The sequence below is a fragment of the Hemiscyllium ocellatum genome, chromosome 33, assembly GCF_020745735.1.
Source record: "Hemiscyllium ocellatum isolate sHemOce1 chromosome 33, sHemOce1.pat.X.cur, whole genome shotgun sequence".
Taxonomy (NCBI): domain Eukaryota; kingdom Metazoa; phylum Chordata; class Chondrichthyes; order Orectolobiformes; family Hemiscylliidae; genus Hemiscyllium; species Hemiscyllium ocellatum.
Genome location: NC_083433.1, coordinates 3980792 through 4052880, shown reverse-complemented (window position 1 = coordinate 4052880; position 72089 = coordinate 3980792). Strand labels below are relative to the sequence as shown.

Sequence of the window (72089 nt, the reverse complement as noted above, 5' to 3'; positions counted from 1 at the left end):
CTCCAACATACACACACTCACACTCACACACACTCAGACATACACATACATAGACTCACACAAACAGAAACACATTCACACACTCACAGTTACACACACAATTACACACATGCACATACTCACACACACAGTCACACACACACCCAAATACACATACACATTCATACACTCATACACACACACACAGACACACGCACACAAACTCACACTCACACATACACTCACACACACACATACTCACACCCTCACACACACACACACTCACACATGCACTCACACGCATACAAACTCACACACACTCACACATACACTCACACAGACTCACACACACACAAACATACTCACACAAACTCACACCCTCACACCCACCCACACACTCACACACACACTCCAACACACACACACTCACACTCACTCAGACACACACATACACAGACTCACACAAACCGAAACACATTCACACACTCACAGATACACACACACAATCACACACATGCACACACACATACACATTCACACACACCTACACACAGTCACACATGCACATACACACATACAGACACGCACACACACACAAACACACACTCTCACACATAAATACACACACATTCTCACACACAGAGACACACATACACTGACACTGACACTCACATGCACACACTCACACGCACACACGCGCACTCACACATACACATACACACAGTCACATGTACACAGACTCTCACACACACACTGACACAGACACACAAACTCACACACACATTCACACAGACATACACACACTCACACACAATCACATACACACACTCACACACAATCACATACACACAGACACAGACACAGAAAACACACCCACAAACACCTAACCCACACACACACACACTCTCACACACTCACACACATGTACTCACACACACAAGCACACACACTCAGACAGACAGACACACTAACACATACATTCAGACAGACAAATACACACACTCACCCACATACACTCTAACACACACTCACACACACAAATACACAGACTCACACACAGACACAGTCTCACACACTCACAGATACACACAATCACACACACACTCACACACACATACACACTCTTGCACACACTCACACACATGCAAACTCATACATACACATACACACACTCACTCACACTGACACATGCACACACTCACACACATTCACACATACACTCACACAGATACCCACACACTCACACACACACATACATGCACACTCTCATACACACTCATACATACACTCACACAGATTCACACACACAAACGTACTTACACAAATTCACACATGCGCATACACACACACTCATACACACAAACATGTAAATACACACACACTCACAAATTCTCACAGCTGAAAATGTGTTGCTGGAAAAGCGCAGCAGGTCAGGCAGCATCCAAGGAGCAGGAGAGTCGACGTTTCTTCAGGCTAATGCCCAAAATGTCGAATCTCCTGTTCCTTGGATGCTGCCTGACCTGCTGCGCTTTTCCAGCAACACATTTTCAGCTCTGATACTCCAGCATCTGCAGACCTCACTTTCTCCTCAAAAATTCACACACACAACCTCACACACACTCTCTCTCACACACAAACACACATTCACACACACTCACACACATATTCTCACACAAACATACACACTCACATACTCTCTGACTCACATATACTTAGACACACCCACCTACACACTCACTCACACACACTGACACACCCACACACTCTCACACGCACTCATACACACACACTCATACAAACACACACTCACACAAACACACACACACACACTCACACACTCATAGATGAACACATACACATGCACACATACACACAGACATGCACACGCACACACACATACAATCACACACACACACTCACACACACTCTCACACAGACAGACACACACACGCACACTCACGCACACATACACACACTCAAATACACACACACAGACATACACACAAACACACACACACAGGCACACATACACTCACACACACATACACTCACATGCACACACACACAGACACACTCACAGGCATACACACTCACACAATACACGCACACTCTCACATACACACACATACACTCACACACAAACATACTCACACAGACTCATACACGCACTCAACCACACTCAGCCACACTCACACACACACACTCATACATACACATCTCAGATACACACGCAAAATCACATGCAAAATCACACACACACTCACACACACATACTCTCTCCCACACACAGACACACACTCGCACACTCACACACACACTCACACAGTGACACACTTACACTTACACTGACACACACAGACACACTCACACACACGCACGCACATACACATACACGCGCACACACTCACAGGCACAAACCGCACACACACAGTCACACTGATCTACACACACAAACATACACACACACACTCACCCATGCTCAGACACACTTACACACACTTACACACATACACACACACACACACTCACACATACACATCTCAGATACACACACAATCACACACACTCACACACACTCATAGATACACACACACTCACTCACACAGAGACACTCACACTCTCACACACACATTCACACACTCACACATACACACACACATGTGTTCACACAGACACACACAAACATACACAGACTAACAGTCACGCACACACACTCACACGGATACACACACACTCACAGACACACACTCTCATACACACACAAGCACAAACACACACACATACTCACACAACTCACACACACACACATACACAATCTCTCTCATAAACACACAACCTCACACACACACAGAAACACACACACTCACACGTACACACAAACACATTCACACACTCGCACACATGCACACACATACACACACTCACACACACAGATACACACACAAACATACACACACGGTCATTCAAGCACACACACACACATACTCACACAAACGCACAGCCACATACACACTCTCTCTCTCACACACACTCAAATACACACACAAACTCACACACTCTCACATAAACACACAAACATACACACATGGTCATTCAAGCACACACACACAAACACACACACATACTCACACAAACACACACCCACATACATACTCTCTCTCTCACACACACAAATACACACACAAACTCTCACACACAAACACACTCACACACACAAACACACACACACACAAACTCATACGCATACACTCACACACACACGTGCACAGATTCACACACTCACACACGCACACACACTCACACCAATACCCACTCATACAGACACACACTCGCACATTCACACACACACACTCACACACATACACTCACACACATATTCAGATACACACACACATACACAAGCACACTCAGACACACACACACTCTCACACACATACACATACACTCTCACACACACTCACACATCCACTCACACTGACTCACATGCACAGACACCCGCACAGATTCACACACACAAACATACTTACACAAACTCACACAAGCGCACACACACACTCACACACACATACACATACACTCTCACACACACTCACACATCCACTCACACTGACTCACACATGCACAAACATACTCACACAGACTCACACACACACACTCAGACAGACACTCACAACATACACACCACACACAGACTCACACAGACACACACTCACACATACATACACACATACACTCACTCACATACACACACTCACAGATGCACACACACTCACAGTCACACTGATCTACACACACAAACATACACACACACACTCACCCATGCTCAGACACACTTACACACACTTACACACATACACACACACACACACTCACACATACACATCTCAGATACACACACAATCACACACACTCACACACACTCATAGATACACACACTCACTCACACAGAGACACACTCACACACACATTCACACACTCACACATACACACACACATGCGTTCACACAGACACACACAAACATATACAGACTAACAGTCACGCACACACACTCACACGGATACACACACACTCACAGACACACACTCTCAAACACACACTCGCACACTCACACACACACACACAAACATACTCACACAGACTAACGCAGTCACGCACACACTCACACGGATACACACACACTCACAGACACACACACACACAGAAGCACATACACACACACACTCTCTCACACACACACAAGCACAAACACACACACATACTCACACAACTCACACACACACACATACACACTCTCTCTCATAAACACACAACCTCACACACACACAGAAACACACACACTCACACGTACACACAAACACATACACACACTCGCACACATGCACACACATACACACACTCACACACACAGATACACACACAAACATACACACACGGTCATTCAAGCACACACACACAAACACACACACATACTCACACAAACGCACAACCACATACACACTCTCTCTCTCACACACACTCAAATACACACACAAACTCACACACTCTCACATAAACACACACTCACACAAACACACACACACATACACACTCTCTCTCACACACACAAATACACACACAAACTCTCACACACAAACACACACACACACAAACACACACACACACAAACTCATACACATACACTCACACACACGTGCACAGATTCACACACTCACACTCACACCAATACCCACTCATACAGACACACACTCGCACATTCACACACACACACTCACACACATACACTCACACACATATTCAGATACACACACACATACACAAGCACACTCAGACACACACACACTCTCACACACATACACATACACTCTCACACACACTCACACATCCACTCACACTGACTCACACATGCACAAACATACTCACACAGACTCACACACACACACTCAGACAGACACTCACAACATACACACCACACACAGACTCACACAGACACACACTCACACATACATACACACATACACTCACTCACATACACACACTCACAGATGCACACACACTCACAGTCACACTGATCTACACACACAAACATACACACACACACTCACCCATGCTCAGACACACTTACACACACTTACACACATACACACACACACACACACACTCACACATACACATCTCAGATACACACACAATCACACACACTCACACACACTCATAGATACACACACTCACTCACACAGAGACACACTCACACTCTCACACACACATTCACACACTCACACATACACACACACATGCGTTCACACAGACACACACAAACATATACAGACTAACAGTCACGCACACACACTCACACGGATACACACACACTCACAGACACACACTCTCATACACACACTCGCACACTCACACACACACATGCACTCAAAAAGACTCACACACACACACAAACATACTCACACAGACTAACGCAGTCACGCACACACTCACACGGATACACACACACTCACAGACACACACACACACACAGAAGCACATACACACAAACACACAACCCACACACATACTCACAAACACACACACACTCTCTCACACACACACAAGCACAAACACACACACATACTCACACAACTCACACACACACATACACACTCTCTCTCATAAACACACAACCTCACACACACACAGAAACACACACACACTCACACGTACACACAAACACATACACACACTCGCACACATGCACACACATACACACACTCACACACACAGATACACACACAAACATACACACACGGTCATTCAAGCACACACACACAAACACACACACATACTCACACAAACGCACAGCCACATACACACTCTCTCTCTCACACACACTCAAATACACACACAAACTCACACACTCTCACATAAACACACACTCACACAAACACACACCCACATACACACTCTCTCTCACACACACACAAATACACACACAAACTCTCACACACAAACACACTCACACACACAAACACACACACAAACTCTCACACACAAACACACTCACACACACAAACACACACACACACACAAACTCATACACATACACTCACACACACACGTGCACAGATTCACACACTCACACACGCGCACACACTCACACCAATACCCACTCATACAGACACACACTCGCACATTCACACACACACACTCACACACATACACTCACACACATATTCAGATACACACACACATACACAAGCACACTCAGACACACACACACTCTCACACACACCACACACAGACTCACACAGACACACACGCACACATACATACACACATACACTCACTCACATACACACACTCACAGATGCACACACACTCACACGCACAATCATGCACATGTACACACGCTCACACATTCACTCACACGCTCACACACAGAGAGACACACACAAACTCACACACACAATCACATGCACCCACACACACACTCACACACACATTCTCACACACTCACACAGACATGCACACAAACTCACACACATGTGCACTCACATAGACTCACACGCACACAAACATACTCACACACACTAACACAGTCGCGCACCCACACTCACACGGATACACACGCACAGATTCACACAGACTCACACACATACTCACACACACAGATGCACACACTCACACACACAAACACACAGACAGACACACACAAACACATAACCCACACACACATACACACATGCTCTCTCACACACACACACACACTCACACACACTCAAACACTCACACACAATCACACACAAGCACACACTCACGCACACACACACAGACTCACACACACACTCATACACATACCCACACTCTCACACACACATACACAGGCTCACACATACTCATACACATACACACACTCACTCACACAGACACATGCACAGACACCCACACAGATTCACACACACAAACATACTTACACAAACTCACACAAGCGCACACGCACACTCACACACACATACACATACACTCTCACACACACTCACACATCCACTCACACTGACTCACACATGCACAAACATACTCACATAGACTCACACACACACTCACCCACACTCAGACAGACACTCACAACATACACACACACTCACAAATACGCACCTCAGATACACACATTCTCTCACACACAGACACACACTCACACTCACACACATACACACACACTCACACAGAGACACACATACACTCACAATGACACAGACACACTCACCACACACACACACTCACATGCACAAACTCACACACAGACACACTTACACAGACGCACACACTCGCACATACACTCACACTGACCTACACACACAAACATACTCACACTGATTCACACACACACACTCACCCACACTCAGACACACTTACACACACTCACACACATACGCACACACTCACTCACACACATTCAGACATACACACCTCAGATATATACACATAATCACACACACACACTCACTGATACACACACACTCACGCACACACAGACACACACTTGCACACTCACACACACATACGCACACACACAGACACACATGCACTCATACAGACACACACAAACATACTCATACAGACTAACAGTCACGCACACACACTCACACGGATACACACACACACTCACAGACACACACTCTCATACACACAGACACACACTCGCACACACACATACACACACTCACTTACACACACACTCACACACACAGACTAACACACACAGACACACATGCACTCACAAAGACTCACACAGACAAACATACTCATGCAGACTGACACAGTCACGCACACACTCACAGGGATACACACACACAGAGGCACACATACACAGACACACATATATACATACACACACACACAATCCACACACTGACAAACACATACACACTCTCTCACACACACACAAGCACAAACTCACACTCACACACTTACACAAATTCACACACATACACACACACACTCTCACACACACGCATACAAACAGTCTCACTCACAAACACACCTCACACACACACCAACACTCACACAAACACATAAACACGCACACACTCACACAAACACACACCCACATACACACACTCTCTCACACACAGACAAATACATACACAAACATGCACATGCACAAACTCACACACACAAACACACACGCACACTCATGCACACACAAACACACACGCATTCACACACACACACACTCATACACATATACTCTCTCACACACACACACATACACACTCGCACACAAACTCCTGCACATACACTCATACACACAAATGCACAGATTCACACACACACACACACACTCACTCACACACCAATACCCACTCATACACACAGACACACACTCGCACACACATACACACACTCACACACACATACTCACACACAAACACACACACACCAACATTCACACAAACACATAAACACACACCCACATACACACACTCTCTCACGCACACACAAATACACACGTATTCACACACACACACTCATACACACACAAACTCACACACAAACACACACACGTATTCACACACACACACATACACTCTCACACACACACATATATACACACTCACATACAAACTCATGCACATACACTCACACACACAAATGCACAGATTCACACACACACATACACACACACTCACACCATTACCCACTCATACACACAGGCACACACTCGCACACACTCACACATACATACTCACACACACTCACACACACACATACACACACACACAAACTCACACACACAATCACACATACACACACTAACACACACATTCTCACACACACGGAGACACGCACATAAACTCACACACACACATACACTCACACAGACTCACACGCACACAAACATACTCACACGGACTAACACAGTCACGCACCCACATTCACACAGTCTCACACACACAAACACACAACCCAAACACTCCAACACACAGATTCACACAAACAGAAACACATTCACACACACACATACACACACAGGCAGACAAACAAGTACATACACACGCACTCACACAGACATGCACACAAACTCACACACTCACTTACATAGACTCACATGCACACAAACATACTCATACAGACTAACACAGTCGCACACCCACTCACACACAAACTCTCTCTCTCACATACACTCACACAGACTCACACACAAACATACTCACACCCACACATTTTTTAGATTAGATTAGATTACTTACAGTGTGGAAACAGGCCCTTCGGCCCAACAAGTCCACACCGACCCGCCGAAGCGCAACCCACCCATACTCCTACATTTACCCCTTACCTAACACTACGGGCAATTTAGCATGGCCAATTCACCTGACCCGCACATCTTTGGACTGTGGGAGGAAACCGGAGCACCCGGAGGAAACCCACGCAGACACGGGGAGAACGTGCAAACTCCACACAGACAGTCGCCTGAGGCGGGAATTGAACCCACGTCTCTGGCGCTGTGAGGCAGCAGTGCTAACCACTGTGCCATACAGACTAACACAGTCACACATCCACACTCACACGGATACACACACACATACACACTCACACACAGACTCACACACACACTCTCACACACACAGACATAACAAAGACACACACACAAACATGCAACACACACACATACACACACACTCTCTCTCACATACACACACATGCACACACAAACACACACACGCACACTCACACACACGGACACACTCACCCATACACTCACCCACAACACAAACACTCAAACACTCACACATTCACACACACATACATGCACACAGTCATGCATACACTCACACATACACACACACTCAGACTGACACACACACACAGGCAAGTACACACACTCACACACACACACATACTCCTACACACACTCACTCAGACACACACATACACAGACTCACACAAACAGAAACACATTCACACAGTCACAAATACACACACACAATCACACACACATACATTCACACACACACTTACAAACACACACACGCACACACTCTCTCTCTCTCTCAAACACACACACTCACAAACACACACACTCACTCTCACACACACTCACAGACTCACACACACATAAACACTCACACACACTCACACACATACACTCACAGACACACACACAATCACGCACACACTCACAAGCACATATACTGACAGACACACACTCCCAGAAACTCACACTCACACAGACATACACACAATCACACACTCTCTCTTTCATACGCACACACAAAAACACGCACACACACAGATACACACATAGACACACACACACAGACACACACAAACACCTAACTCCCACACAGACACACATTCACAAACGTACACACACACTCATATGCATACTTTCTCTCACACACACACTACCAGACAGACATATGCACACACACTCTCTCTCACACACAAACACACACCTACACACACACATACACTCTCTCTCACACACACAAACTCACTCATACACACACACAAACACACTCACGCGCACACAAAAACACACACACTCACACACTTACACACAAACACACTGACACACACATACACAGACTCAAATGCACACACATTCATACACACATCACATATACACACTCACAGATACACACACACTCACACACACACTCTCATACACACACTCACATTCATGTGCACACACAAGCGGACCAACACACACATTCACAAACACACACAACCACACTCACACAGACTCATACACACATTCTCACACGCACATAAACACACACACACACACTCACACACTCACACACATACACTCACTGATACACACACCCAATCACACACATACACTCACTAACACACACTCACATTCACAAACACAGACACACTCAGACACACATACACACTCTCTCACACACAGACACACTCACACAAACACCTAACCCCCATATATACTCAAAAACACACACAAAATCACACACTCTCCCTCACACACTCACACACACATTCAGACAGACAGACAAGCACAGACAGGCAGACAGACAAATACACACACACTCACACACACACACTCTCACACACTCGCATACTTCAACACACACTCACACACACCCTTACACACACTCAGACACACATGTACACAGACTCACACACAGATGCACGCTCACACACACAGATACACACACAATCACACAAACACTCACACACACACTCACACACACATCCATACACTCACACACAAACACGCACACAAACACCCAACCCCCCACACACCCACATCCACACCCTCTCTCTCACACACACAAACACAAACACACACACACAAAAACACACACACACAAATACAAACCACACACACTCACACACATGCATACACTCTGTCACTCACACACACATACAAACACATATACATACACACACTCTCCCTGACACACACACACAAACTCACACACACACAAACGCACACTCACTCACACACATAAACACACACACTTACACACGCGCACACACGCACACACACACACACACGCTCGGACGGACAGACAGATCTGCACACACAAGCAGACAAATACAAACAATTTCACACACACTCACATACGCTCTCACTCTCACACACACACTCCAACATACACACACTCACATTATTACACGCACTCACACACATACACAGACTTACACACAGATACACACACACAGACACACACACACACTCACGCCAACAGACACACACGGACACACACACTCACATACATACACACATCATACCCAACCCCCACACACACTCTCAAACGCACACATACACACACTTTCTCTCACACACACCCACAAATTCACACAGACACAAACACTCTCTCTCACACACACACAAAATCACACACACAGTCAGACAGATAGACACACACACAGACAGACAAATACACACACGCACACTCCAACACCCACACCCACTCACAAACACTCTCACACACATACACAAACTCACACACACACACACACACTCAGACGCACACGTACACACACACTCAAACACACACAATCACACACACACACACACTCACACGCTCAGACACACACATACACAGACTCACACACACTCACTCAGACAGACAGATAGACACACACAGGCAGACAGACAAATACATACACATACTCAGACACACACACATACACACACACACTCAGACACACACATACACAGACTCACACACACATTCACACACACAAACGATCACACACACACACAGATAGACACACACACAGGCAGACAAATACACACACACTTAGACACACTCACACTCAGACACACACATACACAGACTCACACACACACATTCACACACACTCAGACAGACAAATACACACACACTCAGACACACGCAGACTCCAACACACACACTAACACACACACACTCAGGCACACACGTACATACACACTCAAACACACATATTCACACACAGAGATACATACACACAATCACACACACACACACTCACACACTCAGACACACACATGCACAGACTGACACACACACACTCAGGCAGACAGATAGACATACACACAGGCAGACGGACAAATACACACACTTAGACACACACACACATACACACACACACTCATACACGCACACTCGGACACAGACATACACAGACTCACACACACATTCACACACACACACACACACACACACACACGATCACACACACACACAGATAGACACATACACAGGCAGACAAATACACACACACTCACACACACTCACACATGCACACTCAGACACACACATACACAGACTCACACACACACATTCAAAAACATACATTCACACACACTCAGACAGACAAATATACACACACTCAGACACACGCACACTCCAACATACACACACTGACACACACACACTCAGACACACACATACACACACACACGCACACTCAGACACACACTCACACTCACACACACACACACACACACACTCCAACACACGCACACACACATGCACATTCACACATATACACGCACTCACACATGCACACTCACACATATACATACACACAAATAAACTCAGACACACACTCACACAGACTCACACAAGAACACTCACACAGGCACACACACACACACAGACACACACACACAAACACCCAATCCCCCCACACACATACACACTCTCTCTCACACATGCACTCACACACACACACATACACACACTCAGACACACATACATTCTGACACACACACGCACACACACACACACACACACACACACACACTCCAACACACACACACACACTCACACACACTCGGACACACACATACACAGACTCACATACAGGCACACACTCACAGATACATACACACAATTACACACACACACACACGTACATTCACACACGTACACACACTCACACATGCACACTCACACATATACATACACAGTCACATAAATAAACTCAGACACACTCACACAGACTCAAACAAGTACACTCACACAGGCACACACACACACACGCACACACACACAGACACACACACAAACACCCAATCTCCCCACACACACATACACTCTCTCTCTCACACACACACTCCCACATACACACATACACGCACTCTCTCACTCACACACACACGTACACACACTCTCTCTGACACACACAAAAACACACGCACTCACACACACAAACACACACACTCGACACATACACACACACTCAGACACACACACAGTCTAACACACACTCACACACATACACACACTCATACACACACTCACTCACACACACACACTCCCCCACGCGCAAACATATACACACGCTCACACAAACATGCAAACACACACTCACATTCACACACACACACACACACACTCACTCACACAGTCTCACACACACTCACATTCACGCGCACACACACAAACAGACCGACACACACTCAAACGCGCACAATCACACACACACATACACACACACTCACACATACACAGACTCACACACAGACACATACTCACACACTCACAGATACAGACACACAAGCACACAAACACACACACATGCGCACTCACACACTCATACACACACACGCACTCACACATACACATACACACAGTCACACATACAAACTCAGACAAACACTCACACATGAACACACACACACTCACACACACAGGCACACACAGACACACACACACAAAGACCCAACCCCACCACACACATACACACACTCTCTCTCTCACACACACTCCCACACACACATACACACACTCTCTCACTCACACACACATACAGACACTTTCTCTGACACACACACAAACACACACTCAGACACACACTCACACACATTCTGACACACACACACATACACACACACACACATGCACATACACACTCAGACACACACATACACAGACTCACACACGCACATTCACACACACATACAATCACACACTCACTCAGACAGACAGACACACACACACAGGCAGATAGACAAATACACACATGCACACTCCAACACATACACACTCAGGCACACACGTACACACACACCCAAACACACACATTCACACACACAGATACATACACACACTCACACACTCAGACACACACATACACAGACTCACACACACACTCAGACAGATAGACACACGCAGGCAGACAGACAAATACACACACACTTAGACACACACACACATACCCACACTCACACACGCACACTCAGACACACACATACACACATCCACATACACACAATCACACACACACTCAGACAGACAAATACACACACACTCAGACACACACACACTCCAACACACACACACTGACACACACACACACACTCAGACACACACATACACACACTCACACACGCACACTCAGACACACACATGCACACTCATACAAACACACTCCAACACACACACTCACACACACATGCACACTCACACACTCACACATGCACATACACACACAGAGACACATACACATACAAACACCCAAGCCCCCCCACACAATACACACTCTCTCTCACACACACACTCCCACACACACACATACACACTCTCTCACTCACACACACACATACACTCACTCTCTCTGACACACACACAAACACAAAAACACACGCACTCACACACATGCATACCCACACACATGCACCTACACACACAAACACTCAGACACACAAACACACAGTCTGACACACACTCACACACATACACACACTCATACACACACTCACTCACACACACACTGCCTCACACACAAACATATACACACTTGCACAAACATGCAAACACATACTCACATTCACACACACACCCCCACACACACAATCACACACACACTCTCACACACACACTCACTCACACACGCTCACACATACATTCACGCACACACAAACAGATCAACACACACTCAAACACACACACAATCACACACACATACACAGACCCACACACACACATAAACACACTAACACACTTACACACACACTCACTCACACACACACATACACTCACAGATTCATACACACAATCACACACACAATCACACACACACTCACTCACACACACGTACACACTCTCACACACACACTGGGACAGACAGACAGATATGCACACAGGCAGACAAATGCACACACAAACACACTGTCACACTCACCCACACTCACCCACACCGCACACTCACATATACATGTACACACATACTCATGCACACACAAACACACACACTCACAAACACACACACACAACCACACACACTCTCTCACACACACACAAGCACACGCACACGTACACACACTCTCTCCCACACACACTCATGCACACACGCAAACACACCCGCAAACACACAATTTGTGGTATACCACTACAAATGCCAGAGGAAACATCACAGAAGCGCTTCACAGGAGGCTCCCAAGCACTGATGATGTCACCTAGACAGGGGACGAAACGTCTGCAACACAAATTCCCAGCTCGGGGAACAGAACCACAACACACACTCACACGCGCACAAACACGTGCACACACAACTTACACATAGTCACACACAAAACATACTCACACACACCCACATACTCACAAACACACACCCCAGCACAAACTCACACACACCCAGACACATGCACACACCCCAACACACACACGCGCACTCACACATACATACACGCTCTCACACACACACAAACACACGCACACATACACACACTCTCTCCCTCACACACACAAACACACACACACTCACACACGTACACACACACTGTCTCAAACACACTCACATACACTCTGACACACACATACATACACAGACTCACATGCACTCAGATGCACACACACTCACACGCACACTCACACCCCCACACACACTCACACACACACATATATACACACACACACACACTCACATTCACGCACACACACAAACACACCAACATACACACTCTCTCACACACACACTCTCACACACACGCACACACAGACAAACATATAAACACACACATGAACACACACACACCCACACACTCACAAACACACATACATACACTCTCTCACACAAACACACACACACAAAAAATCACACACGTACACACAAACACACACTCACACGCACACAAATACGTGCACACACAACTTACACATAGTCACACACACACTCACCCACACTCAGACACACGTACACAGACTCTCACACAAACTTACTCACACACCAACACACACCAACACATACTCACACACACATGCACATACAACACACACACATAGGCATTCACATACACAGTCACACACGCACACACATCCTCACACACACACTCACACAGCCAGACACATGCACTTACACACACGCATGCATACACAAACTCACACACGCACACACTCACACACATAAACATACTCTCACACACACACTCACACACCCTAACAAACACACTGTCTCACATACACATATACTCACACAGACACACACAAACTCACAAACACACACTCACACATACACAAACACACACACACTCACACAGACACATACACACAAACTCACACACATTCACTCACACACAAGTACACACACATCCACACACAAACACACACTCACGCACACATCATATATACACTCACACAGACTCACACACAAACATACTCACACAATCTCACGCACTCACACACACACTCACACACACACTCACACAGACTCAGACACACACAGACACTCGCACACACAAACACACACAGACACACACACAAACACACACACTTACCCACACCCAACCCACACACACACTCACAAACACACACATACACATACTCTCTCTCACACACACACATTCACACACACTCACTCACATACTCACACATACACAAATGCACACACACTCAGACAGAGACACACACACACAGGCAGACAGACAAATACACACACTCACACACACGCATGCACGCAAACACACTCACACACACATTCGCAAACACACACACTCTCGCACACACAAACACACTCTCACGTATACACACACATTCACTCACAAACTCACACGTACACACAAACACATACATACACACTTGTACACATACTCTCAGTCACACACACACACACACACGCATACCCACACACATGCTCCCACACACACGCATCCACACACAGACACACACACACGCATCCACACAGTCACTCAAACCTACAGACACACATATAGACACAAACACACACACACAGACTTACACAAAGACACACTCATGCAGACACACAGAGAAATACACACATACACACAGACACACACACACACACACACACACACACACAAACACTCAGTTACTCACACAGATTCACAATGACACACACATACACTCATACAGGCATACCCACAAACATACAGACTGACAGACTCACGTACACACTCACAATGACACACACACACTCACACAGCCCAACACACACATACGCACTCACACACGCATACACACACCCCAACACACACACTCACACACACAATCACACATACACAAATACACACACACTCAGACAGATAGACACGCACACAGGCAGACAGACGAATACACACACTCACACACACACTCACACACATGCATGCACGCAAACACACACACACTCACAAACACACACACACTCTCGCACACACAAACACACTCTCACGCATACACACACATTCACTCACAAACTCACACATACACACAAACACACACACACACACCACACACTTGCACACACACTCTCACTCACACACACACACGCGCATACCCACACACATGCACCCACACACACGCATCCACACACGGACACACACACACAGTTACTCCCAGAGACTCACAATGACATATACACACACACATACACTCACACAGACAGACCCCCAAACATACAGACTGACAGACTCACATGCACACACTCACAATGACACACACACACACACACAGCCCAACACACACAAATACGTACTCACACACTCACTCACACAAGCATACACACATCCCGACACACACACTCACACACACACTCACACACACATATATACTCACACACACACACCCCAACACACACACGATCACACACACCTACCCCAACAAACACAAGCACACAAACACCCTAGCACACACACACACACACACTCTCACACACACACGTGTATCACACAGACAGACACACAAAAACTCACACACACACTCACACGTACACTCACACACATATACACACTCACACATGCACATTCACAAACACACACACACACAAACTCACACAGACACACACACCCTCACACTCACATACACACACACTCACATACAAACGCACATCCACACATTCACACACACTCACACAGACACAAAAACACACACAAACATACTCACACAAACTCACATACTCACAGACACTCATGCACACACTCATACACACAGGCACTCACACAGACACATACACACACACACACACACTTATACAGACACACACTCAGAAACACACACACACATACACATACTCTCTCGCTCACACACACTCACACAAACACTCACGCACACACACACTCACATATACACAAACACGCACACACTCAGACAGACACGCACACGGGCAGACAGACAAATACATACACACTCACACACACACTCACACACACGCTTGCACACAAGCACACCCACACACAATCTCACACGCGCACACACTCTCACCCATACACACACATCATTCACAAACTCACACATACACAAACACACACACACACTTGCACACTCACTCTCACACACACGCACACCCGCACACATACACCCACACACAAGCACCCACACACACATCCACACACAGACACACACGCAGACACTCACACAGACACAAAAACACACACAAACATACTCACACAAACTCACATACTCACAGACACTCATGCACACACTCATACACACAGGCACTCACACAGACACATACACACACACACACACACTTATACAGACACACACTCAGAAACACACACACACATACACATACTCTCTCGCTCACACACACTCACACAAACACTCACGCACACACACACTCACATATACACAAACACGCACACACTCAGACAGACACGCACACGGGCAGACAGACAAATACATACACACTCACACACACACTCACACACACGCTTGCACACAAGCACACCCACACACAATCTCACACGCGCACACACTCTCACCCATACACACACATCACTCACAAACTCACACATACACAAACACACACACACACTTGCACACTCACTCTCACACACACGCACACCCACACACATACACCCACACACAAGCACCCACACACACATCCACACACAGACACACACGCAGACACTCACACAGACCCACACACAGTCACTCACACACACAGACACACATACAGACTCAAACACACGCACAGACATCCACACAGACACACACAGAAACATACACAGGCACAAACACACAGACACACACTCACTCACACACAGACTCACACACACAGTTACTCACACAGACTCACACACACACATATACTCACACAGACACACTCACAGAGTGACAGACTCACACACACACTCACAATGACACACACACTCACAGACACACACACAGACATACACTCACACACACGCAGACACACACACCCACCCACACACTCACATACACACTCACACACACTGTCTCTCTCACACACACAGACACACACACTCACACAGACTGTCTCTTTCACACACACACAGACACACACACTCACACAGACTGTCTCTCTCACACACACTCTCTCACGCACACAGACACACGGTCTCAAACACACACAGACACACACTGTCTCTCTCACACACACACAGACACACACTGTCTCTCTCACACACACACAGACACACACACAGACACACACTGTCTCTCTCACACACACACAGACACTGACTGTCACTCACACGCAGACTCAAAATCTTTGGTGAAAACCAGGTCTATTTAACAGGTGGATGTCTGAATCCAATCAGCTTGCCGGTTCAAGGAACAAAGGGATCTTGGTGTTTACATGCACAGATCCCTCCAAGTTGCCCCTCATGTTGATCAGGTTTTTAAGAAGGCATATGGTGTCTTGGCTTTCATTACCAGGGGGATTGAGCTTAAGAGCCGCGAAATTATGCTGCAGCTTGATAGAGCCCTGGTTAGACCACATTTAGAATATTGTGTTCCGTTCTGGTCACCTCATTATAGGAATCATAGAAGCATAGATTCCCTACAGTGTGGAAACAGGCCCTTCGGCCCAACAAGGCCAGACCAGCACCCCTCCCCACCCCCACCCCCAAAGAATAACCCACCCAGACCCATTCCCCTACCTTATTACTCTACATTCACTCCTGACTAAATGCACACAACCTCTACATCCCTGAAACACTATGGGCAATTTAGCACAGCCAATTTACCCTGAGTGGCACACCTTTGGACTGTGGGAGGAAACCGGAGCACGCAGACCCGGGGAGAATGTGCAAATTCCACACTGTCACCCGAGGCTGGAATTGAACCTGGGTCCCTGGAGCTGTGAGGCAGCAGTGCTAACCACTGTGCCAAAGTGGATGGGTGGTGTGAAGGTACATGTCAATGATGACCTCAATGGATGGTAGAACAGTTTTAGAGGGCTGAATGGCCTCCTGGAGTCATAGAACCCCTTACAGTGCAGATAGAGGCTATTTAGCCTGCACTAACGCTCCAAAGAACAACCTACCCAGACACAGCCCCCTACCCCACCCCTGTAACCCTGTGTTTCCATGGCTAACCCACCCAGCCTGCACACCCATGGAACTCTCTGGGCAATTTAGCCTGGTCAATCCACCCTAGCTTGCACATCTTTGGACAGCGGGAGGGAACCAGAGCAAACCCATCCAGACACGGGGAGGATGTGGAAGCTTTAGAGAGGGTGCAGAGGAGATTTCCCAGGATGCTGCCTGGACTGGAGGGCATGGCTTGTGAAGAAAGGTTGAGGGAGCTAGGACTTTTCTCATTGGAGTGAAGAAGGATGAGAGGTGACTTGATTGAGGTGTACAAGATGATGAGAGGCGCAGATAGAATGGATGGTCAGAGACTTTTTCCCAGGGTGGAAATGTCTATCACGAGGGGGTATAATTCTAAGGTGATTGAAGGAAGGTTTAGGGGAGATGTCAGAGGTAGGTTCTTTACACAGAGAGTGGTGGGTGTGTGGAATGCACTGCCAGCAGTGGGAGTAGAGTCAGAGACATTAGGGACATTAAAGTGATTCTTGAACAGACACGTGTAAGACAGTACAATGAGGGGTGTGTAGGTTCGTCTGATCTTAGAGTTGGATAAATGATCGGCACAACATTGCGGGCCGAAGGGCCTGTACTGTGCTGTGCTGTTCCATGTTCGAACTTGAGCTGTGGGCGATGTGGACAGTTGCATGTGTGTAACAGGCGATGTTTGGAGTGAGAGTTCTTTTTAGGCTACACAGATATGCTTAAAAGAAAAACTCCCTCCCTCCCCAACTTTATTCTTCTAACACCTTGTGGAACAAGGAATTCCCTCTCTCCAGCCTTGAACACATCGCTGCCTGTGCCAGCTAGCTGCTGTTCTGAAGCAGGAACCAAAACAAGTAGGAACACAAAGGCGGGATTCATTCTCCTCGACACTGGGAATGCTGTCAAGGTCATGCAGCTGCTGAACCCCACTCAGACCCTCTGCAATTCCGAAAGGTCAGAGGTCAGCATGTTTAAAAGGTTATTTCCTTACAAAATGAAGAAAGGGGCATAGAAAGCAGTGCAAGGGGGCAGTGAGCACAGTCAGCCCAGTCTCACTGGCCATGAATAGTAATACACTTTCTGAATAGAGTTTCCCTGTGTTCTGCCTCCTACATGTACTAAGCAAGTGATGGAATTACACGAGTGACAGTCCCATTATCACATCACCCTGAGCCAAATCTAGAGGAGACGGGATTCAGAAACGCCTGACTCACTGAGTCCACTCAAATTAATGTCCCACAGATTATTCTGTACACTGAGTACCTCTTACCCATTGTACAATTCACAAAGGAGTGTTGCACACGAACACCCGGTTTGTTATACCATACAGCAACACTTTGTGTTATCAAATATTATAGAGTTAAACACAGTAGTATATGCTGTATTATATAACATGCAATGCTGTTCTCTAATATATGCAATGTTATGCTCAGCAAAGCACAGTGCACAGTTTGATTAGACTAGATTAGATTCCCTACAGTGTGGAAACAGGCCCTTCGGCCCAACCAGTCCACACCGACCCTCCAAAGAGTAACCCATTTCCCTCTGACTAATGCACCTAACACTATGGGCAATTTAGCATGGCCAATTCACCTGACCTGCACATCTTTGGACTGTGGGAGGAAACTGGAGCACCCGGAGGAAACCCACGCAGACACGGAGAGAACATGCAAACTCCACACAGACAGTCGCCCGAGGCTGGAATCAAACATGGGACCCTGGTGCTGTGGGACAGCAGTGCTAACCACTGAGCCACCGTGCTGCCCCAATTCTACACAAAATATATATTATACCCAGTTACCCAGTGTTATGGACCAGACCAGACCCCCTCAATATATTTTCAGTAGGGAGTCTTGATCCTAACTTTTTATATTTTAAAGGTGTATGTGAAATGCTGTGTTTCAGATGCAATGCAACTGGTCAAACTACTCAGTGTTAAGGAAAACACAAATTATTTAGACATTATAGTTAAATTACAAAAAAGGAAGTAGGAATTTAGAATAACTTAACTATTCAAAAACTTAACTAAACAATAGTACAGTACCAAATGCTAAGTAACCGTTCCAATCTAGTAACATCCCAGAAACACAGCCCTTGGTAAAACGGCAAATTCAGGCACAGATTCTCACATGCAGTTCTCCAATCCAGGAGGAAACAACGTCAAGAGAAATTTCAGCGAAAGTATCAGAAAGGAGACATTCACAGAACCACTGAACTCTTTTGAGACCCCAAAGGTTCCTGTTCAAAGCTAAATCTAAAAACTAAAAACAACTAGAAAGCCTGGTCTCGGGGAGAACAGGTCCCACCCAGACTGCTCCCATTGTTCCAACCTTCAAGAAAACCCCAAGGCTCACAAATTGTTTACCTTCTTAGAGACAGCTCGCACCTCGACCTTACAACCTCGCTGCACAAAAACAGGAGAAAATAACCTCTTAACATGAACGCATTGTCAAAGCGTTTTTTCGTAATAGACAGTGTTCTACCCGGACACACACACAGAGAATTATTATATACAGTGTCACCCAGAAACATACAGCATGTTATTACTTAAAATACACAACATTATACCCAGTAACGAAAAATATTATTATATAATATACAAATCATTACACCCAGAAATGCAAAATGTGTTATTGCAAGATATACATTGTATTATACCCAGGAAGACAGGGCATGTTGTTCTATGTTGACATAGTGTAATACCAAGTAATATACTGTGTGTTATTATGTAAAATACTTTGTTATAGCCAATTACAGATAGCTTGTAATTACATAATAGATACAGCATTATACCCAGAAATACATGGTATGTCATTATATATTATACTTGTGTTACACTCAGTAACACATTGTGTGTTATCTGCCAATATACACAGCATTATACCAAGAATCTCAGGGTGTGGGCTGTTATATAATGTACAAAGATTATGTATTATATAAGATACACAATAATATTAATAATAACATTGTAGAATAGACTCATTATGACACCCAGTTACACATGTGTGTTATATTGTATTATATAACAGTGTATACATGGGATAATAACATACCATGCATCACTGGGTCGAATGGTGTGTATATTACATAATGAAATGTGTGTAGATGCTGTAACTCACAGTGAATTGTTATGTAGTACGCTCAGTGTTTTACCCAGTAATGCAGGCTGTGTTACCTAATATCTGGTAAGGCATTGTGTGTTGTTATATAATATACTTTGCATCAGAACCAATAATGTGTACTATCTTATTTAAAAATATAAGCAGCAGTAAACCTGGACAGTTTATTATATACAGTATTATGTCCAGTTAAACTAGGTATACTTTTATGTAATCTACACAGCACGAAAGCCAGTCATGTATGTGTTATTGAACAGTATACACAGAGTTATAGCCAGTAGCTCACTGCCTGTTAGTATGTAATACTTGACATTATACCCCTTTATGTGTCTTGTATAATAGACACGGCATTATATCCAGTAACATGCTGTACATTATTTTATAATGCCGACAGTGTTAGACTCAGTAAGGCACTGAGTGTTATTAGTGAGTATACAGAGTTATACCCAGTAACATGCTGTACATTATTACACAACATAGAGTGTCATTCCCAGTAACACTAAACATGTTATTGTATTATACTGACAGTGTTATATGCTGTAACCCTGAGATAATGTTTTATATAATAGACACTGAATTATATCCAATAACTCATGGTGAAGCATAATGTGGTCAGTGTTTTACTCAGTAAGGGATGGTTTATTATTATCAAAGATACAGAGCACTGTACCCAGTCACACAGGATGTGTTATGTCATACCCAATAAGACATGGTGTGTTGGCATTTAATAGTTACATTACATTCCCAATAGCACGCAGTATGTTATTACTTAACATACATTGGATTGTATGCTGTAACTCACAGTGAATTGTTATATAACATACATAATATGCCTTACCAGATAATAAAGTAACACACCCTGCATTACTGGGGAAAATGCTGTGTGTGTTACACTGAGTTATTATGTAATATACACAGGAAGGTACTGTCAGTTATTTTACAATGTAGGGTTTATTCAGTAACAGGCAGTATGTAATTACATACTATACATAGCATTATACCTGAATATAACACATAAGGAGTTATTTGAGACTATATAGATGGTTATACCCAGTAACACTATTATTACATAATATACACAGCATTGTACACAGTAATGTATGGTATGTTATTATATAATATGCATGGTGTTATAAACAGTAACATTTGGTATCTATTGTATAACATACACAGCATTAGACCCAGTAATGCATGAAATGGTAAACATATACAATTGTATACACAGTAACAGAGAGTGAGATATTATATTATACCCAGTAGTGCTGTTTTGTCATGTACATGTTAGTCCTGATTATGCATCATGCACAATTATATAATATGCACAATGTTATACTCAATAACAAATGGGCATAGCAATATGTAGTTAACACAATGCAACACGCATTAATGCAACCATCATATCTAGTAACACAAGGCAAATTATTATATAAAATATACATGTGTTATACTCTGTAACACACACTGTATTTTTATATACCAGACGCGATTAGGGAGCTTAACCTGTAGGAACCCCTGCCTGGGGGGCTGTGACTATGACATGAGAGAAGCTGGAATCAGATGCAACAGTTCGACAATTGTATAAAGGTAACTACAAAGATTTGAGGGAGGAGCTGGCCAGAACTGAATGGAAGGGAAGACCAGCAGGGAATATAGGGGATCAACAAGGGCAGGGGCTTCTGGGGGTAATTCGGGAGGCACAGCAGAAATTCATCCCGAGGAGGAAGAGACATTCCGAGGGGAGGATGGGGCAACTGTGGCTGACAAAGGGACGTCAGTGACAGAATAAAAGCAAAAGGAAAAGCATACAATGTGGTGAAGATTAGTGGGAAGTCAGAGGATTGGGAAACCTTTAAAAACCAGCAGAGGATGACTATAACAGGAATAAGGCAGGAGAAGATGAATTATGAGAATAAGCTAGATCGTAATATAAAAGGAAATTTGCAAGGGTTGTTTTGGATATATAAAAGGTAAGAGGTAAGATGGACATTGAACCGTTGGAAAATGAGATTGTAGAAATGGTAACCGAGAACAAAGAAATGGTGGAGGAACTGAAACGGGTAATTTCCATCAGTCTTCATGGTGGAAGACACCAGCAACACACCAGAACTTCAAGAAAGTCGGAGGCAGAAGTGAGTGTAGTAGCCGTCACTAAGGAGAAGGTACTGGGGAAGCTGAAAAGATAGTAAGTGGATAAATTACCTGGACCAGATGGACTGCAGCCCAGAAATCTGAAGGGTATAGCTGAGGAGATTGCAGAGGCATTGATGATGATCCTTCAGGGATCACTGCAGTCAAGGAGGGTCCCAGAGGATTGGAAAATGGCTAACATAACATCCTTGTTTAAGAAGAGAGTGAGGTAGAAATCAGAAAACTATAGCCTGACCTTGGTTGTTGATAAGATTTTCAAGTCCATTGTTAAAGATTAGATTGCAGAGTACTTGGATGTGCAAGGCAAACTCCAAGTGAATCCGTGTGGCTTTATCAATGGGAGGTCATGCCTGACAAATCTGTTTGAAGAGGTAACAAGTAAATTAGACTAAGGAGAGCCAGTGGACATGGTCTATTTGGATTTCCAGAAAACCTTTGATACCGTTGCTACTTGGGAGGCTGCCCCATGACGTTAGGGGCAAAGTATTGGTGTGGATAGAGGATTGGCTGACGGGCAGAAAGCAGAGAGTGGGGATAAAGGGGTCTTTTTCAGGATGGCAGCTGGCAATTAGTGGATTTCCCACAGGAGTCCGTGTTGGTACCACAACAATTCACGTTATACATTAACAATCTGGACGAAGAACCTGAGGACACTCTTGCTAAGTTTGCAGATGACAGAAAGATAAGTGGAGAGGCTGATAGTGTTGAGGAAGTGGGGAGGTTAGAGAAGGGATTAGACGGGTTAAGAGAGAGGGCAAAGAAGCAGCAGATGGAATATATTGTGGAAAAGTATGAGGTTCTGCATTTTGATAAGAAGAATAAAGGTGTAGGCTATTTTCTAAATGGGGAAAGATTCCAGAAACATGAAGCACAAAGGGACTTGGGAGTCTAAGTTCAGGATTCGCTTTGTGTTAACATGTAGATTCAGCTGGCTGTGGGAAGGAAAATGCAATGTCAGCATTCCTTTCAAGGTGGCTAGAACACAAGAGCAGTGATGGACTGCTGAAGCTTCATAAGGCTCTGGTCGGACCATGTTTGGAATATTGTGAAGAATTCGGGCCCCGGATCTAAGGAAGAATGTGCTGGTGCTAGAGATTTACAAGAATAATCCGGGGATGAAGGGCTTGTCATATGAGGAGCAGTTGAGGACTCTGGATCTGTACTCAGTGGAGTTTAGAAGGGTGGGGGGTGAGGGGGGGGGGGGGGGGGGGGGGGGTGGGGGGGGGGGGGGGGGGATCTGGTTGAAACTGACAGAATACTGAGAAGCCTAAGTACAGCGGGCATGGAGAAGATGTTTCCACTAATAGGAAAGACTGGGACCTGGGGGCACAGGCTCAGATGAAAGGAGGACCCTTTAGAACTGAGATGAGGAGAAATATCTTCAGCCAGAGGGTGGGGAGTCTGTGGGACTCATTGCTGCAGAGGGCTGTGGAGGGCAAGCCATTGAGTGTATCTAAGACTGAGGTAGATAGGTTTTTGATTGGTAAGGGGATCAGGGTTATATAAAGGGGGCAGGAGAACAGAGGTGAGAAACATATCAGCCACGACCTACTGGCAGTGCAGACCTGCTGGCCCAAATGGCTTAATTCTTCTCCAACATCTCCTGGTCTTATGGCCTAATACACATCGATATATTCAGTAACGCACAGTGTTACTTTGTACAACATACACAGTATGCTACCCAGCGATACACAGTGTCTTACACACTCAACAAAAAGCCCACAAGGACTGCAAATGCTGGAAACCTAAAACAAAAACAAATTGCTGGAGAAACCCTGCAAGTCTGGCAGCATCCGTGGAGGGAAATCGGCGTTAATGTTTTGGGTCAAGTGAACCTTTCTCAGAATGGGTACTGTTCAGAAAGGGTTCTGAGGAAGGGTCACTTGACCCGAAACACTAACGCCAATTTGTCTCCACAGATGCTGCCAGACCTGCTGGGTTTCAACTGCAATTTCTGTTTTTGTTTGTGAAAAACGGTGTGTTATTGTATGATGTACACATGGCTTTACCCAATAACACACAGCATGTCATCGTATAACATACACTGCCTAATAGCTAGTAACGCACAGTAAGTTATTATACAATATAAACAGGGTTTATGCAGTAATGCAGGGTGTGTATTAAACAATATAGACAGTGTTTTACCCAGTAACACATGGCATCTCATTACATAATATACACAGCATTATACCCAATGATGCAGTTTATAATTACATACTGCACACAGTTATACCCAGTTACACGTGTTGCAATATTAGACAATATTAAGAGTGTCCTGCCCAGTAACACAGGGTATATTATTATCTAACATACAGTGTTATACCCAGTTACACATGGTATGTAACTAAATAATATATGCAATGTTGTACGCAGTAGCAGACACTATGTTATTATATAATATTAACAGCGTTATACCCAGCAACACAGAGTGCATAATGTACAGTGGCTCATTAGATAATACACTCAGGGTTTTAGCCAGTCGCACATAGTATGTCATTATCTAATAGACACAGCATCATTCCCAATATCGTACGGTATGTTATTACTTAATATACACAGTATTATATGCTGTAACTCACAGTGAATTGTTAGATAATGTACCCAGTAACACACAGCATTATATCCAGTAATCCTGTATTGTACCAGTAAAGCCCTGTGTGTTATACACTATAACACAAGGTGTGCTATTATGTAATGAACATAGCATTGTACTCATTAACACACAGTGGTAATGATACACACAGAGTATCCTAATATGTGTTATGCCCAGCAACATGCCTATTACTTGCTCCCTGATGGCAAACTGTCACACTTTCACACTTTCATGCTCCCAGCATTAGTCCAGCATTGCCTACCAGCTGCTCCTCACTTTCCCTGCTCCTCCTATAGTAACCAGTTACAGGAATCTGTGGGTGAAATTGATGGCTTCCTATGTGGAATGCTACGTCCCTGGAGTGAGTTATGTAGAGAATCTAATTTGGAGTATTGGTTAATTTCTACACAGAGTAATAGATACTGGAGTGAGTTACAGACTGCAATCAAATTGAGGGGTTCAATGTAGTTTCTATATAGAATAACAGGTACCCTGGAGTGGGTTACAGACTAGAACCTAATCCACTTGTTCAGGGATTCAACAGATAGCCAGGGGCAAGGTGAATTCTAATTGAGGGATCCTAAGGTTTAGAAATGGAAAAGCTGGTAACTCGGAGTGGGTTACAGGCTGGAACTGAAGTGGCCTTTTATAACATTCGTGGTTCTGAGATTTCTCATGAAATCTGTCCGTCTTCACCCACTAAGAGGCTGCAACGTCTGTACTATTGAAGTGTGACAGTGTTCGGAACTGTGCTGTGAGCTGGGGAAGGCACATTGAGTAACAGTTCACTGCTGATTACCTGGAACTGTAGCAATCAAACTGTCAAACTATTCTACTAACTCACAGATTAAGCAGCAACATTTAGAATTCAGAGTGTGTCACTGCTTAGCAAAAGAAAAGTGACACAAACTTTCAAAAGTTAATTTGAAATTTCAACTCCTCACCTTCATCAGTTTATTCCCTAAGCCCGCTCCAGGCCTTGGGAACATTAACCTCACATCAGCGACCTGTGACCTCTTGCTGTTTCTTGCTTTCTCCTTTTTACAAGCAGCACGGGGTCCTGAGGTTCAGCTCTCTTACCCCCTTTCCCATGATCCCAATGCTAATCTGGTTGAAAATCCTTAAACTTGGGCAGCCTGAAATGACATTTAGACTCCTCTGTATGACCATTTTCGTCACGATTGTGCCTTTCACGGCCCAGAAAGCTGCCCGACCCTGGCGAGAAACGTTTCCTGAACCAGTTGCCACTGCTCCAAAGCAGGTCAGGTGCCAGGCAAATTCTGCACACCAAGCTCCCATAGACAAGGTGCTCCTGACCACGATAAGGTTGACATTAGTGGAAAGACTAACGTTGGCCCAGCACACCAGGAAGAACTCCTTTACTCTTCCACGGTTCTTTCATGTCCACCTGAGTGGGTAGACTCATTTAATATCTTATCAGAAGGCCGCACCTGCCATAGTGCAACACTCCCTCAGTACGGCACTGGAGAGTCTACCTGGATTAACCTTTGGAATTCGGACTGGAACCCTCAACCCTCTGACTCAGAAACATGAGCGCACTGGCCATTCGGTCCACAATGGACTCCTGTTCCCATTGCCTTCCTGCTCAGCTAAGATAATATTAATGTCTTTACCAAGATCGTTACACAATCACCTGAATTACTTTAACATCAGCCACAGAGTCAGAACTTTTACCTTCACTGGGGTATCGCCGAAAATACTTTGATGTGGGTGAGGTCAGGTCTGTCAGCAAAGGAAATTAAGCGACAATTATGTGGGAAGTTTTCAGTATGGGATTGCCCTTCGACAGGATCAATCCTTTTATTTTATTCACTAGTTTTCGTACGTCTTTAGCTATCTCAGGTTTATCTGTGGTGACAATCTGACTTCACCTTTTTCTGCTCCAGTTAAGCCTCAGTTGAAGCTTCAGGGACCCTGGGCCATAGCAACAAGCAAGGTCTTCAATCCATTACAGCTACCTGTGTGATCCTCACCCCCACCTTCAGCAAAATATCATTTTCTTCCTTGTCATTTTTAAGAAAAGCCAGAATCATTATCCCTGCCGTCAAATGCACAACACACTTTCACAAACCTTTGTGGATTCCAAAATCAGGGCATTATTTCTCTCCCAAAAAAAACCACACCGGCCGTGAATTCCACTTGACAGGCAGCGCTGCTGTGTAGGCCCAAAAATCCAACTACTACGTGAGGTAAGTTTGGTGGTTTCTGGAATGTTCACCATCTTCAAAAGGAGACGGACAGCAACCAGACTGAAAACATGTTGTCGTTCTGTGACTCTGTCCCTTCAGCTATTCATTTTAACAAGTTTTTACATTTGATCACATGGTTCCAGTTCACCTGGGACTGAACAAAGGGGATACACAGCTAGGCCCCAAAGTCTTATCTAACTTACCATTCATACTGCAAAATTGGAAACACAAGGCGAATTGTTCCGGGCCCCTAATGCTTCTAAAAGACCTCACTGTACATTAAATTCATTGTTGCCACACTGAGCTGAAAACCACGCCAAGCAAGTACAATACCAGTCTTATATCAAGTCACAGGCAGTATATAAAGGCTGCCCTGTATTAGGGATTGGTGTTGTGGGACTGTCCCAGGTACTGAGGAGACAGCGTTTGGGGGAGGGGGTATGAACTAAGCTATTTAGACATCAGCGAGGGTTCCATCAGCTGTTCAGGTGGAAAGAACAAAATTCCCAATCCCCTGTCACAAGGCCAAACCTCTACTGACTTCCTGCAACACAATGTCACGTGGGTGAACATGTTTCCTGCTGTCATTTGGGTCACTGCTACCTTCTCCTGGAGTGTATAAGGAGCCAATGAAGGAAGTGTTTGCTTTTCCTGTGACAAAGGTTCACTGAGTAGTCCAACAATTGAAACAATCTCTTTCAAGGTGAGAGGTGGAAAGTTTAAGGGGGATACACGCGGCAAGTACTTCACACACAGAGGGGAGTGGGTGTCTGGAACGCGTTGTAGTAGAGGTGGTAGAGGCAGGCACAGTAGATTCATTTAAGATGCGTCTGGACAGATGCATGAGTCAATAGACAATAGACAATAGGTGCAGGAGTAGGCCATTCAGCCCTTCGAGCCTGCACCACCATTCAATATGATCATGGCTGATCATTCCTAATCAGTATCCGCTTCCTGCCTTATCTCCATAACCCTTGATTTCACCATCTTTGAGAGCTCTATCCAACTCTTTCTAAAATGAATCCAGAGACTGGGCCTCCACTGAGTCGATGGGGAGCAGAGGGATACAGATGCTTTGGAATTGGGCAACAAGTTTAGAGAGTGGATTTGGATCGGCTCAGGCTTGGAGGGCCGAAGGGCCTGTTCCTGGGCTGTAAATTTTCTTTGATCTTTGTTCTTATTTCATAGGACAGCAGCAGGGAGGAAATGGGATTTTGACGTTGCTGCCTCGTTTAAGTTTCAGAAATTTCCACTCTTACATAATTATAAGCTACAATAATATAATATTGGAATAACTGCACAGAGGCCTGTATCCCATCACCAAGTCACCCTTTATTTATATGTGCACAGAGGATGGGCTAGCAATCCCAAGAATGAGGAGACCTTCTGAATTGTCTGTATGTATCTGTCACTGATAAAAATGTGTTGCTGGAAAAGCGCAGCAGGTCAGGCAGCATCCAAGGAGCAGGAGAGTCGACATTTCGGGCATAAGCCCTTCTTCAGGATCTGAGGAATTTGCAGACCTCACTTTCTCCTGTATATATCTGTCAGCCAGGGTTCCCTGATTGGGCCAGGTTAACAACACAAATCCAGGATCTCACAGTCAATGAGATCCATCTGGTTCTTGTTCCATTCACTACAAATAGACGTGCAGTTCCGGAATCCACATTGTGGGAGGGATGTGATCGTCCTGGAGAGGGCTCAGAGGAGATTTACCCGGATGTTGCCTGGGCTGGAGTGAGGAAGAGATTGGACAGGCTGGAGTTGTTTTCCCTAGAGCAGAGGAGACTGAGAGGGACACGACTGGGATGTATAAAGGGATGAGGGGCATAGACAGGAAGGAATGTTTCCCCTTGGTGGAGAGACCAATGACCAGGGGGTGTAGATTTAAGGGGAGGGGCAGGAAAGGAGATTTAAGAAATCTTTTTCACCCAGAGGGTGGTGAGGATTAGATTACCTACAGTGTGGAAACAGGCCCTTCAGCCCAACAAGTCCACACCAACCCGCCGAAGCGCAACCCACCCATACCCCTACGTTTACCCCTTTACCTAACACTACGGGCAATTTAGAATGGCCAATTCACCTGGACTGTGGGAGGAAACCGGAGCACCCGGAGGAAACCCACGCAGACACGGGGAGAACGTGCAAACTCCACACAGTCAGTCACCTAAGTCGGGAATTGAACCCGGGTCTCAGGCGCTGTGAGACAGCAGTGCCACCGTGCCACCCACTGGATCTGGAAGTCATTGCCTGTTAGGGTGGGAGAGGCAGAAACCTGCATCACATTTCAGGGGATTTAGAGGCGTACTTGTAATGCCAAAGGTATGGGCCAAACACTGGGAATGAAAAGAATTAGGTGGTTGTTTTTAATTGGTATAAACTCGATGGGCCAAAGGGCTGTAGATCTCTGACTGATTTCCATAAAATGGCTCTTCGCTGTGAGGTGGGCAAATTAGAAACTGGAACATGTGTTTCAGCCTCTCCAATCCTCACCTACATATCACACTCCCTCACCCAACCAAATACCAGCTTTATCATCCCATTGGCCTCAGCTTGGAATGGGCCACGTTTAACCCAAACTCGTTTATTTTTTAATCTTTCTTCTTTCCCTTATGCCAGAATAAAATCTCCAAATGTAAAGAAATCTCTATGTCATGTTTATTGATTAATATCGTAGTAAAAATGGAACATTCATGATCATGGGGAGAGCCTGGTAAATAGCAGGAATAAAGCAAGTTTTCCTCTTTGTAGAAATCAAGGGAAGTTCTGACGACCTGGGATCGTCGGGTTAATGCCGAGGTGGTTACACAGGCTGTGTTGTAATGCTGACTGTCTTTGGCCTGTAATGACTCCAGCATTAATGTGCCCATTGCTCTGCTGATTGTGCTGATGTGGGAATGAATGTTAGACAAAGGATTCAACTGTAACTCTTTGTCACAGCCTTCCCACTGACCCGCCCACACGGGGCACCTCCTCAGATGATGCCTTTTGATCGGGACTGGCTCTGAGGGGACTTTCTGGCACCAGCACACAAACATTCCCACCGTACAGCTAACTCACCGCTCTCACTGACACACTCACCCTCCAGAGGGGCAAAAGAAACATTTCACCTTCCCCTGAGGATGGGGTAGGGATGTGGTCGTAGGGAGCTGAGGATGTTTGCCAGACCCATGGGGACCAAAATGGCTTTGTGTCTCAACAAGGGGACGGTTTTACATACTGACCTTTAACCCTTATTAGACAGTGACTGTTTATTGGGGGTCTCCATTTCTGAGGTTTGAATTGGGGGGGGGGGTGAAGGGGTGGGGGGACTTAGTTTGAGGGTGAGGAAGGGTTGAAGGTTGGAGAAGTTACCAGTTGAGGAGAGTTCAGGAGAGAAGGACTGAGTGGATTCAGGGTGAGATGAGCAGGGTTAGGCGTGAGCAGGGTTGGGGATGAGGGGTTGAGGGGGTGAGGGGTGAGGGGGTTGGGGGTGAGGGGGTGAAGAGGTTCAGGGTGAGGGGGTGAACAGGGTTGGAAGTGAGCAGGTTTGGGGGTGAGGGGGTGAAGGGGTTGGGGGTGAGGGGGTGAAGGGGTTTAGGTTGAGGGGGTGAGCAGGGTTTAGGGTGGGAGTGGAGAGCTAGGTGGGATGATATGGGAGAGTTGGGATCTGCAGGTTAACATGGAGCGGGGAGGTCAATGGTGGGGTGGGGTGGGGTGGGGTGGAGGGAATGGTAGGGGAAGTTATTGAGTTGAGGGTCAATATTAAAAATGCTCCCATGGCTCTGAAGTTGGCTGCTGATTGGTCATCGTCCAGGGAGTATTACTATTGCAAAGCAATCTCACAAATCCTATCAATCTAACCCAGCCTCCTCCATGTCCAACCAATCAATGGAGAAGAAGATGCCTTTCGGCCCATCTTGATTCTATACCTTTCTCTGTCATAGACCCTCGTGAACCCTCTGAGGGTGCGGTGTGTACCTCATGATCCCTGTGCCCGGTAATCTGGCACAGGTAAAGAAGGGATGAAAGGTCTCCTAAGAGGCCGGAGAACAGCAGCTGTCTTCCGAGGAGGAAAATGGGAATGTGGTGCAGGAGGAATATCACCTTTAACAGGAGAGGGAGTACTGCAGCGTGGGGACTGAACTGACACCCATCTCTAACAGATCTGAACTGGATGAAGTGATTGTTCATTGACTGTAAATTCAGGGACTACGGTAATGCAATGGGAGTGTCCCTACCTCAGGACCAAAGGGTCCAGGTTCTAAGAGCCATCTGCTCCCTGGGTGTGCAATAAAAATCCTGAGTAGGTCGATTAGAAAATATCTTGCCACTTGCCGCTCAAAAGGCAAGCAAGCCCAGTTTATTGGGAGACAAATGCAGTTACATTTCTGTTGGCACTTCCTTCATTTTCTGTGTTGTTTAATTAAAAAAAAACCTTTGACAACTGAAGTCTTTACAAAGTGCTACGTTCAGCACTATGATGACACAGTGCCTGGCTGGTGTTAGGGAGAGAGCAGTGGGTGCTAAGGACAGGGATTGGCAGTGATGAGGACAGTTGATCAGGCAGGGGACAGTGTAAAGAGCCAATAGATTTACAAAAAATTGTATCAGTGCATGGCAGAGAGTTGTGTGAGCTAGCTGACAGGGGTAGGAAGAGGGAAAGTCTCCTTCGAAAGCCCTGAAACAGACACTTTGTTAGATTCAACCCAGTGTCCCTGGTTCAAATCCACCCCCGCACCAATCCAAGCCACATGGGGATACATAGGTTCATAAGGTAAAGGGATGGAATTGGGCCATTCAGCCCATCTAGGAGGGGAAAGTGAGGACTGAAGATGCTGAAGGTCAGAGACGAGAATGTGGTGCTGGAAAAGCACAGCAGGTCAGGCAGCATCTGAGGAGCAGGAAAATCGATGTTTCAGGCATTAGCCCTTCATCAGGAATATGAAACCCTGATGAAGGGCATATGCCCAAAACATCGACTCTATTGCTCCTCGGATGCTGTCTGATCTGCTGTGCTTTTCCAGCACCACACATTCAGCCTCTGCCATTCAATCTTGGCTGATACGCTCCTCACAGTTGAAAATGTGTTGCTGGTTAAAGCACAGCAGGTTAGGCAGCATCCAAGGAATAGGAAATTTGACATTTCGGGCATAAGCCCTTCATCAGGAATGAAGGGCTTATGCCCGAAACGTCGAATTTCCTATTCCTTGGATGCTGCCTAACCTGCTGTGCTTTAACCAGCAACACATTTTCAACTGTGATCTCCAGCATCTGCAGACCTCATTTTTTACCCGATTCGCTCCTCACCCCCATTTTCCTGCCCTCTCCCTGTATCCCTTCAACCTATTACCAATTAAACATCTGTCTAACTCCTCCTTAAATTCACTCACTGTTCCAACATCACTATGAGGCAGTGACTTCCACAGACTCACAACCCTCTGGGAGAAGTTGCGTCTCCTCACTTCAGTTTTCAATTTGCTGCCCCTTACCCTAAGACTATGATCTCTCATCCAGGAATGCCCACAAGAGGAAGCCTCCACTCCCTGCCTATTTTCCCCATTCCTTTTATTGTGTTGGATACCTCAATTTGATCTCCCCTTGTTCTTCAAAAGAATGTGGGGTTCATTGAGGTCGGGCCTCATTGAGGGTAGATGGGGAGAGAAAGCCTTCCCTGTTCCTCCCGTCTGAAAACAAATAAACAAGCTCAGGAGCTACAGTGATGGTGATGATCCAACTGCAGGAGCAAGGCTGAGACTGGGAGCTGACACAATCAGAACCAAAAGGAGCAAGTTTAGGACAGAGGTCAAAAATATTTTCTTTCTACAAGAGAGCAAAAAGCAGATGGAAGACGTTGTAGGGAGAGTTGACGAGTCTAGCACACAGGAAAGATGCAACGCAAGGGTTGATGTTTTGAAACGATGATCAAATGACTCAAATCAAAACCTACTTCGTGATCTCGCATATTTATGTAGTCATGACTTTTCAATACTTGGAGAGTATGGGAGAGAGTCAATGACAGTAATTAGTCTGCAACTCCAATTTGTATATGTTAATCCCATTGCAGTTCAGAAATGAATAAGGACAGTGCTCAATAAAAACTGAAAGAACTGCAGATGCTGTAAGCCAGAAACTAGATTAGATTAGATTCCCTACAGTGTGAAAACAGGCCATTCGGCCCAACAAGTCCAGACCAACCCTCCAAACAGTAACCCACCCAAACACATTTCCCTCTGACTAATGCACCTAACACTATGGGCAATTTAGCCTGGCCAATTCACCTACCCTGCACATCTTTGGATTGTGGGAGCACACGGAGGAAATCCATACAGACACAGGGAGAATGTGCAAACTCCACACAGTTACCCGAGGCTGGAATCAAACCCAGGTCGCTGGTGCTGTGAGGCAGCAGTGCTAAACTCTGAGCCAACGTTCCACCCCAAACTAAAACAGAAATTGCTGGAAAAGCTCAGCAAGTCTGGCAGCGCCTTTGGAGAGAAATCAGAGTTAACGTTTCAGGTCCAGTGACTCTTCCTCCCTTTTTCATTCATTCAGAGGATGAGGGTATCGCGGGCTTAGGCCAGCATTTCTTGCCCATCCCTAATTGCCCAGAGGGCAGTTGGAGCCACATGTAGGTCACAGCAGGTAAGGTTAAAAATCACACAACACCAGGTTATAGTCCTACAGGTTTATTTGGAAGGACTAACTTTCGGAGCGAGTGAAGGCGGCGTTTGGTATACTTTCCTTTATTGGTCAGAGTATTGAGTACAGGAGTTGGGAGGTCATGTTGTGGCTGTACAGGACATTGGTTAGGCCACTGTTGGAATATTGCGTGCAGCTCTGGTCTCCTTCCTATCGGAAAGATGTTGTGAAACTTGAAAGGGTTCAGAAAAGATTTACAAGGATGTTGCCAGGTTTGGAGAATCTGAGCTACAGGGAGAGGCTGAACAGGCTGGAGCTGTTTTCCCTGGAGTGTCAGAGGCTGAGGGGTGACTTTATAGAAGTTTATAAAATCGTGTGGGGCATTTAGTCTTTTCCCTGGGGTTGGGGAGTCCAGAACTAAAGGGCATAGGTTTAGGGTGAGAGGGGAAAAATATAAAAGAGACCTAAGGGGGAACTTTTTCACACAGAGGGTGGTACGTGTATGGAATGAGCTGCCAGAGGAAGTGGTGGAGGCTGGTACAATGGCAACATTGCCAAAAATGTGTTGCTGGAAAAGCACAGCAGGTCAGGCAGCATCCAAGGAGCAGGAGAATCGACGTTTCTGATGGGCTCATGCCCGAAACGTCGATTCTCCTGTTCCTTGGATGCTGCCTGACCTGCTGTGCTTTTCCAGCAATACATTTTCAGTTCTGATCTCCAGCATCTGCAGTCCTCACAACTGCAACATTTAAGAGGCATTTGGATGGGTATATGAATAGGAAGGGTTTGGAGGGATATGGGCCGGGCACTGGCAGGTGGGACTGGATTGGGTTGGGATATCTGGTCGGCATGGACGAGTTGGACCGAAGGGTCTCTTCTGTGCTATATATCTCTATGTCTCTATATGTCTCTGACTATAAGCTGGTGTTGTGTGATTTTTAACTTTGTCCACCCTAGTCCAACACTGGCTCCTCCAAGTCACAGCAGGTAAGGACGGCCTGACCAAGCCCATTTCCTTCCCTGAAAGAACCAGGTGGGATTTTCCTGACATGCCACATCAGTTTGGTGCTCCTCATTAGAATCTTAATTCCAAATTTTCAACTGGATCCAAATTCCACTCCCTGCCCCGGAGGATTTGAACCCAGGCAATAATACCATTGGGCCTGTTGTCTCTCCCTGGTAACACTGAGACAGATGCAAGTGGTGGGCAAGCTTAAACAAATTGGTGCAGGGCAGATTATTGAAATTTTGAGAAATAAATCCTTTTCTAAAACTTTGTTTTGAAACATGGGCATCATTGGCTGGTCTAGTATTTATTGCCTGTCCCTAGTTGCCCCTTGAGAAGGTGGGGGTGAGCTGCCTTCTTGAACCGCTGCAGTCCATGTGCTGTGGGTTGACCCACAATGCCCTTAGGGAGGGAATTCCAGGATTCTGACCCAGTGACAGTGAAGGAACGGCGATATATTCCCAAGTCAGGATGGTGAGTGGCTCAGATGGGAACTTGCAGGGGGTGGTGATCCCAAGTATCTCTAAATGGAAGTGGTCATGGGTCTGGAAGGTGCTGTCTGAGGATCTTTGGTGAGTTTCTGCAGAGCATCTTGTAGATGGTACACACTGCTGCTACTGAGTGTCTGTGGTGGAGGGAGTGAGTGTTTGTGGATGTTGGGGGGGCTGCTTTGACCTGGATGGTGTTGAGTTTCTTGAGTGCTGTTGGAGCTGCCCCGATCCAGGGCAAGTGGGGAGTATTCCGTCACATTCCTGACTTGTGCTTGTAGGTTAAAGAAAAAGAGTTGCTGGACTTCAGTCATGAACTCTCCACAGATGCTGTCAGACCTTCTGAGTTTCTGTGATGCTTTCTGGTTTTTTTCCAGCTCTCAGCGGCTGCAATATTTTACAGTTACTTATGCCTTATTGATGGTGGACAGGCTTTGGGAAGGCGGGGGGGAGATATTTATTGCAGGACAATGTGGTGCTCCCTCAGCACTGACCTTCCGACAGTGTGGCGCTTCCTCAGCACTGACCCTGTGACAGTGCAGCACTCCCTCAGCACTGACCCTGTGACAGTGCAGCATTCCCTCAGCACTGACCCTCTGACAGTGCAGCACTCCCTCAGCACTGACCCTCTGACAGTGCCCACTCCCTCAGCACTGACCCTGTGACAGTGCGGCACTCCCTCAGCATTGACCCTCTGACAGTGCAGCACTCCCTCAGCACTGACCCTGTGACAGTGCAGCACTCCCTCAGCACTGACCCTCTGACAGTGCAGCATTCCCTCAGCACTGACCCTCTGACAGTGCAGCACTCCCTCAGCACTGACCCTGTGACAGTGCAGCACTCCCTCAGCACTGACCCTGTGACAGTGTGGCACTCCCTCAGCACTGACCCTGTGACAGTGCGGCACTCCCTCAGCACTGACTCTATGACAGTGCGGCACTCCCTCAGCACTGACCCTGAGATAGTGCAGCACTCTGTTAGCACTGTACTGGATGGATCAGCCCACACTCAGTGCCCAAGGCTATGGATGGGTTCTGTCTGTCTCAGTACCTCCCTGTGCTGTGAAGCCCTCATGAACCGGGATGATGGAGATTTGTTTAACAGGACCCGAGTAGTTGACATTGCGAATGACCATCCTTGTCAGCTGCGTGTCCATCGCTGTGCGATTGAGCTGTGTTTGCCAGAAAGGAGCGTTTTTCTGAAATCCCTCCCTCCATAATGCCCAGCACATCCTGCCCAGTTACCCTCCTTCCCCCTGCCTGAGGAGCCCTCTCAGAGTGGGATGATGGAGAATTCAGGAACAGTTTGTAAAATTCAGCTCCACTCCCTCCTGATTATCTCAATACCCCATCTCCAAATGCAAATGGAAGGGAGAAGGAAGCACTCAGTTATGGTCCAGTGTGGGGTCCTGCCAATATTCCTTTATTGTTGGTGCCTCACCAGTAATCAGAACTGAAACCTGGAGATAATTTGTGGATCACGCTGATTGAAGCGAGCTTGGCACAGCGCTGGGGTCTTAGGGTGGAACAATTGATTAGCAAATAGCTGTGAGTGAAGGTTTGGGAATCAATGGGTCCTCAGTTCCTCACTGAGTTCAGAATAATCCATGGCAATTATTAAATTGGTTCTGTGGAAGTTAATGGGAAATAGGGTCGATGTTTCACAAGAAACATTTCTGCTCCAACTCTTTCCTCTGTGATCTGCTGGTATTTAATCTCAGGATGTGGGCTTCATTCTTCTCCATATTTAGCTGTCTCACGAAGAGATGGTAACTAAATGTCATCCTGAAACACCATGGTTCATGTTGAGGAGTTAGTCCCACACTGGTACCAGATAATCAGTTCCAAGGTGTTGGTCCAATCGGAAGGCAGGAATTGCAATACATAACCGGTGCAGGATGCTGATGGAAGATCCATAACAGTGTTAACTTCACACACTCGGTTTACACTGTCCCCCATCAAAAACTCCCTGTACAAGGACAGCATGAGGTTAAATACAGAGTAAAGCTCCCTCTACAACGTCCCCCATCAAACACTCCCTGGACAGGGACAGCATGGGTTAGATACAGAGTAAAGCTCCCTCTACACCGTCCCCCATCAAACACTCCCAGGGTAGAGATAGCACAGGGTTGGATATAGAGTGAAGCTCCCTCGACACTGTCCCCATCAAACATTCCCAGGACAGGGACAGCACAGGATTAGATACAGAGTAAAGCTCCCTCTACACCATCCCTCTACATCGTCCCCCATCAAACACTCCCAGGACAGGGACAGCACAGGGTTAGATACAAAGTAAAGTTTCCTCTACACTGTCCCCATCAAACACTCCCAGGGCAGGGACAGCACAGGGTTAGGTACAGAGTAAAGCTCCTTCTACACCGTCCCTCTACATCGTCCCCCATCAAATATTCCCAGGGCAGGGATAGCACAGGGTTAGGTACAGAGTAAAGCTCTCTGTCCTATTGCCTGGTGGTTATTGGTTGCCATCTGTACGTGGTGAGGATGAAATTAGATGTTTTCGTAAAGACACCAGACAAATACATTACCATCCAAATACTGACTGAGAAGCACATCCAGACTCCAGTTATGTACTCCCCCACTCTGCCACACCACCCCCCCCCCCCCCACTCCTCTATAAGGTCACCCCGAGCCTCCTACACTCCAGTGAAAAATATCTCAACTTATTCAGCCTCTCCTTATAACCCAACCCCCTCTAATCCCAGTAACAACCTGATAAATCTTTGCTGTACCATCTCCGATTTAATAATATCTTTCCAATAGTAGAACGACCAGAACTGTACACGGTACTCCAGAGTGGCTTCACCAATGTCCTGTACAACTGCAACATATTATCCCAACTCCCTCACTCAGTGGTCTGAGCAACAAAGATATGCAGTGCAGATGCTCAACTGACAGTGACAGAGATAAAGATTCGTTTTGACACAGAACTCCTTACTCTGCTTCAGAATGACACGGTGGGATTTCTTTCATGTCCTCCTCAGAAGGTAGGCAGGGCCTTAGGTCACCTCTCATTCATCTCAACTCCTGAGTGTATGAGACAGCGAGGGCTGCAGAAGCTGGAGATCAGAGTCGAGAGTGTGGTGCTGGAAAAGCACAGCAGGTCAGGCAGCATCCGAGGAGCGGGGGGGGGGGGGGGTCGACGTTTCAGGCAAAAGCCTCATTCCTGATGAAGGGCTTATGCCCGAAACATCGACTCTCCTGCTCCTCGGATGCTGCCTGACCTGCTGTGCTTTTCCAGCACCACTCTCTCGACTCTGATGTCCAGTACTTGCAGTCCTCACTTCCATTCAGAAGTCCAATACCAGCAGGGAAGAAGCTGTTCTTGAATCTGTTCATACAAACCGTTCTGCCTTCTGCTGGTTGGAAGAGGGCGGAAGAGAGTATAACCAGGGTGGGAAGGGTCTTCGATGATGTTGATTGCTCTTTTCAGGCAATGGGAGGTGTAGATGCTGTCAACGGGTGGAAGTCAAGAGTGTGGCGCTGGAAAAGCACAGCCGGTCAGGCAGCAACCGAGGAGCAGGAGAATCGACGTTTCGGGCATAAGCCCTTCATCAGGAATAAGGCTGGTTAGGTGATGAACTGGACTGTGTCCACAACTCTCTGTAATTTCTTGCGGTCTTGCATTGGTTTCAAAACACTTTGCGATGACTTGAGGCCATGGCAAGTGATATTGAAATGCAATGTTTATGCATTCTTCAGAAACCACAATAGTTGCCCTGTGATCCATCCAGATAGAATGTTTTTGATGGTGCATGTACATCCCAGGGGTGACTGTGTGAGAAGTGGGACCAGGTCTAAGATCGAGAATAAAGGATTTGGTCTTAAACGCTTTGGTAGTTAGGGTCAGGGCAGAACAGTTTTATTTCCACCAGGACATGTTAGGCAATTTTGGAAAGAATCTCTCACACCTTTGGAGGCTGTGTGAGGGGGAGATGACAGAATTGGCCATCACACCCACAGTCACCAGTTTCCTCATTGGCAAGGTTCAGCAAGTCTGTGATCTTCCATTTCCCATTGGAAGCTGGAATCCAAAACTCTCTCAACAATCTTGTCCCCTGTGAACCAATTGCACATCTCACCAACAAGAAAAGGGAATCCTGTTGCATCTGCTCTGGAACACAGGCATAAGTCCAGCATCAGGAGGTCAACACCAACTGACAAATCAATCTTCCAAGGGAGAGTTTTAGGATCAGGGACAGCAGATTTATGAAGAGATATTGAGCACTTTAGGCCTAAACCCTCTGGAATTTGGAAGAATGTGTAGCGTCTTCTAGAAGATTCAGGGAGGCATTGTGGCTCAGTGGTTAGCACTGCTGCCTCCCAGCACCAGGGACCCAGGTTCAATTCCTGCCTCGGGCGGCTGCCTGTGTGGAGTTTGCACATTCTCCGCTGTGTAAGGTAGGTTTCCTCCTACAGTCCAAAAATGTGCAGGCCAGGTGAATTGGCCATGAGAAATTGCCCTGGATGTTATCTGCATTAGTCCAGGGGAAATGGCTCTGGATGAGTTATGCTTTGGGATTCTAATCTAACTGAGGTTTATAACTGCTAAAGGGGATCGATGGAGTAGACATAGAGAGAATGTTTCTTTCTGTGGGTCAAATCTAAAAGGAGAGGTTTTAGGAGCGGCAGATTTAAAGCAAGAATGAGTTCTCTCATGAATCGTAGACATCACTATCACATTGTGCGGTGGATGCCTGGACACTTTAATAAATTCAATGAGATAGCGCTTTAATTAGTATCAGGTTGAAGGGTTACAGAGAGGAAGCAGGAAAGTAGAGTTGAGGCTGAGAGGAGGTCAGCCATGATTGTATTGAATTATGGAGCAGAGTCAAGGGGCTGAATGGCCTCCTCCTGCAGCAGATAGTGTCTTTTCCTAGGGAGCAGGAGGGTGGGACTAGTTTAGATTGGGATTGTGGTCAGCACGGACTGGTTGGGCCGAAGGGTCTGTTTCTGTGCTGTATGAATCCATGACTTAAGTTCTTTAGAACTGAGGAAGAGTCAGACTGATCCTCAATCCTGAGTTGCTCTCTCTCTCTCTCTCTAGGTGCTGCCAGACCTGCTGAGTTTCTCTGTGTTAGGTCTTTGCTTGAATTCTGACAGGACCTGGAGCAAGTTGCACATGACACCAGTGAGACACACAACAAATCACTCACTGGCTCGCTCACTCCACACTTTCTGCAAATACAGAGGGCCCCGCCTGATTGGGGTTTAACCCCTAGTCCCCGCCCACCCATGCAGAGCTGTCCAATCGCTGCAGAGCTCCATGGTTTGAGGGGGGGGGTGGTGGGTACCTAAGGAAGGCAGAGTAACCAATGGAGGCTGGGCATGGTATTTAAAACAGAACGGCCGAGCTCTGTCAAGTTTCTTTTGACAAAAAGTTCGCCTGTGGTTGGAGTAGTGCAGCTTCTGTTGTTGAATAGCCTCAGGAGGGAGGGGGTGGGGGAATAGGGGGGAGGAAAAGGTGCATCCCAGGAGTGACAGGAATAACTCATTCCAGCGGATATGTTCCACTGTTTGCTTTTTTAATTAAATCTTTTCAACACCAGGAGAGAGTGAACAAACTAACGTTATAATTCTGGAAGGAGCGGCAGAAAATTAATTGGAATTTCTCAGGCGCTGAAGAGCTGACATTGACTAATTTTAAGGTGCAAAACTAGTTTGACAACTTCCAAAAAACTTTCTCTCTCTCTCTCCCTCTGCGCGTTTGTGTCTGTGAGAGAGAGAGAGAGAGGGGAAGGGGTTTGTGTTGTGGGCAGTACATTTCTTGCAAAGATGGCTCTAGAATTTTTTTTGGAGGGGGGGGGGGGGTCTTGTTGCTAATCGTTAGCGAGCTGTAATCGGGTTTATTTTTCTCCTGAAGCCTTGGAAGGGACCATGACGGATGATCGGAGTGTGTCAGACGTGGCCAGTTCAGGAGGCTCCGAGAGTGAGTCGGTCGTTTCCCCGGGTTCCTCTCTGGCCCCTGATGGGGACGAGAAGTTTCAGGCTGGTCCCGAGGAAGGCAGTGGTAAGCGGGACAGCGAGGAGGACAAATTTCCCCTGTGTATCCGAGAGGCGGTGAGCCAAGTGCTGGAAGGTTATGACTGGACCCTAGTACCCATGCCGGTCCGAGTCAATGGCTCCTCCAAGAATAAGCCTCATGTGAAGAGACCCATGAACGCCTTCATGGTCTGGGCGCAGGCAGCACGGAGGAAACTAGCAGACCAGTATCCACATCTCCACAATGCGGAGCTTAGCAAAACCCTGGGCAAACTCTGGAGGTGAGTTCAACAGAGACACAAACAATCAACTCAAAAGAGCTGAGCAAACCAGAAATTGCTGGGGGAAGGCTCAGCAGGTCAGGCAGGATCTGTGCTCCAAGAAACCAGGTAATGTTTCAGGTCCCAGGGAGACTGGGGCTGCTGGCAGTCAGAAATAAACGCAGAACTCACTGGAGAAACTCAGCAGGTCTGGCAGCATCTGCAGAGAGAGAGAGAGAGAGGGGGGACAGAGTTAGCGTTTCAAGTCTGGTATGTCCCTCCTTCAGAACCGAGCTTTCCTGAATTGTTCAAAAGATTCGTTCTGGACTCGAAACTTTAGCTTTGTGTTTTTTCTCTTTACTGATGCTGCCAAATCTGTTGAGTTTCTCCATCAACCTCAACTTTTGTTTCTAGAGGTGCGATCTTGAGGGTTGAAAGTTCCCCCAAATTGTTAAAGCCTTGTAGCATTTCACCCGCCAACACCCTCCGCCCACTGTGGGGTTGCTGGACACCAGGCGGGAACTGTTCCTGCATAGTTTACCTAGCACGCAGTTTTTTAATTTTTGTTTGTTGTAAGGTGAACTCTACAGAGAAACTAAACGCCTTTCTCTGACTCTTTAATCCTGGGTTGGGGAGGGGCTGTGTTTTCATTGGTTTTGGGGGTGGTGGGGGTAAGAGTTTGTGGGAAGTGGAAACCACTTATTGAGATTGATCTATTTCAAATAGTAATTGAATTCAGCCCAATTTTTGATTTGGAGAGATGAATACCTGTCATTTTCCATTAAATATACCGAAGAAAGGAGTTTCCTGGGTTGATGTCAGTTTTCTAGAGTGTTATTTATTTACTAGTTTCACTGCTTCCAGCTGGTGTGTCATTAACATAATTACTTTTCAATGAAAAGTTGAATTATACAAAGCAAAGTGAATTTCAATCATTTAATTTGTAAATATCACTGCCTTTGTTTAGTCTTTTGAGAAAGTATTCGGAATGTTTGCAGACTTTTGACTTGTTCCCAATTGGAAGAAATTCCAAATTCAAATAGGCTGGTGAATTGGGTTGGGATGGATTTGCAGGAAGAAACCTTTCTCCTTGTCCATCTTCAGTTTGTGCGCACTCTGACTGCAAGGAATACTCATGAACCCTGCCCTAACGTTAAGTGAGGGACAACTGAACGATAGAAGAGATAGTGAGGAAGGAAATGGTCAAAGGCTCAGATTCATTGAACAGGGAGAGACGGAGAGTGAACAGATGGAAGGCATCCAGTGAAGAGAAGGGATAGAGTGAGTGTGAGAGATGAACTGAGGGAGGGAAATGAATTCTGAGAAATGGAGAGGGGAAACTGGGCAAAGAGTGAGAAGTTTAAGAGGGAGAGAATGGGCAATAAGTGAAGGATAGAATGGGGCAGAAATGGAATGGATGGTCTGTCGGGTGACGGTGAAGAAAAAATTGGAGAGGGGCATGGGGCTGAGAAGTGGCCTGACATTGAGGGAAGGAAGTGTAGACAGGATGAGCTAAAGAGGAAAGGATAACATCGATAATCCAAGAGAAGGAAGGACATGGATGAAGATGTGGAGAGACTGGGGAAGGAGGATTGTACGGTGGGAGGGGTGTCAGAGTAAGATTGTCAATAAAGGCAAATACCAGCGAGAGAGACACGGACAAAGAGCACCATCAACCCAACTCTGATTCCCTCTTTGTCTGTGAGCTTGAGGTGGGATTGGTGGAGTCAACAGCAAATGGTCAAGTAAGAAATAACCAGATAGCAGCGTGCGCTGGATCAGGGGAGACACTCAATGGAGTTGGGGCAGGAATTAGTCTGTCTTCAATACTGGGTGGGTTGGAGTGGGTCCATGGATGGGACATTCTACTTCAGCACAAAGGAGGAGGTGGAGGCACATGGGGAGGGGAGGGTTACTGTGAGGGGCTGGGTGTCAGATTGATGCCAAGGAGTGGTCCTCCTCTGGGAAGTGGGTGTTCTGTCAGTGTGATTCAAAGAAGCTGTACAGGCGGAAGGAGGAGGAACAGGCAAATCAGGAGCCCGATAGGTCGCTCACCCCCTCGATCCCATTGCACCGAGAGAAACATCAAGTTGATTGCCACTGGAGCAATTGGGATATAGCTGGGACCCTCTGCTCAACCCCAACCCCAATCCTCCCAAACCCCCCTGTCGTCAAGGTGACCGTGGGCAGCACTCCCACCTCGGAACACAGAAATTTAAATGTACCCCAGAGATTAAAGCATGAATACACACACCTAGTGTGTTACTGAGGGAGCGGACACTGTCGGGGAGTCAGTGCTGAGGGAGCGGACACTGTCGGGGAGTCAGTGCTGAGGGAGCGGACACTGTCGGGGAGTCAGTGCTGAGGGAGCGGACACTGTCGGGGAGTCAGTGCTGAGGGAGCGGACACTGTCGGGGAGTCAGTGCTGAGGGAGCGGACACTGTCGGGGAGTCAGTGCTGAGGGAGCGGACACTGTCGGGGAGTCAGTGCTGAGGGAGCGGACACTGTCGGGGAGTCAGTGCTGAGGGAGCGGACACTGTCGGGGAGTCAGTGCTGAGGGAGCGGACACTGTCGGGGAGTCAGTGCTGAGGGAGCGGACACTGTCGGGGAGTCAGTGCTGAGGGAGCGGACACTGTCGGGGAGTCAGTGCTGAGGGAGCGGACACTGTCGGGGAGTCAGTGCTGAGGGAGCGGACACTGTCGGGGAGTCAGTGCTGAGGGAGCGGACACTGTCGGGGAGTCAGTGCTGAGGGAGCGCCACACTGTCGGGGAGTCAGTGCTGAGGGAGCGCCACACTGTCGGAGGGTCAGTGCTGAGGAGTGCTGCGCTCTCCCGGGGTCAGTGCTGAGGGATTGCCGCACTGTTGGGGGGATGGGGGGGTCAGTGCCGAGGGAGCGCCGCGCTGTCTCCCCTTCTGCGTCCCAGTCAACATTTATCCTTTATTAAGCTAACCCCTAAATCAGGTGCATTTTCTCATCAGTGTACTTTCTGTTGTGAAACCGGCTCACTACATTTTAGCCATGACTGCTCTTCAAAAACAACTCATTGACTGTGAGAATCTTTGGAATTTCCTGAGGTTATGAGGGGCGCTATTGAAATGTGTTTCCCACTCTGATTGTAATTAGAGAATAAAATCTTAAACTTCAAACTGGAAAAGCAAGTTAAGCAATAATTTGGCAATAATTTAAGGAATAATTTGTGTTCTGGCTCAATGTACACTTTATTGTTAAAGTCTATCCTTTTTCCTTTTGAGACTGACCGATCTCCCATATTTTCCCCCACTTTGACTCTACTGATTTATCTGTTTCTGTCCAGTCCCTCACCTCATCCAGGACCCTGTTGTTAGATCTGAACCCTCATCCACCCATTCACTTATCAGCCTTGAGCTTACTGACTTAACCGGGCTCCCAATCAGACAACACTCCAACGTGAAGCATCTTATCCTTGTTTACAAGTCCATCCATGGCTTCACTTCCCCCTCCCTTCCCTATCGTTAATCTGATCCATTGCTACCATCCTCCCAGATCTCTGGACGACTCCTCATCCTGAGTATGCAAGACGTGCCAACATGCACACATCCTGACATTAACCGGGACGATGCTTGATTGACTGTGCAGTCACTGGGCTAGTAATCCAGAAGAGAAAGTGAGGATTGCAGATGCTGGAGGAAAATGTGGCACTGGAAAAGCACACCAGGCCAGGCAGCACCTGAGGATCAGGAGAGTTGACATTGTGAGCATAAGCCCTTCATCAGGAATGCCCAAAACATCGACTCTCCTGCTGCCTGACCCGTTGTGCGTTTTCTAGAGCCACATCTAGTAACCCAGAAGCACCGGCCAACGATCTTGGGAACACTGCTTCAAATCCTGCCTCTGCTAACCCGTGTAAATCAAATTCAGAAAATCTGAAATTTAAAAAAAACAGTGAATGTTGTTGATTGTTGTAAAAAGCCAATTGATTCCTTACTGTCCTTTAGGAAAGGAAATCTGCCACCCTTACCCAGTCTGATGTAGAGGTGCCAGTGCTGCACTGGATGGACAAAATCAGAAATCACACAACACCAGCTTTATTTAAACCTGTTGGGCTGGAACCGGGTGTGGGATGACCTCTGAGCATACCTAGCGTGGCCTACCCGTGACCCTAGACTCTCAACAATGTGGTTGAATCTTAACTGCCCCCTGGGCAATTAGGGATGGGCAATAAATGCTGGCCTGGCCAGCAACATAAACGGCCCGTGACTGAATTTGTGTTTTTGAAACGTTCTTGTTCACTGATCTCAAAAGATCCCTGCCACCCTGGCAATGCTTTCCTGCAAACTCTACCATCAGGGAGAAGGTACAGAAGCCTGAACACACGCACCAGCCGGTTTCAAAACAGTTTCTACCCCACTGTTGTTAGAATACTGAATGGACTCTCAAACTCTTAACATTCGCCTGTACCTGTGTTTTTGTTTTTGCTGCTGTAACCATTATTTACTATCTGTGCTATTTAACTTGTGATCTGCCTGGATTGCTCACAAGACAAAGCTTTTCACTGTGCCTCGGTACACAGGACAATAATTCAATTCAAGTTAATTTGCTGATCCCCTTTTAGTGAAGGAAATCTGCTGTTCTTGCCTGGTCTGGCCAACATGTGACTCCAGACCCATCGCAATGGGGTTCACTCTCTTGAAATAGCTTCAAGACACTTGGTTGTGTCAAAATTTTAAAACGAATGAAAATATCCTTCCCCAGACCAGTTGGGTGGACTGTACACTTGTAGCACGTAGACTGCAGTGGTTTACAAAGACAACTCCAAGCCAGTTACTGACTAAGAATAAACCTTGGCCCAACCAATGACACCCACCGTTCCCAAGAATAAGCAAAAAAAGAGAAAAATTAGCTTTGTGAATTTCAGAGGACATTGGAAGTTGGGAAAGGGGGTCGGTGGGTGTTGGGGGTGGTGGTGTGTGGGGAATGGCAGGGTTGGGATGATTGGGGAGGGGCTGAAGAACAGGATGTTTGTTCGACTTCTGGCTCCGATACAAACAGCAGTTTTTTTTTACTCTAAAGAAAAGGTGTAGGGGCTGTTTGGGGTGGATTCTGAACAGCTTACCAATAAAATGTAACTGAGTCTGCAAAAATAAACTCGCGGCTATTTATAATAAAGTGAGTAACTGGCATCCGGTCGAGAGTGGAGACAGCAATCCGATCATCTGTGGTTTCTGGTGTTGCTCAGTGGCTCTGGGGCTGGTCTCATAACTCCTGTCCAGGCATGTGGATGTGAGGAAATAGGTGGGACACAGGAAAGGGTTTGGGGAAAGCAGGAGGGGCAAGAGAGGAGTTTTCAGTCTCATCAATCCAGAGTCATTCCCAAATCCTTTTCGCGCCTGGTGTTGGAGATGTGGGAATAATCTGACAAGGAGAGGTTATCAGTTGTCTGTATGGGCAATAAATCTTTAACCACAGGCAGCTTTGGCAAAGATTTTTTAATCCTCTATCAGGCAGAAGGAATCACTTGTTGTTCTGTTCCATTTGATGGTCAATTGCTGGACATTAAGCCAGATGTATAGTCATTAGTAATGACATAAATCAATAAAAACAACCTCCCAGGTCTCCGTAAAGCTCCCCAACAGTTCAGCAAGGTTGGCATAAGTTAATAATAGATTCTTGTCCATCAGTTCTCATCTTCAAATCTTCTCTGAGCTCACTGAGCTGGAATGAATCCCAGAGGAGACCCATGTCATGTCCACACCTGAATCTTCCAAGATTTTCCTGATCAATCTCCCAGTTTTGGAAACTTTACAGCCTTTCTCTCCCCACTCCACCCCCCCCCCCCCCCCCCCCCCCGGGCTCCTGACTTGTACCAACTCCCGTTCATCTATCATTGCCCCCTCCCTGTGCTCATTGACCTGCACAGGCTCCTGGTCAAACAATACCTCGATTTTTAAACTCCCGTTCTTGTTTTCAAATCCTTCCACTGCCTCCTACCTCCCTCACTCTGATCTCTTCCAGTCTCTGTGCCCTCTGAGATTTCTAGGCACTTCCAATTCTGGTCTCTTGCAAACTCACTCAAATTTCCACCTCCCCATCCCTTTCCCTCTCATGCCCATCTTTCTCCCCTCCCCCACCCACCCCTCCCAACTCCGTTGGGGACCATGGCTTGAGCTGCCATAGGCTGAACTGTGGAATTCTGTTCCCAATTTCTTCATCTCCCTTCCCCCTCCCCTGCTTCAAGATGTTCCTCAGACCTGCCTCTTTGACAGGTCTGTTGGTCATCTGGTCTCATCTCCTTCTGGGTCTTGGGTCAGCATTGTCAGACTACCATCCTATTACCCTGGGATGGTTTTCCACTATATAGCTGCGGGCTGTTGGTGTGGCAGATTATTTGGACTTGGCCAAGTGAGTATCACAGATGGTCCACTTTTGCTGCTGTCTCCCATTCTGTGGGACTCCCTCAGCTGGCGGGATTCATGGGATCAGTGCACGCTTTTGTATGGGGTGGGGGTGAGGACTGCAGCAAGCTGCATGATGAGGGTTGGCTCCAGGTTTTCCTCCATCTCCATCGCTCGATAGAGGCGTGCAGTTACAAACAGCCTTGTTCTTCTAGCTCCCTGAGAGCAGTGAGCTGGAGTACAGGTTACACAACAATACATTCCACCAGCCTTGCTTCACTTTGGGTGCTTCAGCAGCACTGTGATTTTTGGATTACAGTCAGCTGTTTGAGTTTTTGGGACATGAAGTCGCTAACAAAGCTGGCATTTACTACCTTTTGAAAAGGTGTGGAACTGTTGCAGTCTGTTTGGGAAGGAGCTCCTGGAACATAGCTGAATGGTCAGTTTGCATTCATTCTTAGTGCTTTCTGTAGATGTTTAACAAAACTGAATCATTCTTTTAGAAGCTAGTTAAGAGTCAGATAGATGTGAGATTGGAGTCCTATAAACCTCCGTCCTGCTGAAAGAAAAGCAGGTTTCCCTCTCTAAAAGAAGTCAGTGAATCAGAGGCATTTTTCTAACCATCTACTAAAGGGAGGATGTTGTGAAACTGAAAGGGTTCAGAAAAGATTTACAAGGATGTTGCCAGGGTTGGAGGATTTGAGCTATAGGGAGAGGCTGAACAGGCTGGGGCTGTTTTCCCTGGAGTGTCAGAGGCTGAGGGGTGACCTTATAGAGGTTTATAAAATCGAGGGGCATGGATAGGGTAAATAGACAAGACACCTTCCCAGGATAGGGGAGTCCTAAACAAAAGGGTGTAGGTTTAAAGTGAGAGGGAAAGATTTAAAAGGGACCTAAGGAGCAATTTTCTCAGCGGGTGGTGTGTGTATGGAATGAGCTGCCAGAGGAAGTGGTGGAGGCTGGTACAATTACAGCATTTAAAAGGTGTCTGGGTGGGTATATGAATAGGAAGGGTTTGGAGGGATATGGGCCAAGTGCTGGCAAATGGGATTAGGTTAATTTAGGATATCTGGTCGGAATAGACAGTTTCAACTGCTGTAGCTCTCTGACTCTCTCACCTTTAGAGTTACTTTTAGCAAAACTAGACTATTTTGCAAATTTTAAAACTGAATCCAGATTTACAAAAGAAGACAGAAATGGCTGCAGAAACTCAGCAGGTCTGGTAGCATCTGCAAGGAGAGAAAGCAGAGTTAATGTTTCCAGATTCAGAGTGCCTTGATGGGACTTGAACTTTTATTCCCTACCTCTCGGGTAACGCTGTCACTGCATAATTGTCCGTGAGTTTGCACAAGACATGAACTCTGAGCAGGCAGCAATGGGTTAATGCTCACTGTATATGTTTTAGTTATTTGGATTTGTGAAAAGTTTGCTACAGTGTGGTACAGATTAATTTACAGAGAAACAAAGTGTAGGAGTGAGGGGATGAGAATTCCCGGCCGACTCTGGCTTCAGTTCAGGGTCAGCGATGTGACATTCTGCCCCTCCCTCACTCCTCTGTAAAAACCCAACTTTCAAATAAAATCTATTTTTCTCCCCCCTCACCTCCCAACCACCCACCCCCCCCCCTCCTGTGATTGTTGCCAGAGAAATGACCATATCGATCACACACAGTCCCAACCCCACTGAGTCCATGCTAACTGAAATAAGATAACTTCACACTGACAGAGCTCTCAATCCACACTGGCAGCCTCAAGGGGCAACTAGGGATAGACAATAAATGCTGGCCCAGCTAACGATGGCTGTGTCCTGCAAGTGAATCTTTAACTGAGCTAGACTCCTCTCGGTCAATGTTAAGCAGTGAGGGTTCACATGAAAAAGGTAGAGGGAGAGATGATGGACAGAATGAGAGAATAGGATGAAATCCCCACGCTGCACTCACTAGTGGAAGCAAACTGAAAGACAATGTCTTGAGGTATGTTTGGTGACTCTAACTTCGATCCTTCTATCTGTCTAAGTGTTTTTGACAATCCGGATATATCCTGCTCACATCACACCTGAAGGCAGCATGTAACATTGGTTTTGGAAACTTTTCAAAAGTTTTTAAAAACTATTCCTGTCATTCCAATTTGAAGACACCATCCCCTGCCTTGGCTAATGTTCACATCACAATTTTACAACAAGTGCTGTTCCCAGAGCAGGTACAGCACAGGGTGAGATACAAAGCTCTCTCTACTCTTTTTAAACTGAAAGTAAAGCTCCCTGGATACTGTTCCCATCAAGCCCTCTCACGGGATTAGAGTTGAGAGTGTAGTGCATCCGAGGAGCAGGAGAATTGACGTTTCGGGCAATAAGACCCATTCCTGATGAAGTGCTGATGCCCAAAACATAATTCTCCTGCTCCTTGGAAGCTGCCTGACCTGCTGTGCTTTTCCAGCACCACACTCGATTCTGGCCTCCAGCATCTGCAGCCCTCACACTCTCTCCTAGTACACGGTTAGATACAGTTAAAGTTCCTTCTACATTGTCCCCATCAAACACTCCCAGGACAGGGACATCACGGAATTAGATACAGCATAAAGCTTCCTCTACTCTTTTAAATTGAATGTAAAGCGCACTCAGTACTGTCAATAAGGTACAGAAACAGTTAGGCCATTCAGCCCATGCAGTCTGCTCCACCATTCGATCGTGGCTGATGTGTTTCTCAATCCCATTCTTCTACCTTCTCCCTGTAACCTTTGAACCCCTCACTAATCAAGAACCTATCTCTCTCTGTCTTAATGACCTGGCGTCCACAGCCCCCTGCAGCAATGAGTTCCACAGGTTCCCAACCCTCTGGCTGAAGAAATTCCTCAGCATCTCCGTTCCAAAAGATCATCCTTTCACTCTGAGCCTGTGTCCTCATGTCCCAGTCTCTCCTCCTAGTGGGAACATCTTCTCCATGTCCACTGTACCCAAGCCGCTTTGTATTCTGTAAGTTTCAATCAGTTCCCCCCACCTCATCCTTCTAAACTTCATTGAGTACAGACCCAGAGCCCTTCATCCCTGGATCATTCTTGTAAACCTCCAACACCAGCACATCCTTCGTTCGACACGGGGCCCAAAACTGCTCTCAATATTTCAAATGTGGTCAGACCAGAGCCTCCGCAGTCTAACTCAGCTCTGGTATTGCATTTGCCTTCTAGCTGTCAGTTGGTCTTGCACGTTAACTGTAAGAGAATCCTGAACTGGGACTCCCAAGTTCCTTTGCGTTTCTGAATTTCGAAGCTTTATGCCTCTATCCTTCCTGCCAAAGTGCATAACCTCACACTCTCACATTATATTCCATCTGCCACTTCTTGGGGTAACACTCCTGTACAGTATTATACTGCAAATTCAAATTATTTGAAATGCATGTTGATGAACTGAGTGTCTCTGAAATAACCATATGCCACAAGTCCCCACCTCGAGACAAAACACCCAATGCACTACTGAGGGAGCGCCGCGCAGTCGGAGGGCCAGCGCTGAGGGAGCGCCGCGCAGTCGGAGGGCCAGCGCTGAGGGAGGGCCAGCGCTGAGGGAGCGCCGCGCAGTCGGAGGGCCAGCGCTGAGGGAGCGCTGCACTGCAGGTTTGTTGCTGGTGGGGTCAAAGTGAGGATAAAGCATTTGTGGGAGAGGAGAGATTTCAGTGAGGGCAGAAATGTGGGAAATGAGTTGGACTTGGCTGAAGCCCACTTCTCAAAGCATCCCCACTACCGAAGTTAAACCAACTGGTTTGTGATTGTTTGGCTTGTCCTCGCTACAACAAATTGTGATTTCCAGTCTTCTGGTGCCTCACTGAATCTAAACCAGCCACCTGGAGTCAGAGAGATGTACAACACGGAAACAGACCCTTCGGTCCAACTCATCCATGCCATGCAGATATCCCAACCTAATCTAGTCCCATTTGCCAGCACTTGGCCCATGTCCCTCCAAACCCTTCCTATTCATATACCTATCCAGATGTTCTTTAAATGTTCACCCAGGGAAAAGACCTTATCGATTTACCCTATCCATTTCCTTCATGGTTGTATAAACCTCTACAAAGTCATCCTTCAGCCTTTGACACGCTGAGGAAAACCGCCCCAGCCTGTTCAGCCTCTCCTTGTAGCTCAAACCCTCCAAGCCTGGCAACATCCTTGCAAATATTTTCTGAACCCTTTCAAGTTTCACAACATCCTTTTGATAGAAGGGAGACTAGAATTGAATGCAATATTCCAAAAGTGGCCTAACCACCATCCTGTACAGGGGCACCATGACCTCCCAATGTCTGTACTCAATGCTCTGACCTATAAATGTTGCCTTCACTATCCTGTCTACTTGTGACTCCACTTTCAAGGAACAATAAACTTACATTCCAAGGTCTCTTTAGTCTCTGTCTTAAACAATGATCCCTAGTTCAAATCCTTCAGTGGGAGGAAACATCTCCATGTTTACCTGGTGAGGACCCCTCGGATCCTAGATGTTCAAATCAAGTCACTTGCATTTTTCATGCAGGCCTACCTGTCCACCCTTTCCTCAGAAGATAAGCCCTTCAGCCCAGGTATCAGTCCAGTAACTGTGTCTGAACTGTTTCCATTGTGTTTTGATCATTCCTTAATTCAGGTGATCAATTGCATACATAATACTCCAAATGTGCATCCTGGTCAATTGTATAACATTGTCAGTCAGAAACTTGCCACTTGGCCCATTGTGCCATTTGGTGCTTTGGGAGACCCACACCTCTTTCCCCCCACCCACCCCCCTCCCCATTTGCCTCTGAAATGCAGGAATACAACACTGCAGAAGGAAACCATTTCACCCATCATGTCTGTGTTGGCCCTACCCATGAACCTGTGGAATATTTCATCCTTCCAACATCGCCTTCCTGAACAAATGTTCAAACAAGTTTGAATTCGATTTCAGATAGATACGAATGTGACGGGCCAAATGGCCTCCTTCAGCTCTTTGTTAATCTGAGGGTTATCCAGTTGCCTTTGAGAGTTCTGACCCAGGGAGCGATGATGAGCTGTAGCTCGGAGTCTGAGAGTCAGCTGAGCAATCTCTGAAGAGTCACAATCTGAGATGGGTTTTTGCTGTCAGTAAACCTCAATGAAACTCTGAGTCGGTTTCAGGGCCGAGAGGAGGCAGGCAGGAGCTGGAGAGATGTCCAGGCTTCCACCCATCAATGTGAGACCGCCGTGGATTCCACTTCACTCTTTATTACTTCACAGCTAAACCATTTTCACCGTAGACAGGGGAAAGAGGAACCAGGGGTTAACCAGAGCAAGTGGTTAGTGACAGTCAGGATTGTACCATCAGAGACCCGAAGGAGATCATTGTGCCTACATTTGTGTTTTCAAACAGCGTTGTGCATTATTTTATCTTTTTGATCATTCGCATGCAGCATACATGATGCTCAAAGATCTGTCCAACTCTCTTAAAATTTCCTTTCATTCTATTTGTTAGATACAGGAGCAGAATTAATCGATTCAGCCCATTGAGACTACTCTGTCCCTCAGTCATGACTGATAGGTTTCTCATTCCCATTCTGCTGCCTTCTCCCAGTAACCCTTGTTCCCCTTACTAATCAAGATCCGGTCTATCTCGGTCTTAAACACATTTGAAGCGTTCCAGCTCTCCAAGTGACAAACGTTCCCTTGTCTTCCATCGAGAGCTTCTGTGAAATGATGTTGACTCGATGGCTCCCTCACTGAAGACATTAGTGTCTCTGTCTCTCTTCTGTCATCGCTGAAACTGAGTTCACCTCTCGCCTTCCTCCATTCTGAAGAAAAGAAGTTTTCCAAGTCCTCCTCAACAAAGACCCCTCTTCCTCTGGGTCCCCTTCCTCTGTAACCATTCCACCATCCTTAGAGTTTCTCTCCTGTGTGAAATCCAGCTGAGGACCAACAAGAGATTCAGAAAGTGCCAAAAAAGTTGCTGAAATAAAACAAGATTGTGATGCTGTTAACGGGTCAGGACAGGGCTTGCATCTCGATAGTATCTTGCACAACCTCAAGACATCCCGAAGAGTTTCATAGCCAATGGGGTGTTTTCAAAGCCATGGTTACAATATTGAATGTTCTTCCAGCTCAGAGTTTCTCTGTTCCCTCCCATCTCCTTGCGATAGCAGAACGTTCAGCTGCCTCCACCCAGGACTTTCTCTCCAATCTGCAGCTCCTTACGTACTCTTTGTGTACTTTCAAAGTGCTCCTCCAAAACATTTCCATCATTCAGTCATTGCCATGAGGCAGTAGCCCCCGCCGCCCTATAGCTTACAGTCCCATGGCCTGGCCCTTTGCCAACTTTACCATGTTAGTCCTCAGACACACCAATTGTTGTTAATCTGACTCTGTTACTTCAGGAAAACTTTGAAATGGCAGTGTGCAGATATTTCCCTATGACAGACATTAGTTAGTGTTACATCTGCATGAGATAGAGAGGGAGTGGAGACTGAGAGAGACACCAGTCAGTGTACGGATATCTCAGCAGGTTTGGCAACATCTATGAAGAGAAATCAGAGTTAACCTTTCAGGTCCAGTAAGCTTTTCCAGCAATTTCTGTTTTTGTTTCTGATTTGCAGCATCTGCAGTTCTTTCGGTTTTTATTGTGTACTGATCCCTCCCTGAGGGGGAGACGGGAGACTGAGACACCAATCAGTGTACAGATATCTCCCTGAGAGAGACAGAGAGAGGGGACTGAGACACCAGTCAGTGTACAGGTATGTCCCTGAGGGAGAGAGGGGACTGAGAGATACCAATCTTCGGCTCAATTCAAAGCTTGTTTTCTGATTGGTTTAAGTATGTATGAAGTACTTTATAGCCTGTCAGGGACTATTTGAAGTGTGTGTAATATAGGATAAGCAGCTGCCTATTAGTTGCAGTCAGCTCTCAGTGATATTGAGCAAATTGCCTGAACCAGTGAGGTTAGTCTCTTTGGAGAGTCCACACACGCAACCACCCTCCGTGTGAAAAGGTCCCTTTTAAATCTTTCCCCTATCACCTTAAACCTATGCCCTCTAGTTCTGGACTCTCTTACCCTGGAGAAAAGACCTTGGCTATTCACCCTGCCAATGCCCCTCACAATTTTATAAACTTCTATAAGGTCACCCCTTAGCCTCCTACACACCAGGGAAAGAAAAACTCCCAGCCTCCCCTCATAACTAAAACTTTCCAGTCTCGGTAAAATCCTTGTAAATCTTTTTGTACCCTTTTCCAGTTTAATGCCATCCCTCCTATAGCAGGGTGACCAGAATTGTATACAGTTCTTCAAATGTAGCGTACCAATGCCCTGTACAGCCATAATATGACATCCCATCTCCTGTATTCAATACTCTGACCAATGGAGGTAAATGTGCCAAATACCTCCTTCACCATCCTGTCTACCTGTGACACCATTCATCTGTCTAAGGAGCGAGCAGCTGTGTGGTCTGATAAGACTGTGGTGATATTACCTTACCCTATTCCCCCCCACTGCCCTGTGCAATGACTTGCAGGAAGTGATGTTTATTTCCCTTTTGAAAGTTCCTGGTGAACCAGCCTTTTGGACAGTGTGTTCCAGACCCCAGCTCTCCACCCACTCCCCCAGTCACTCTGCTGCTTTGCAAATCCCTTCAATTATTCACCTTCCTGCCACAGGAGACCCTTTCTGTTTACAGAGGAACCTCGATTATCCAAGCAACATGGGCAGGGAGTTCGGATAATCGAATGTTCGGATAATCGAATGTTCGGATAATCGAATGTTCGGATAATCGAATGTTCGGATAACACAGTTTAGCCAAGCATTGGGATTTTGAGATCACGTCCTCTTAATCCTAAATTCAGGTAAATGAATGCTGGATAATTGAGGTTCCTCTGTATTTACTGCCATTAGAGCATCTGTTATTTTCACAACCTCCCAACAATAAACACCAAGTGCTGGAGAAACTCAGCAGATCTGTGGAGAAAGTGTCCAATATGTCACTACTTCAAATATTTTAACCTTCTCTAATCCAAGTAGAACATAGTCATATAGCACAGAAACAGACCCTTCGGCCCAACCAGTCCATGCCGAACATAACCCCAAACTAAACTAGTCCCACCTGGCTGCTCCTGGCCCATATCCCTCCATTTCCTACCCATGTACTTATCCAAATGTCTTTTAAACACTAACTGTACCCACACCCACCACTTCCTCAGGAAGTTCATTCCACATGTGAGCCACCCTTATTTATTTTTCCAGTTGCCCCTTATGTCTTTTTTTCAAAGCTCTGTCCTCTCACCATTAAAAATGAGCCCCCATCCTGGGGAAAGGACACCTACATTAACCCCTCATGATGTTATAAACCTCTATAAGGCCACCTCTCAACCCCTCTACGCTCCAGTGAAAGAAGTCCCAGCATATCCAGCCTTTCTTTATAACTCGAACCTTTCATCTCCGGCAACATCCTGGTAAATCTCTTCTGAATCCTCCAGAAGAACATGCTGCTGCCAGTGGATGCTCTGACGCTGAGGAGCAATGGAAGAGTCTAGAGTGATTTTCAAAAGGGAATTGGTCAGAGGAAATGTGCAGGGGTCCGAGTTTAAGGCTCTAGGATAGGCCATTGTGGACTGATGTGAGGAGCGATGTCTTCACTCAGACACTGGGAGCTCTGAGATTCTCTGTCACAGAAAGCAGTTCATAGAGTCTCCGCAGTGTGGAAGAAGGCCAATTGGCCCATTGAGTTCACACCAACCCTCTGAAGAGCATTCCACCCAGACACACTCCCCTATCATGTAACCCACATTTCCCCATGGGTAACCCACCTAGCCTGCACACCATGGGGCAATTTCCCATGGCCAGTCTACCCCAACCTTCGCATCTTTGGGCTGTGGGAGGAAACCCACGCAGACACGGAGAATGTGCCAACTCCACACAGACACTCGCCCAAGGGTGGGATCGAACCCGGGTCCCCGATACTGTGAGGCAGCGGTACTAACCACTGAGCCGCCATGCTGCCCCAGTTAAGGCGAAAACACTGAATGTTTTTAAGAAGGAGTTAGATATAGTTCTGAGGGTTAAAGAGACCAAATAGTATGGGAGAGAACATGGTACAGGAGACTGAGTTGAATGATGAGCCACAATCATATTGAATGGGACAGCAGGCTCAAAGGGCTGAATGGCCTTCTCCTTTATTTATAGAAGTGTGGGTGAATTGAAAGTCTTTCAAAGATCCAGAAAGCTTAATGGACTGAGTGGCCTGCGTGTGCTCTGTGCGGAGTGTGGGTGGATGGGGACAGGGATTAAAAGGTATTACCGTCTAGTCTCTGTTGCAGGTTACTGAACGAGAATGACAAGAGGCCGTTTGTGGAGGAGGCTGAGAGACTGCGATCACAGCACAAGAAGGACCACCCCGACTACAAATACCAGCCACGGCGGCGCAAGAACATGAAGCCGGGTCAGGCTGAGGCTGACAGTCACCCAGACGATGGCCACCTCTCTGCTGGACAGCCCCACTACAAAGCTGTACCTCAGGACCGTGGGCGTGGGCCGGGGGCTTCCCCACTCTCGGAGGGGCATGGCGAGCACACAGGTGAGATGTTGTGGGGTTTAAACCCGACTCGACATCCCCTGCCCCCCCCCAACCTCATCCCAATTCAGCACCAGGGCCATACTCTCTCCTTTCACTCCCAACTCCTCAGACATTCATAACCAAGCCATGTTTCCCTATTCCATGGGATTTGAGGGGGCTGGGTTTCCTGAGGGTATGGAGCAGTGGGAGAGTGAAGGTCATCCTTTTGCCCCTGAACCAGTAACGAGGCCGGCTCTGTCATCCAACTCCAACACCTTCACAGAGTCAGAGAATCACCCAGCTCAGAAACAGATCCCTCAGTCCAAACAGTCTATGCTGATCATAATCCCAAAGTAGATTAATCCCATCTGTCCATATCCCTCCAAACCCTTTCCTGTTCAGGTCCTTATTAAAATGTTGTAACTGTACTCACATCCATCACCTTCTCAAGCAGTTCACTCCACACACAAACCACACTGTGTGCAAAAAAAATGCCCCTTATGGCTTATTAAAATCTTTCTCTTCTGGCTTCAAAAATATGCCCCAAGCCTTGAAATCCCCCACCCTAGGAAAAAGACACCTGCCATTTATTTTATCTAAGCCCCTCGTGAATTTATAGACCCTATAAGGTCACCTCTCAACCTCCTACACTCTGGTGAAAAAGGTCCCAGCCTTTCCTTATAATTCAAACCCTCCATTCCTGGCAACATTATTGTAAATCTTTTCTGAACCGTATCCATCTTAATAATGTCCTTCCTGTATCGGGGGACCAGAACTGGACACAGTGCCCTAGAAGTGCCTCACCAATGTTCCAACTCCAACACTCCAAGCTCTGTGCTGGCTGAAACATTCCTGACCCCCTCCATACTGCCATCTGACCCAGCCTTAACTGTCCTCCTCCCAGGCCTCTTGCCATCCCGGTCCTGAGGCCATTCCCCCCTCCTCCTGGGATGTAACCATCCCTGCCAGTACTAGCAGGGGCAAGATGGAAGGTGTCACTGCCTCCTTGTACCTGACCGAGTGCTGCTTCGAGCTGTTGCTCTCCCCATAGAGTGGGGCATCCTGTTAGGGGAAGGAGTTGCAGAAATGTGTCCTCGTGAAGTAATGGAGATAGATTTCCAAATCCAGCTGGCTTTTGGCTGGGAAGGGAATTTTGAGTGTCTCATATCTGTAATCTTTATTACAATCACCAAGAATCTACATCACCCCTCTCCTGTGGCTCCAATGTCCTTTGTATAAGGTGTTGGTGCAAACTGGGGCCAGTAATTACAGCTGAGACTGTGAACCCCTTCCTTGTTTGGGTATAACGTGAATCCCATCACTTATTTAAACAAGCTGTATCTGTGTTTCTGTGATTTGTACCTGAGTCCCCTAGTCCTGCAATCCAGTGAAAACACAACCTCGTGTTTCTGTCTTTTGAAAGATGTGGATAGAGTACATGTGGAGAAGATTTTTCCCCTGTTAGGAGAGACTAAAGCCCAAGGGCACAACCTCAGAGTGAAGGGACAAACCTTTAGAACTGAAATGAGAGGAATTTCTTCAGCCAGAGTGCATTGCCAGAGGGGCGTGGAGGGCAAGTCATTGAATGTACCTAAGATTGAGCTAAATAGGTTCCTGATTAGAGTCCGAGATGTACAGCACAGAAACAGACCATTCAGTCCAACTCCTACGCGCTGACCAGATATCCTAAATTAATCTAGTTCCATTTACCAGCATTTGGCCCATATCTCTCTAAACCCTTCCTGTTCCTGTACCCATCCAGATGCCGGTTAAATGTTGTAAATAGTAAATGGGTCAAAGGTTATGGGGTTGAGAAACAGATCAGCCATGATTAAATGGTGGAGCAAACTCGATGGGCCAAATGGCCTCATTCTGTTCCTATATTTTATGACCTTTCAATCTTTTAGATCCTATTGGCTGGTTTACTGTGAAATAGCCTATTCTGTGTTGAATGTACCACCTCACCACAGGCTGCTATTGAGCTGCATTTGCTGTGTATTTGCCCACCCTGTTGTGTCCCCTCCCCAGGTTCGGTTAAGGAGAGAACCCTCTGTGCCAGTGTCTGACCGTCCTTTCTTTTCTGTTTTTCTTTCTTCCCCCCCCCCACTTTTTGCATCTCGTGTTTAGGCCAGAACCACGGTCCCCCAACGCCCCCCACCACTCCCAAGACTGAGATCCAGCCGGGGAAAGCGGAGGGCAAGCGGGATGGGCACCCATTGGTGGAGAGGGGCAAGCCACACATCGACTTTGGCAACATGGACATTGGGGACCTGAGCCATGATGTCATGTCCAACATGGAGACCTTCGACGTCCATGAGTTTGACCAGTACCTGCCCCCCAACGGGCACCCGGGTCATGGTCAGAGCCTGGCAGGGGGGCCGTACGTTGGGAATTATGGGCTGGGGGGCAGCTCTGGAGGACCCACGACGTGGATTTCCAAGCAGCACAGTGGAGGTGGTGCTCCCTCCTCCTCCTCCTCGGGGGCCACCCCGTCCGAGTCGAAAGCTCAAATCAAGACAGAGCAAGTTCATCCGAGTCACTACACAGAGCTACAGCACTCATCGGCCCAGATCACCTACACCTCACTGAGCCTCCCTCACTACGGCTCTGCTTTCCCCAGCATCACCAGGTCCCAGTTCGACTACTCGGAGCACCAGCCTTCGGGATCCTACTACAGCCCCTCTGGCCAGGCGTCCGGACTCTACACTGCCTTCTCCTACATGGGCCCATCGCAGCGGCCACTCTACCCGTCTATCAGCGACCCGTCCTCCGTGCCGCCATCTCGTAGCCCCACTCACTGGGAGCAGCCCATCTACACAACACTCACTCGACCATAGGATCTCTCCGACCCTACTTTCCCCCATTCCCCCTTCCTCCAACACACACACGCACATACACCCCATTCCCATCTCCCCACCTACACCCCCCCCCCAATCCCAATTCCCATGTCCCACCCCCCCATCAAGGACCCAATGGGACTTGTTCGTTGTTTTGAAAGAGAGCAAAAGATGAAAGAAAAAGGCAAATCGATCCCCACCCATGGTTCCCCCCACATGTTGGGGTGGGAGTCAGTCGTATGGAACTTTCTCACCTTCAGATGAAAAGATGTCTCTGGCCTGGGCTGAGGGAAGACGCTGGAGCTCTAGACTATAGCCACACTCAACTACCGTGCCCTTAACGTGAGATGGAACATTACGCTGGAGTGGGTTGCTGAGAGAAGACTCTCCAGTCAATCACTCCGGTCCTTCTAGTGGAAGATCTGTGCCCCACCCCCAACCCGAGTGTGAAGTGACCATCCATTTCCATTTATTGTCGGGACTGAAGCTTCCCAGCACATTGTAAACTGTCACATCATTCATGTGGGCCTTCGACTGAGATCTACTCTTTCAGAAGTTGTTCTGAAGAAACAGAATTATAAACGACTGTAAATTCAAACGAGCTGGATTCTAGTCTCAAAGTAACGTGAACCTGTGACCGCCAGTGCCCTCTTTATGTCAAAACTGTTAAAAACGGCTTTGCTTCAGTCGCCAGTAACATTTCCTTTTTGTTTAACTTGCTTAGGCCTCGTAGGCTGTGGTTAGCTTTATCTTCACAATAAAATGTGGAGGGGGGGTGAGCTGGGGAGTGGATAGAGGTGGAAGCAGACCTGAAAAGACAGAAAAGCTTGCATTTCTGTAGCAGCCTTTCACAGGCACCTCAGAGCCCTTCACAGCCAGCTCAGTCCTTTTCTTTAAGTGTCACCACTCCTATAAATGCAGGAAGCATGGCAGTCGTTTTGTGTACAGCAAAATCCCGAGGAGCAGCCACTGAGCCAGGTGGTCTGTTTTCTCTCCCATAATCATTATTTGAAGGATAAATATTGGTCACAGGAGCACTGGGGGGAAAGATTTCCCTCCCTGTTCGTTTTGAAATAGTGGTCATTGGGAAGAGAAATATTGACAAAGTAGTGAGAAGTTTCCGGTATTTAAGAGACCTCTGTGTTTTTTGTATTTGCTCCGTGCCAACCTCCTGCTGTGCCCCAACATGGGGTTTGTTGTAGGAGTCAGAGGGGATCTGATTCCTCGGTCAATCCATCTCGCTGTATTTTTGGCAGCGATCACTCGTTAACAAAGAGACTGCTTTTAACCTTTCTAATTTATCAAAGATGTACAACAAGTCGCTTTTTACGTCCAGTAGCTTCAGCTCTGAGAGAGTTGGCACTTTCACCCTCAATGTTGGGCCCAGTTTGGGAGTTGCTAACCCTCCTGGACCGTCCTGGGAACTGCAGACTGAACTTCCCGTGTGAGCCAACCTGGCTGCCAACGAGAAACAATTACTTCAACAAAGTTTGGAGTCAGGTCATTAGTGGGCGTTCGGGGAGAGGTGGCATAACTGACTGTTGAGAAGCAGCCAATCAAAGAAATGAACACTCCATTTGCTTTCCAATTGGCTGTGAGCAAGCGGGGTGCCATGGGATTGAAAGTATGGGAGAGCCAATGGCAGGAGAGGAAAGTCTGGGCTTCTGGACGATGAGATGAAGTCTCCAGGGAAGTTTTGAGGGACTCCATTGGCCTAGTGGATTGGGCTTCAGCCTCGGGACCTCTTTCCCTCCTGGGTTAGGCCCAAAGCAGGCAGAGATGAGATCTCCAAAACTCAACACTGCTTCTGTCATCTTTCCACAACAGCAACGGTCACACTCGCTGCTTTAGGAGACTGCACACTGCAGTGAGGAGACATCCTTAAAGCACTTCTAAATCTACCCCCACCCCCCACCCCCATCACCCCTTAGATGTGTGTACACCAGCGTGGGTGTGATCTGACTGGACCACTCACCCTGAAGGCTATATTAGAGACAAATTAAAGTCACACTATGGCAGCATTTGAAGTAAAACTCACTGATTTGAAACGGTGGCTGCGAATCCATTCAGTCTTCCTGAAAATCATCCCCCTCTGCGGCTTTGACCTTACTCCATCGCACTCCCGTCACTTCTCAGCTTTAACCCCCTGTGTTCCAAGGGAACAATCCCAGCTTCACTCAGTCTGTGTAATAAGAGTCCTTTGCCCTGCAGGGGAGTGGGTGATGAATCAGCCCAGTCTAGTCACTTGTTGGTGAGCTTTGGGTGTGACGGACTGTCCTTTATTCATTCATGGGATGTAGCTGACCCTTGCAACATTTGCTCATCCTTAATTGCCCCTTGAGAAGGTGGGGGGGAGCTGCTGCCTTGAACCGCTGCAGTCCAGGTGCTGTGGGTAGACCCACAATGGCCCTAGGGAGGGAATTCCAGGATTCTGACCCAGCGACACTGAAGGAACGGTGATATATTTCCAAATCAGGATGCTGAGTGGCTTGGAGGGGAACTTGGGACAGGGGGTGGTGTTCCCATGTATCTGCAATCCTTGTCCTTCTAGATGGAAGTGGTCATGGGTTTGGAAGGTGATGTCTAATGAGCCTTGGTGAATTTCTGCCGTGCATCTTGTAGATAGCTTTGGCAAAGGGTCAGTTAGACTCAAAACGTCAGCTCTTTTCTCTCCTTACAGATGCTGCCAAACCTGCTGAGATTTTCCAGCATTTTCTCTTGTGGTTGTAGATAGGACACAATGCTGCTACTGAGTGTTGATGATGAAGGGGTGAATGTGATGCCAGTCAAATGGGCTGTTTGTCCTGGATTGTGTCAAGTTTCTTGTGTTGTTGGAGCTGCATCCAGGCAAGTGGGGAGTATTCCGTCACACGGGTAACCCGTAACTTGTAGATGGTGAACAGAGTTTGGGAGTCAGGAGGTGGGTTACTCATTGCAGGATTCCCAGTCTCTGACCTGCTGCTGGTGTCCTTTCACCTGATCGGAGTCTTCAGAATCAGAGTTATGGAATCCCTACAGTGTGGAAGCAGGCCATTTGGCCCATCAAGTCCATATTGACACTCTCTGAAGAATATCTCATCCAGACTCTCACCCATCCCTTCCATGTAACCCCTCAATTCCCATGGTTAACACACCTAGCCTGCATATCCCTGGACACTATGGGCAATTTAGTTTGGCCAATCCACCCTAACCTGCACATCTTTGGACCATACACCCCTACTGATGGAGTTCCTTCCTAATTGTGCCTTAAAATATACTCTGTATCATTAATTAGCAACTTGTGATGTAATAAATGCTGGCCCACCATTGACATAACGAGAGTGAACATTAAAATCGTGCCTATAAAGGGACACACGTGAGTGTTGACTTAGCCATTCTCTGATGTTTCAGATGAATAATTTAATCCTTCAATTTTACCTTTATTCCTTCAGAAAGTTTTTTTTATTTTGGTTAAAATATTACCCACCCTACACTTGGAACTAAAGTAGAACCAACAGAATGAAACTAGGTTAATCAGTTGTCCAACTCTACCCACAGCTGCATCAGGAAAATGTGTCCCCATTAGTTTCAGAAATGAACAGATAGGGAAATGGTGTTCCTTTAAAAAGGACCACAGTGGCCTCCTGTTGGAGGGCCAGGTACATAAACCATTGCAACTTCTTTATTAATAATCTGCTTGATGCTAAGCTCCCTCAAGGGCACAATGATCAAATCAGTGATGCTATGGAAATGTGTAACAATAGCAGAGTTTCTGGTAGTCTATTTATTTTATAGTATTAAAAAGTGCCATTGCTGTTTTGTGAATATTTTATTTAATAATCCTATTTTATAATGATTAGATTGTCCTCAACTATCCACTGTTTAGAATGTGCTGTGAGATGCGGTCTGCTGTAATTTGCTGAGTATTTTCTGAATTCTGTAGAAGCCTGTCTTCAGAAACCTTGTGAGGATTGGGAATAATTGAAATTGGAGCGGACCCATCCCAACTAGACCAGGGCTAATCCAATAACAATCTCCAGTCTGCTTCAGGTTGGTTGATCCTAAAACTGCAAGTGTTCACTCTAGAAGCTTGTTGTTCAATCTCCTTCTAGAAACAGGCAGGAGGGGCTGAACAACCTGTTCCTATGGGGTTTGTTTAAATCTTCTTCCTGCCATCCTTTGAGGGAGCACGTTCCTAGTCACAAGCTGACAATGTTTCTCCTCCGTTCTCACTGGTTCTTCATTCTCTTTGATATTTATCCAAAACACAATCTAAGATTGCTGGAAAATCTCAGTAGGCCTTGCAGCAATGTGGGACCCTGCTGAGTTTTTCCAGCAATCTTTGATCTTGTTTCTGATTTCCACCATCTGCACTTCTTTTGGTTTTTCAATATGTATGCCTCTCCTGTCACTGTAAACACACTGACCTTACTTACTCCATCGCACTCCCGTCACTTCTCAGCTTTAACCCCCTGTGTTCCAAGGGAACAATCCCAGCTTCACTCAGTCTGTGTAATAAGAGTCCTTTGCCCTGCAGGGGAGTGGGTGATGAATCACTTGTTGGTGACTTTGGGTGTGAGCAGACTGTCCTTTATACATTCATGGGATGTAGCTGTCTCTTACAACATTTGCTCATCCTTAATTGCCCCTTGAGAAGGTGGGGGGAGCTGCTGCCTTGAACCGCTGCAGTCCAGGTGCTGTGGGTAGACCCACAATGGCCCTAGGGAGGGAATTCCAGGATTCTGACCCAGTGACACTGAAGGAACAGTGATATTTCCAAGTCAGGATGGTGAGGGGCTTGGAGGGGAACTTGGGGCAGGGGGTGGTGTTCCAGTGTATCTGCTGCCCTTGTCCTTTGAGATGGAAATGGTCATGGGTTTGGAAGGTGCTGCCTGAGGATCTTTGGTGAATTTCTGCCGTGCATCTTGTAGGTGGTACACACTGCTGCTACTGAGTGTCAGTGGTGGAGGGAGGGGCTGTGGTACCAATCAAGCCGGGGGCTGCTTTGTCCTGGATGGTGTTGAGCTCCTTGAGTGTTGTTGGAGCTGCACCCAGGCAAGTGGGGAGTATTCCATTACACTTCTGACTCATGCCTTGGATGTGGTGGACAGGCTTTGGGGAGACAGGAAGTGAGTTACTGGCTGCAGGACTCCTAGCCTCTGACCTGCTATTCTAACTACTGTGTCTATACCGCTGTTCCCGTTTAGTTACTGGTTGATGATGACCCCCAGGATGTTGGGTTCCTGTGATGCTGATGCCATTACTCTCTGACTTCACTGCCTGGGCTAATTGGATAAGCTTCAGAGTAGAGTTGGTGTGTTTAGGGTGAATGTTGCAAAAATTAGTGTGTGTGTGTGTGTGTGTGTGTGTGTGTGTGTGTGTGTGTGTGATCTGAATGAGGGTGAAGTCAGCTGTTCCAGGTGAATCTCCAACACAGCAACAAACTAAGATTATATTGAAGCAGAGCCCTTGTCTGTGTGGTACTTTCTACTATTTTAGTGTTCACCCCAACACCTGCCCCTCCAAGGGAATTGACAGAGAGTTTAACATCATGTTCTTCCTGTCCTTTGCAATTACAAAGGGAACCAAATCCGCTGGTAAAGGGTTTTCCACTTTGGGCTCAGTATGGTGGGGGTAACGGTGACTGAATTCTGTGATCAGACCCAGAGGCTGATGATACTAACCTATTTCTGACCCATTGTGTGTTGGTCAGCCACAACTGAATTAATGAAAGAACATGACTGTTTTCAGTTAGTTAATTTGTTTTGGGGTTTGGGTGACAGTGGACCTGGGAAACTGGAATCTGGGAATACTATTGGTCAGCTTCTCAATACCTACTCCTCACCTCCGCCCCCTGCCCATCTCCCCCCACCCAACAAAAGCTGTAGCCCCTCAATCCGTGAGCACATTGTGAAATATTGGTAGTCCTCACAGTTTCCTGCCTTGAGCACCTGGATAAGCTGGAGAATAGACAGTGCCCTGTTGTTCCTGCAATGTTCAGTAATCACCCAGATTACTGGAGGAGACGCTGATGGCCTGTGGTAAACGGATCTTGGTTTCCTTGCGTTCGGTAGCTGCTGGGGGATGGGGCGAGTATTGGTCAAGAGCACGAGGTGTTGTCCAACTGATTCACGGTACAACTCCTGCCCAGCCCAACCTGAGCCCCTCATTGTCACTCTGTTGCTGGTAGTAAGGTGAACTGAAGGATTTATATATACCCTGTTGTGCAGGTCTGAAATTGTACGAATTTCAATGCTTCCCATTTTGTTACACCTAGTTTAGTACAATGTAACAGTGCTTTTGACAAAATAAATGTGTAAAGATGGACATGTCAGCTTACATGTTTCTTATATAAACCTCAGGTTGTTTGTGTGTGTGAGGGGGGTGCGATGAGTGTTTGTGTGTCTATGTGAGATAATGTGTGTGGGTTTATTTGTATGCGTGGAGGGTTGTGGGTGGGTGGGGGTGTATGTGTGGAGGGATGTGGGTGGGTGGGTGGGGGTGTGTGTCTGTGTGTGGAGGGATGTGGGTGGGTGGGTGGGGGTGTGTGTCTGTGTGTGGAGGGATGTGGGTGGGTGGGTGGGGGTGTGTGTCTGTGTGTGGAGGGATGTGGGTGGGTGGGGGTGTGTGTCTGTGTGTGGAGGGATGTGGGTGGGTGGGGGTGTGTGTCTGTGTGTGGAGGGATGTGGGTGGGGGTGTGTGTCTGTGTGTGGAGGGATGTGGGTGGGTGGGGGTGTGTGTCTGTGTGTGGAGGGATGTGGGTGGGTGGGGGTGTGTGTCTGTGTGTGGAGGGATGTGGGTGGGTGGGTGGGGGTGTGTGTCTGTGTGTGGAGGGACGTGGGTGGGTGTGTGTGTCTGTGTGTGGAGGGACGTGGGTGGGTGGGTGTGTCTGTGTGTGGAGGGGGTATGTGGGGGGTGTGGGGGGGGGGTGGGGGGGCGTGTGTGTGTGTGGGGCGTGTGTGTGTGTGGGGTGTGTGTGTGTGTGTGTATGTGGGGGGTGTGTGTGGGGGGGGTGTGGGTGGGTGTGTGTGGGGGGTGTGTGTGGGTGTGTGTGGGGGTGTGTGTGTGGGGGTGTGTGTGGGGGTGTGTGTGTGGGGGGTGTGGGTGTGTGTGTGGGGGGTGTGGGTGTGTGTGTGGGGGGTGTGGGTGTGTGTGTGGGGGGGGGTGTGTGGGTGTGTGTGGGGGGTGTGTGTGTGTGCGTGTGGGGGGGGTGTGGGTGTGTGTGTGTGCGTGTGGGGGGGGTGCGGGTGTGGGTGTGTGCGTGTGGGGGGGGTGCGTCTGTGGGGGGGTGCGTGTGTGGGGGGGTGTGGGGGGTGCGTGTGTGGGGGGGTGTGGGGGGTGCGTGTGGGGGGGGTGTGGGGGGGTGCGTGTGTGGGGGGGTGCGTGTGTGGGGGCGTGTGGGGGGGTGCGTGTGTGGGGGGGTGTGGGGGGGTGCGTGTGGGGCGGTGTGGGTGTGTGCGTGTGGGGGGTGTGGGTGTGTGCGTGTGGGCGTGTGTGGGTGTGTGCGTGTGCGTGTGGGGGGTGTGGGTGTGTGCGTGTGGGGGGTGTGGGTGTGTGCGTGTGGGGGGTGTGGGTGCGGGTGGGTGTGTGTGGGTGTGTGTGGGTGTGTGTGGGGGGTGTGGGTGTGTGCGTGTGGGTGTGGGTGTGTGTGGGGGGTGTGGGTGTGTGCGTGTGGGTGTGGGTGCGTGTGGGGGGTGTGGGTGCGTGTGGGGGGTGTGGGTGCGTGTGGGGGGTGTGGGTGCGTGT

The 72089-nt window shown here is 47.0% G+C and overlaps 1 protein-coding gene across 2 annotated transcripts; it reads left to right on the top strand.

The window, feature by feature from the left end:
* The first annotated feature begins 44885 nt into the window (after positions 1 to 44885).
* On the top strand, positions 44886 to 70670 carry sox10 (SRY-box transcription factor 10). Of its 2 annotated transcripts, XM_060849539.1 has the most exons (4): positions 44886 to 45038; positions 45254 to 45653; positions 61292 to 61548; positions 63655 to 70670. In XM_060849539.1, exons 2-4 carry the CDS (start codon positions 45268 to 45270, stop codon positions 64362 to 64364), a joined length of 1353 nt encoding a protein of 450 aa, XP_060705522.1. In that variant the 5' UTR covers positions 44886 to 45038; positions 45254 to 45267; the 3' UTR covers positions 64365 to 70670. The 2 variants fall into 2 exon arrangements, with proteins under 2 accessions (XP_060705522.1, XP_060705523.1); XM_060849540.1 differs by lacking the exon at positions 44886 to 45038 and having other exon boundaries at positions 45213 to 45653.
* The last annotated feature ends 1419 nt before the right edge of the window (positions 70671 to 72089 follow it).

Excerpts from the sequence above, each read along its gene's own strand:
- sox10 (XM_060849539.1), top strand. The coding sequence starts at position 45,268 with ATGACGGATGATCGGAGTGTGTCAGACGTGGCCAGTTCAGGAGGCTCC. Across the intron at positions 45,654-61,291 it reads ACCCTGGGCAAACTCTGGAG|GTTACTGAACGAGAATGACA; the intron begins GTGAGTTCAACA and ends TCTCTGTTGCAG. Across the intron at positions 61,549-63,654 it reads GGGGCATGGCGAGCACACAG|GCCAGAACCACGGTCCCCCA; the intron begins GTGAGATGTTGT and ends TCTCGTGTTTAG.